This window comes from Pangasianodon hypophthalmus, chromosome 4 (assembly GCF_027358585.1).
Source record: "Pangasianodon hypophthalmus isolate fPanHyp1 chromosome 4, fPanHyp1.pri, whole genome shotgun sequence".
In the NCBI taxonomy this organism is placed as follows: Eukaryota; Metazoa; Chordata; class Actinopteri; order Siluriformes; family Pangasiidae; genus Pangasianodon; species Pangasianodon hypophthalmus.
This window is the reverse complement of record NC_069713.1, coordinates 10,461,362-10,533,450: the sequence shown is the minus strand read 5'-3', so window position 1 is coordinate 10,533,450 and position 72,089 is coordinate 10,461,362. Positions and strand designations below refer to the sequence as shown.

General features: G+C 38.5%; 2 protein-coding genes across 5 annotated transcripts; both read right to left on the bottom strand.

The window, feature by feature from the left end:
• Positions 1-15,329: 15,329 nt before the first annotated feature.
• On the bottom strand, positions 15,330-42,142 carry gal3st3 (galactose-3-O-sulfotransferase 3). Of its 4 annotated transcripts, XR_003403991.3 has the most exons (4): positions 40,084-42,142; positions 19,595-19,680; positions 17,295-19,499; positions 15,330-17,207 (listed from the first exon to the last, which is right to left on the bottom strand). XR_003403991.3 is itself a non-coding variant. In XM_026936137.3 (3 exons), exons 2-3 carry the CDS (start codon positions 19,678-19,680, stop codon positions 18,251-18,253), a joined length of 1,335 nt encoding a protein of 444 aa, XP_026791938.1. In that variant the 5' UTR covers positions 19,681-19,686; positions 40,084-42,142; the 3' UTR covers positions 15,330-18,250. The 4 variants fall into 4 exon arrangements, 3 of the variants coding, with proteins under 3 accessions (XP_026791938.1, XP_026791936.1, XP_026791939.1); XM_026936137.3 differs by having other exon boundaries at positions 15,330-19,499; positions 19,595-19,686; XM_026936135.3 differs by having other exon boundaries at positions 15,330-19,499.
• Positions 42,143-42,285: 143 nt separating this feature from the next.
• On the bottom strand, positions 42,286-71,288 carry actn3b (actinin alpha 3b). Its single transcript, XM_026936879.3, has 21 exons — positions 70,941-71,288; positions 58,222-58,336; positions 56,598-56,717; positions 56,292-56,378; positions 55,081-55,168; positions 54,799-54,877; positions 54,584-54,665; positions 51,630-51,715; positions 51,409-51,501; positions 50,875-51,105; positions 50,601-50,748; positions 50,365-50,515; positions 49,923-50,031; positions 48,859-48,999; positions 47,921-48,103; positions 46,864-46,998; positions 45,877-46,056; positions 45,554-45,700; positions 44,904-44,969; positions 44,627-44,785; positions 42,286-44,329 (listed from the first exon to the last, which is right to left on the bottom strand). The coding sequence occupies exons 1-21, from the start codon at positions 71,073-71,075 to the stop codon at positions 44,171-44,173; spliced, it is 2,694 nt and encodes an 897-aa protein (XP_026792680.1). The 5' UTR covers positions 71,076-71,288; the 3' UTR covers positions 42,286-44,170.
• Between the last annotated feature and the right edge of the window lie 801 nt (positions 71,289-72,089).

Sequence of the window (72,089 nt, the reverse complement as noted above, 5' to 3'; positions counted from 1 at the left end):
CCACTCTTACTAACAATTTAAAATTTCGATTAAAGGCGACGAGATGAATTAAAAAAAACCTATTTGTTCAAAAAACAATATGAACACATGAAGTGTGTAGACAGGAGTGTGTGTAAAGAAAACATTCTTATAGGCAAATGTGTAATATCCTAATGTCAAAAATACAAGAAGGTTTATCAATTTTTCAGATACTGGGACATAATTTTGAAAAAAAAAATCATTTTATTTTGTCTGCTGGCAGAAACCGCCCGTCTTTTGGTCATATTAATTTGCACACACCGCCATCATTGCTGAAGTGACTGTCAGGATTTACGATTTGCATACTATTTGCACTTTTATGTGAAAACATCTAAAGATGAACATTCATTATGGCAAATACCCAAAGCAAATACCACATGCTAGTTTGTTCATTAGATCCTCCATAGATTCTGTTGGCAAATCAGCCTTCACTGTGTTAAGAGGTGCACAAACAAGTTAGCGAGTTAGAGTGTAAATACTTTAATAAATGAGTATGAATGCTGAGCAATAATAATATTTTCTTTTAAAGAATAAAACTGAAAAGAGAGCCAACAATTGAAACAACTGAACTCACGTTGTCATATCACACCCAAATTACACATACATCCTAATGAACATACACGCACCCACAATGGGTAAAGAATATCACAGATTTGCAAAGGAAGACTTAGTGACTGTTATATTAATCCATGGTAATCCACATTTCATTTTAAAATAGTGAAAAGTCTTAGGCATTAAATTCCCCTGACAAATAAAATTCCTTTCATTTATTTATTTTAAATAAATCCCATTTCACCTTTCACCTCTCACTGGCTGACTGTAGAAGGTCTAACAGAAATTAGTTGCTGTTGGGATTTTATTCCATGACCTTTGGATAAAGAAAAGGGAATAAAAACAACATTACTAAAAGCTGAAAGAGAGAAGAATAAAAAGAAAGCTGCGTGTTTACACGATGAGACAAAATAGTGTAAAAACAAGGAGGAAATATACGTTTTTAGTTTTGCTGTTGTAAAATGTAGAGTGGAGGAGCAAGCATGGAGATGGAGAGGAAGAGTGTTTCATAGTGTTTGAGATAGCTGCGAGAGACATATCTGTTAATGTGCAGAGCCATAGTATTTTGTGGCAGGATTTTGTAGTGTGTATGGAAATGAACAGGGAGCCAGTGCAAATTTTGAGGTTTGTGGCTGATGTGGTGTGGCATGTGTAAGAACCCTAGCACCTGCAACATGTTCAGAAGAACAACATTGCAATAATCAAGCCTGGATGTGCCCAACTCATGGACAAGCCTCTCTGCAGCAGAGGTGGAAGGGCAGCTGAAAGACAGCTATTTTAATAGGAAAGTGAAAGATGTTTTAATGTGATATTCAAAGGACAGTGTGGAGTCTAAGGTGACACTGAGGTGGATGGAATAAAGCCAGGGATAGTTAGTTAGTGGTGCTTTACTTTCTTTAGGGTGGCTGACAATGCAATTACTATGACCTCAGATTTATTATTGTCGTGCCTCAGAAAGTTTGCATTTATCGAGGTCTTTAGGTTCCTCACACAGTCACGTAGTGCAGAAAGAGGAAGTGTGTGTATGAGGAGTCAGTGTGTATGTAAATCGGAACTGCAGATCATGCAGTCTGATATTCATCAATATACAAAATAAACAACAGCAGGTCAAGAACCTAGTCATGGGGAAAACCAAACAACAAATTGCTGTCTGTCATAGAGAAAAGACTGGAACCAGGAGAGGACAGTATCAATAAGATCAACAATGTTTTCGAGTTGGTGCAAGTGTAATTTGTCAAAAGCAGCAGTCAGGTCAAAAAAAACCTGACAAGCAACCCACACTTAACAAGTCATTTGTAACCCTGACAATGGCAATTTCAGTATATATATATATATATATATATATATATATATAGAGAGAGAGAGAGAGAGAGTATATAAACCGATCGCTATCAGTTTGTAGATTTAAACGGTGACCACTCAGCACGTTATCGAGTAGAATATGGCGTTCCGCAGGGTTCAGTCTTAGGCCCACTGCTTTTCACGTTATACATGCTCCCTTTAGGTAACATAATCCGCAAACATAATATTAGCTTCCATTGTTATGCTGATGACACACAGTTATACGTCTCAGCTAGGCCAGATGAGAATAGCCAGTTAAAGAAAGTTGAGGCATGTGCGATAGACATAAGAGACTGGATGCTAAGCAACTTTCTCCTGCTAAACCCAGAAGAAACAGAGGTTCTGGTACTGGGACCACAAGCCGCTAGAAGTAAGTTTAGAGATCACACTGTTACTTTAGATGGTCTCTCTGTTTCAAGTAGTCTAACAGTAAAAGATCTCGGTGTGATTATAGACTCTAATCTCTCATTTGAGGCGCATGTAGATAATGTAAGCAGGTTAGCATTTTTCCACCTCAGAAATATTGCTAAGATTAGAAATATACTTTCGCTAAGTGATGCTGAAAAACTAGTCCATGCATTTATCACGTCCAGATTAGATTACTGTAATGCTTTACTATCTGGATGTTCATCTAGATGCATAAATAAGCTTCAGATAGTTCAGAACGCAGCAGCGAGGGTCCTTACTATTACTAGGAAGTATGAGCATATCACGCCAGTCTTATCTACATTACACTGGCTCCCAGTAAGATTCCGCATCGATTTTAAAATATTACTCCTAACCTATAAAGCATTAAACGGTCTCGCTCCGCAGTATTTAAGCGATATGTTAGTACCTTACGTTCCGCCGCACCTACTTCGCTCTAAGGATGCAGGCTGTCTATCAGTACCACGCATTGCCAAAACCACAGCGGGCAGAGCTTTCTCTTACCAAGCCCCAAAATTATGGAATAGTCTCCCAGTTAATGTACGTGAAGCAGACACGGTCTCAGTGTTTAAGTCGAGGTTGAAGACTTATTTATTTAACCTAGCATTTAGCGACTAGTGTTTTTATCAAAGGAGTAGATCTGGGGGACTCGTGGATGTTGAGTTTTATCTCCACACGGTGACTGTGAGTGTACCTAACCACTTTCCTTTTCCTTCTCCTTCTGCCGAGCTACACTCCTGAGCTGCCGGTGATCCAGACCTCCCCCCCCCTTCACTCTGGACCTGTCCACCGGCAATGCTTCATACTGCCACGAAAACGCTTCAGCTGTTTTCCATGGACTACACCAACACACATTGTGCTCACACACACGCACACTACAGTGTAAACCCATATGAGGATGGGTTCTCTGTTGAGCCTGGTTCCTCTCAAGGTTTCTTCCTATCACCATCTCAGGGAGTTTTTCCTTGCCACCGTCGCCCTGCTTGCTCATCAGAGACGGCACACACACACTTCACTTTACTTTTGTTTGTGTAAAGCTGCTTTGAGACAATGACCTTTGTAAAAAGCGCTATACAAATAAAAATGAATTGAATTGAATATATACAATATATATATATATATATATACAAGAAACCACTAAAACCACATAGGAACATTTAAAAAAATTTACCCTCATAATAATGCACAAATCTATTAAAATGCATGAACAATGTAAGCTGGAAATATGATATATGGAAATACGAGGGGGAGATACGTGTTTCCTCTCACCATCCCAGAGAGTAAGTAAATCAACTTGCATTTATCACAGACTGACTGATGTCTCGATTTACATTGTCATATTAAATGTTTATTTAAAAACCCTGTCAATATATTACAACACGACCATCATTTAATAACTTTAGCTACGTTTCAGTAACCACAGCATCCTCTAAAAATATGCATATCAGACATGACTGATTCACTGAGCTTATTTTATTACATCAAAAACACCTGAACTCATATATAACGCTTTCTGAATCAATTTTAATAGTACTGAGAAAGTGTCTTGGATGGCTGATTCTAATTATAATCATTTGTTTTTGCACCAAATTCAATGATTATGATTAGAATCAGATTAAAAAAAAGGACTAAAGTTTAGACTAAATACCATTATTTGTTCATTGTCTATCTACATGATTTTTATAATCAAAACAAAGATACATGTATGTATTTGTCCATTAATAGTGATAGGGGGATGGGTGTCCATGGTTGGCTGGTGGGGGACAGACTGGAGAAGCCATCCAAGGGGAACAAGCCCCATTCAGATGCCGTAATCTGATTCAGAAAGCTGTCTATCACCAGGGAACCCTCACAGCAGCCTGGCTTGATCTCAGGGGCTGAGTGCCTCTTTAAATCCACCGAGAGCTGAAGGAGGATCATGTTACGCATTTGCACATCCACAAAAACAAAGCGACGCAATCGGTGCCCTCCGCCTGGCCGAGACAGACACTACAAAACCACTGTGATTACCCACTAAGAGTGTGCTTTTATCGGAGAGTTGGGTTACACTGCACGGAGAGATGGTGTACACTCTGAAAAGCAAGGCAAGGAGGAGAGAGAGAGAGAGAGAGAGGGAGAGAGAGAGAGAGAGAGAGAGAGGGGGGATGCAAGCAGTTGGAGTACTGTGGGATGGATAGACAGACTTTCTCCCATAGGGTTCATAGAGTTAATGCAGTATTGATGCCCACTGACTGTCTGTGCTCTTTCTCTCTCACTCTCTGTAACAGGAGACACTCCCAGCACATCCATGTGTATTAAGCCAAGACTCTTCAGTAAAGAGCTAAATCTTGTCTGTCTTTGAGAGACAGCTTCTCACTACTCTGTCATTGTTCTCTCTCTCTCTCTTTCTCTCTCTTCTCTTTGTTATAGATGATGTCCTACCTGTATCTCATGGCACGGCTGAGTGAATTTAGACTTCAGTAAATCGACAAATAGGCTTAAAGAGAACACTGTGTGCTCACTGTGGAAATATTTTTGTTAACTTTTACCACTTTGCTAGTGTATTAAATAAATCTAGAATTTTTTTGGTCTTTCATTAGGGTGGAGAGATATGCTGATGTAGCAGCAGTAAGAGCCTTATAGTATATTTAAAAAAGCTTTCTTTCCATGCAATTTGTAAATATTCTGCACTTTACTAGAATTTCCAGATAGCAAGGCATTACAATAGTCTAAGCTAGAGGTAAAAAAAAAAAAAAAGCATGAGCATGAACCTACTTTACTGGATTATTTAATGACTTTATATGTCTTAGCAATATTTCTGAGATCAAAAAAGTCTATCCTAGTAGAAAAAAGTCTATCTTAGCTAGCTAGCTAGCTAGATTGATAGATAGACTTTGATAGATAGATGAATGTATTAATCCCACAGGCAAAGTCACAGATTACAGCAGCAATATGTATGGTAATAGAGTGTGCAAGCAAGACTATTCAGAATAATAAACATAAACATAACTTATTCAGAAAAACTGATAAACTATAGTATAGGATATAATAGGAGTATAGGCATATATACACAAGTCCTTTGAGTGATGTGAAAGTGTCAGTGCAATACTGGAGTATTAACCCCAGGGAAGTTGGGGGTAACCTCAGAATATCCCAGATAAACTAGTCATAAGACCTTGTAAACTATAGTACAAGAAATGAGACCAGCACCTTCCCGAGTAGGATGGATACTGTCCCGCCCTAAAGAGCTAGATTTCCCCTTAAAGGTTGTCCAGTTGTATCTGCACTGTTTTCAGAGCACCACTTAGGCATCCAGCAGGTGAGCGAGCATAACATGCTGTTAGCTATTGTACACACTATTCTACATGCCGCATTGGAATAGTGCCAGAGCATACTACGCCACTGGATACCACCTTTGCTAATTTACACACCGCTACAATTTTATCCTTAGTTACCTCTCTGGCTGAAAAAGGTGTACATTGTTAGCACTAACATGAATAACTATCCTTGAAAACCTGCTCTAGGATAGGACCCTAAGGTAATTTGGATTTTCTGGTACCCTGACACCCAGCTAACTACAGCTGCTAGTACCCTTAAAATCTTCCCAGATGAAACAATTTCAAGTTAGTAATAGGCTTAATATTCTTATATTTGTTTTACAATAATCTCATAATGAAACATACAAGATACTAGAGATTTTATATCATGCCACTAAGTGGATTGCTGACTCTAAATGGCCCGTAGGTGTGAATGATTGTGTAAATAGTGTGTATGGTGCACTGTCCCATTCCCCCATCTTGCTCTCAGTGTTCCGGATCCACCGTGATGAAGTGGGTACTGATTATGAATGAATGAAAAAAAATGTTATTGGCAGGCCGGTTCCATATTCACCTAAAATTGACTTGTATATGAATCCTTGGATTGTGAGACACTGAAAGTATATAGAAAATAAAGTTTAGCATTTAAGCATTTAATTTTTTTTTTGTGTGTGTGTGTATGTGTGTGTACAGGGCACGTAACCAGGGTGGAAAAGTACAGAGGAAGTATGCTTAAGTGAGGTATAGATAATGTGTTGAAGTTAAAAGTTACACTAAGTGTCCAGCCAAAAATGCTCTCAGAGTATCAAGTACTAAAAAGTCAGAAGTAAATGTTTTTAACTGAAAGTTGTTAAAATGGCATGTTACACAATATACATTGTGTCATCTTACACAGAATACATGACTAATAATACATAGTATGCTAATGAACTCATCATAAGTATCATATAGAATATCATGTAAATATTTACCATTAGCTAGAATTGGACATGCTGCCTAGCCAATTATCTAAGCTACTGGAACTGAAGCTAGTCAAACCTGCCAGTAGCAAATAAAAAAACAAGCTAACTTACTTGAATATAGCCAGTTACCACTACCAAAGATTAGCAAAACGTATGTCAATATGATTTTTCATATTAGATGGAGTTCATACCTTCTTGGGGGCCAATGAGACAACTTCTTTTATACGAGTCTTTGCTTACTCAGCTTATTGAAACATTTTTCATTCTCAAGTTCCACACTGCAGGCTGGTGGATTTTCCATCTTCATATGGATAGCTATAATGCTAACTACATTGTGTTACATGAGAAGATCACTGCAGATGATGAATGGGCATGATTCTTTATAGCTTTTTTTCTACATTGATGAACTTGATTGGATGCTAAACTGAAATGTAAATACAATGTGTCGTGTGGTTTTGCATTTGAATAAGTGTGCTCAGAAGCAGGGAATATAATAAGAAAAAATGCAGAACCCCAGACCAGAGCCTTACTGAACACTAAACCGTCACTATTAAAACTTACAAACTGATAGCAGTCAGAGTGTCAGCAGCATACCAGTAAAAGCTAATGCCATGTTCACAAAGAATTGTACCCAGAGGTAGCATGCGCAAGGAAAAACGATGGGTCTAACACAGAGCCTTGTTATTCACTTGTTGTTATCAGTCACCATTAACAGTTAGTCAGATAGACCTCCTAAATAAGACAATTTCAAGCTACAAATAGGTTTAATATTCTTATATTTGTTTTATAATAATCTCATAATGAAACATGTTTGATTCTAGAGCTCAGGTTACTGTCTGCGTGGATTTTTGACCATGCCCAAAAGGGTTTCCTCTGGGTTCTTTGGTTTCATTTCACAAAAACATCCAGGTAAGTGAACTGCTGACTTTAAATGGCCCCTAGGTGTAAATGAGCGTGTAAATAGTGTGTATGGTGCACTGTCCCATTCATAGCGTATTCCTGCCTCATGCCCAGTGTTCAGGATCCAGAGTGAACTAGGATAAAGTGGTTAATGATGATGATGAATGAAGCAGATAGATGAACAGTCCAGTCACTCCTACAAACATTGTATTGCTCTCTATGGATGGTTCTTAAATTGGAGTCAGTGTTACAATTAAATTCTAAATTTTATAAATTGAAATTTATTATTTGCTTAAACGTCTGCCTTAAAGATACAGATACGTGTTCCCCCAAAGTTGGCCTATATGAAAATTAGATTAAGTCTTACATGGTGGGAAAGTGAAAGCAAATAGACAATAAAATGAAAGCAAATATGAAAATAAGGTTTAGCATTCAAGCAAAAGTTTTCATTTATTACTTATCTAAAACCTTTCACTTTGAAGCAACTATACCATTTTGCCTGAAAACATCATACAATCTTTAAGCTTGCTGGTGACTAACACAATTTGTTGTCCCTCATATGAGACAGTCATGTACAATATACATGATTAATAATATACATAGTTTGCTAATGAATTAATCAAAAGTACAATATCATGCAAATAACTAATATTTACCATATATACCTGTCATTAGCAAAGAAAACAGACTAACAGTTACATATAAAAAACCTGCAGTGCAGAGCAGTTAGACTCTTTATGGCAGGGATGACACCATGTAGATGCACATATTTAAACAAAACATAAAGCCCATGGCTGGTTTGCTATAATTTTGTTCTGTCTATGAATTGGGGAACATTATTAGAAACAGATATAGTGTCCCTGGAGGACTAGTGGTTAGGCCACAGTGCTTTCACTGCTGTAGCCCGCGTTCGATTCCCGGCCAGGGAACCAGGGTTGCGTGCAACAGTGTGCTCTCAGTGCAGGTCCCAAGCCTGAATAAAATTGGGGACAGTTGTGTCTGGAAGGGCATGTGGTGCAAATACGTGGACCAATGGCCTGCTCTGATGACCCTTAACAGGAGCAGCCGAAAGAGGAAAAACAACATTAAAATCAGGTATAAACACATTATAATGAAGTAATGAAGTCATATGATAAGCTATGATTCATTTCATAGGACCTGTTCATCAAAGTTTCACACAACTGGAGTGAGTTATACTGTTGACTGCCAGTCCCAGAAACCCACAGCACTATACAAAGTAGTTATCGAATGTGTAAATTCTCCCACTTTGTACCCAGTGTTTGCAGGATTGGTTCCGGATCCACCATGACACTGATCTGAGGATAAAGTGATTTCTGAAGATGAATTATTATTACCATTATTATTATTATAATTAAGGAACAGGAACAAACAAACAAACAACGAATAAGGATGAAGCAGCAAAGGAGAACTGAATATGTGTGAAAAACTGTGTGCAGGCACACACTCATAGTAACACACTGGGGAATGAGCTAAATAGTCTCCAGAGAAATGCAGTTAGATGCAATAAATGCAAAAAGTCTATTGTGGGAAATTTTATGTTTTGTTCTTGTTTTTGTCTTAAAACACACTGTTTGGTCAAAAGTATGCAGACACCTGACCATCACAACCATATGTGTTTCTTCCCCAAACTGCTGCCATGAAGTTGGAAACACACAACTGTCAAGAATGTCTTTGTATACTGTAAAATTAAGATTTTCCTTCACTGGAACTGAGAGGCCCAAACCTGTTCCAGCATGACAGTGTACCTGTGCAAAGTGAGCTCCACGAAGACATGATTTACCAAGACACAGGATGTTCAGGAAGTACATATGGCTATGATGGGCAAGTGTCCACATACTTTGGGCCATATAGTGTATGTTTAATACAACACTCCAAAAAGCAAGTGCATTTATAAAAACCTAAAGGAATCAGGAAATCAGGAAAAGAATCACCAAAAAACACAGGTAAATTAATCACCTAAATCTATAATAACAATATGACAAAATAAATAAAATTCAGCTGCGCAACATTCTCTAAACCGCACAAAGCTGTGTCTGTTGTGTAAATATAGCCTACCAAACTACTGAAGAATTAATAAAGTACGCTCCATCCATCCATCCTTCCATCTGTCTGTCTATCCTCTTTAATTTCATTTTTTACATTGTTTAACAGTGAAACTGTGGTCAAAGTTTGTTGCAGAGCTGCTCTCTCTCTCTCTCTCTCTCTCTCTCTCTGTCTCTCTCTCTCTCTCTGTACTCCTTTGCTTCACTCCGACATTTTTCAGGCTTGCTCATTTTCCTAGCGGAGCTCATTTCCCTGTCATCATTTGCTTAATCTTCTCTGTTCATGACTTTCTTCCATCAGCAGTTTTTTCACAGATCCGCACCCAGATCTGTACTTTTTTTTTGCTCGCTTTTACTTTTGTATATATCTTTCAATACAGTTACATCATTCATGATTTTGACCTTAAGAATTGATGATCTGGCCAAAGAGCTCAGTACATGTAAGTGCAACATTAAGGAAAGTTTTAATTATAATTAATAAATTGCCAGTAGCAAAAGCATTTAGCTTCCATAACCTCTAGCTCTCTCCTTCTATCTCATTTGCTTAGCCAGGCAATTCTTTCAATAACAGAAAACTTTACACTTCACCTAAACAACCACTCGCATGCAAATATCTCTTTAAGCTGCTTCAGCCTCTAGTGTTCTCGCCTACAGATCAGTAGCAACAAAAAGTCCTCCCTCCATCCCCAGAATCCGCACACATTCTCTCTTCATCCCACACTCCCACACACTGACCTGCACTCACTCTGATGTGCAGCGACGCTGGAGGAAATGCTGCTTTTATCACACGTCTGTGTGTTTCTGTGTGTGCGTGGAAAGATCTCTAAAGAGTGTTCAAAGCTATGAATATCAAAGGTGGGTAGAGGAGCCAAAAATGTACATTATGTAGTGGATAAAAAAACCTACACGTTAAACAGGATCAGATTTATATTCTAGAGCCACCAATCAGGCATGATAATAAGATAATAAGATAATAAAGGAGACAATAATTATTTCAGCATTAAATCAATCAACCCATTAAATGACCTTCTTATTATTCAGTTATTCATATTAAATCATATTGTTAATAAGTAGTTATTGAATAATATGATTTAATTTTGTTCAATAAACATTCTTTGCTTGCTAGCATAAGATTCTCTGCTTGCTAGTATTGTCAGTTATTGTTGTTATCAATACAAATCGACATTGACTGCAAGATGTTTTCTCTTGTGCTTGTTTTTCAGTGTCTATTAGAACTCGTAACTTTTGTAACATGCAGCCAGCAATGCTGGGGTCACTGGTTCCTCCTTAAATTCATCCAGTGAATCATTAACCCTTTAACAGGCACACAATTTTATTTTAATTCACCCTTTAGATTAGGAGTTATGGACGTCTTCCTGCTGGTTGATTTGCCCGTTTAAAGTAACAGCAGAAGCACCTATTGAGCACAATGGACCAGTAGTATAGTTTTAATTTTACAGCTACAAATTTACTGAATTTGATTGTAAACGTTTCCAAGCGCTTAGATATGAAATTACAATCAAATGCCTTTAGGTATTTAGTCTCCCAAATGCACTAGACAGGATGAGACCCTATTAGAAGTTTAACCCATAGCCACTCAGTTTGTGAGCTTGCCTAGTTTGTCGCTTTTCCTGTTTGTTAAATATAGGAAATAGGTATCATCATTTTGGTAATCATTGTAAAACAATAAGTTATCTTGATAAAATGCTCTTGAAATTGCTGATAAATCCAGCTCAACGCTAACTCACAGCAGGCAGTGAACTTCTGCTAAGTCACTTCAGTTTAGCGACTTAGTGACTGTGCGGTAACACACATTTTAACACAGCTCACACATAAATCCAGGGGCATAACTCTAATATTATACCTTCATCATGTCAAGACTGGAAAGTCAAAAACAAGGTATGTGTTTTATCTTTTTACTAACTTCTTACATTTTAGCTTGGTAATGATGAATGAAGAGTAGCGCTGGTGATATCAGCATCTGATTTTCATGCCGATTTCAAAGCTATATTTCAAAAACTGAAAAACTGAAAGCATCCCTTGGTGAATGTATTATGTAAAAAACACTCATTGTAATCCCTTACAGGGAAAAGTTGGAGATGAATTTATGAACAATATGTATATATATATATATATATATATATATATATATATATATATATATATATATATATATATATGACCAAACTAAATAAACTAAATACTGAGCAAAGCAATCAGAACATCTATTAACTAGTTAAGAAATAATGTCTGACAGGTAGCATTTTGGAATATGACCTTACAGAAAGTCTAATGAAAAAAGGCAGCCGAGTTTATAACCTTAAACTGAACATCTTACTGAACTCCAAGACAGCTTAACCCTTATCATAAACTTACAGTATAATGATCCAAATGTTAATTCTAACATTATTCCCGATCCCAAACCTGACCATGATTTGCAACATCCAACTTCAGATCTCATTTCCTTGCATTGTGCAACACAACCATATAGAAACTGTCATGAATCAAATTTTTCAATGTCTCTGCTGGAATAAAAATCTAAGCTTTCAGTTTATGGTTTTCATACTGTCAAATATAACATCCCACCAAAATACAAAATCCAAAAAGGCCTAACTCTTATCCTAAACCTAGCGTCTATAGTCTAAATAATCCTACTTTTAACTCTGATCCTGAAACTGTACATATAACTTCACATCTCATTCTCTCTGCTTCATCGTGTCTCATCACGACATCTGAAACAGAAAAAGTTTGCAGGTCAGTGAACTCTAAGTCTAAATTAGAAATGAGGTTACTTTCCAGAAATGGGTGCTTTAATTCTCCGTGTGCTTGTTAGCGACCTGCTGTGTCGGCTCTGTCAAGGCTGTATGTTCTGTCTGAATGCAGAAGGATGTGTCTCAGGAGACAGGGAAGTTTCTCTTGCTTTTCCTCCTGCTCCTTTCAATTAGGTGCTAATCAGCACCACTGACTCTCTGTCGTCTGTTTGAAGTTTGTTGCATTAAAAGAAATGAGGCACATTTTCTCCTCCTCTTCTTTTAGCTCTACTCCCTTTCTGTTACAGATCGCGCGCACACACACACACAAACACACACACACACACACATACACACAGGCCTCATTACTGGATGTGTAAGGAATAAAACACAACTAGATGTGCTGGTATAGGAAAACATTTTATTCCTCTTACACCAAAGCAATTTTTTTAACTGATCACACCTATTTTTTTTAACTTATTAAACAATAACAAATCATATGTTTTTATCAGTTTATGGTTACATTTAATGTTGTGGAATATCCTCAAAACTAGTTCGTTCCTGTCATCACCTATTTTACAGCAGCTATAAACAGTTCCCTCACCATCCTCTATTTTTTCTGAAGTTAATAATACAAAAACATTGTTGTTACCACAAAGCACAGAAGATCCTCTCTCTAAGTTACAGCTTTACCTCTGACTGTTACAAAGCACTGACACTGGAGACTCCTTTGCAAAATGATAAATAAACATCTCCTTACCATATCAATAGTCACATGCGTTTTTTTTGTCTGTTTGTGTTGAGTGTCTGTCAAACAAGTCCCTGTGTACATTGTTACTATAGAAACAATAACGTATTAGAACAAGTGCAATGATATAAACCTGTGATTTGCCTTTCAGCCAGACAAGATTGTCAGAGATGCTGTTACTGAACACTAATCAACACCTTCTGACCAATCAGAATTTACAATTAAGTGTTGGACTTGAATAATTCATCATTAAAAGAGTTGAGTCATGTTCTGTGTTTTTGGGTGTACTCACCGAAACACAATGATGATGATCACAGATGCTTGAACCAGCAGTAAGCCTTTCCCACACTGTAAAACCTCTAAACAAAAAAGTTTGAAGGAAAAATCCCGTATTGAATGAACACTTGCAGGATTCAGTTTGACACAAACAAATCCTGTAAGAGTGAATATAACACCAGGGAGTTTTCCAAAACTTCCCATCTGACATTAGAGAACTTAATGCTGTGAATGCTGGTTAAGATGGAAAAGATCTTTGTGGGATTAAAAAAGGTTAACGAAACCAAAAAAAAAAAATCTTATATGCAAGGTAGTAAGAGTAACACTAGTCCTATTTCGTAATGTCAAATTTTGTGCCAAAGTCATGCTTCAGTCATGCTTTTTATAGCTAATTAAAAGTGGATTATGATGTTTGGGCTAATCTCTGCTGGCCTTGTGTTGTTCATGTGGCAAACATGAATATTTGGTGTGGATCTCATATTGATGTAATGAATACAACACTTACATTACAGTACCTTTACCATATCTGCGTCAGCACTTCCACTCAGCTCTTCCTCTTAAATATATTTAGGTTTTTGGGTCTGTTTAACTACACTGAAAAATATTTCATGGATTCATGGATTTAATTTAAGGGCAGAATTTCCACTTAAGTAAAATATATAGCTTTTATATATTGATATAATGTCCATGTTACTACAATAAATTAAGTTTGTAAATATATGTATTTCTATTTCATGAGTTTAAGGTAAACCTGCCATTAATCACCTTCGGTTGAACTTATACATTTTACATAAGTGGAAACTTTGCCCTTAATTTCCATTAATTATTTTTTTCAGTGTATGTGGGGAATAAATCATGACATAGTGTGCTATGGATTATAGGAAAATAATCCACAACGGGGAGGCGTGATACAGCCTGACGTGAATCTTTTTCTATAACACCACATCCCAAAGTGAACAGCCGCAATAATAGCTGTTATAGTAGCTAAAGGCAGCTATAAAATGTTGTTCCTTCACCAGCCTCTTTTTCTCTCTCTTGGAATTAGACAAAAAATAGGATTAAAAAAAAACGCAACTTGTCATGTTACCAAGTAACAGGAAAGCACTGACTTCTCTGTCATGAAGACTTTCCTGTGATGGAAAACTTACTGACCATTAATGATTGTTTCCATAAATGCTATATAAACGTCTCCCTAAAGAAAACTTCCATATCAGTAGTCCCTGTGAATGAGTTATTATGATAGAAAATGTAATTTATTATAGTGAGTACATGGAGTTTTCAGTGTAACCGAGATTGAAGGTCAGCTAGCAGAGGTGTAAGACGTGTTTGTGTGGCTGCACAGAAACGTATAGTATGTTCTAATGTGTTTTAATTCAGTTTGGGTAAACTTCAGATTTAAAAACTGAAATATCATGTATTTTAGATCTTAGAAAATATAGATAAAACTAAAGCTTACTGAAAAGCATGTACAGTATAATCCTAATGTGGCCTTAACAGGCTCAACATGTCTCTGCTGAGCTTATTACCATTTTTTTAGTTATTTAATGAGATTAAGACATTAATAAGGAGCGGTTAGATAGAACCTTACAAAAACCATAAACAGTAATTGATCTCACAGAATAATAATGTTCTATCCGTATTTGGCCACTGTTCAAAAATCCACTTTCTAAATGCCTTAGAATTCCTATGATGTAAATTTAACTTTATAGTCTAGATCTTGCTAAGCTGTAAATATAACATTCAGGAGGTTTGTTCACTGAAATGTCAAAACGTTGACATCTCATATCTGAAAACAGCTCTTCACCCAGAAAGAACCTTGTAACACTTTTTTTCGTTAAGCTCATAATAACTGTTTTCGAGAAGTGCTGTCTTTATGGCATGAGGGATCATCCACAGCTATTCCATAATAACTGTACTTAACCCAGATATTAGTTCTTTACGTTCATTAGGACTAATCAACTTATAATGCAGATGGAAATGAGTACAAGAGCCATGTGTTTTAATTTTTATTGGTTTTATTCTCTTTACATAACTTAACACATCTTAAATCTGATTGTCAGAAACATCTTATTTAAAGCTCCTGTTCAAAATAAACATGCCGTTTGAAAATGAACTTAGAACAAATCCAGTGTCTCACACACGACACAGTCGTGTTTTATTTTTATGTCCATCTGATGGGAACAGTAGCACAGTATACATTAGAGTACCCTTTTAAGATCTGAGAACCTTTTTTTTAATCTCAAGCAAAATGACAAAATCCCAACAACTAATATTCACATACAGTACAATTTCATTGTTTTCAGTCAGTTTTTTAGTCATTGAAAAATAAAGGAATTTATTTTTTATTTAGGAATTCAGGAATAAAGGAAGCAGGTCACATCCTACAGCTTGGCCAGCTGATGACGGGTGTCTGTTTAAAACGCTCTATTACTCAAAAAACTATATATATATATGTATGTAATAATTCATAATACAAGAGCACTTATTAATATGACAAGGAATCTCAGATCTTGAAGATCCCGCTATTATGATTCAAGTAGTATCCGAGCCCTGGTTTATCTTATCGCTCTCTCCTGCTCACAACAGTGTGAGACGGATAAGATACACAGTTCTGAGTGTGAAAACGAGGTGTGAACTGGCTGATGTGTGTGAGCATCAGGTGCTTGTCAGCGTCGCCTAGTACAGCGTCGCCTCACTCAGCGAGACAGTATTCTCACCTAATCTTCGATACTTTGTTATTAACCTAAATGAAAGAGAAGATGAAAAGTGTGTGTGTGTGTGTATTGTTCACATGTATTAGTATGACCTACATTAATAAACAGTTCTAAACTAGAATCCAATATGAAAAAAATCCTTTTTTTTTGCAAGAGCAGGCAATTTTTAAAAGCGCATAGCTCACATGGTTTGGTTTATGACCCTGTCCACAGCTCACATTGCAGATCGGCTCTCGATTTACTGGATCAAAGGCATCTACACACACCTGTGACTACACAACCACTGGCTTCACAGATAAATTTTAAATTGACTTGTCATACTAGTTAAACTCATTTATCATGGGAGGAATATCATTTGCACTTATTATGTGTTGTACATTGCAATCCATTTTAAAGCAAGGTGTACGTGTGGTGTCTATTACCTAGTACAGGCAGGGTTAAATCACATGAAAGTACAAAATCATATTCTGATAAAGCTCTAATGCTCCAAATGCTTGTTAGTTGTGCATAATAAAAAGGAAGCAAATCAAATGATTGACACAGCACAACTTGCCTCTCAGATACTGCTAGGTATATGATGATAATAATAATAATAATAATAATAATAATAATAATAATAATAATAATAATAGGTGACCTTCTGTTACACATACAATAAAAGAAAATCGAGGACTTTTGAATTTTTGGAATGCAGTATTACAATTCTTGGGTTTACACACACACAATTTTTCCAGTGGTGCACAGATGAGACACTCAAGACTAAAAAACCTGTTGTCAAAAAATAAACCTGAATACACTCTAATCATGTACCAGCATTAAGAGAAAATTTTAAAGCAAATCAAATAGCTTCAATATTAAATATAAACTATAAATTACATCCTGTACATTTGCTGTGAGGACGGCTTTCACGGTGAGACTGTCGGCAGATGAGAAGTTAAGCCTTATATGTAATTGTACAACAGTGTGAAAACACTGTACTACCTGTCATGAGGAAGGTTTCAAGGTCACTGTGTTACTGCAAATTGCTTCCCGAAACTAGTGAGTCTTGCACAGTAGCATGACAGTCCATTTTCTCATCTGTCTTAGCTTTTTTTTTTCTGTCCCTCATTAATTCTTTCTGCCATCCTCTGCTCTGAGCTGATCAGCATGCTCCTGCAACAACTGGAAGAAAATGCAGGGCAGTGTAACCCAAGCAGCATCCAAGGAAAAACTGAAGATTAAATTATTAAATATTTAAATGCTTTTCACCCTATAAGAGGGTTGCGTCTTCAATGTCTGGCAAGAACTTCTTGTGATTCAAACGAAGGAGTTTACAGATGTCTTCTGTCATTTGACTGAAGCACAGCCCTGATAAATTTCAAGTCAGAATGCTTTTCTCCTTCCATTCTGCCTGCTTAGATAAAGTGAGAATATAATGTAGTCAGGAGAAAAACACAGTCTCTGTGCTGCCCCAGATTCTTTACACTGGGGAAAAAAAACAAAGGATGTGGACCACAACATCCAACCAATCAAGACAAGGAAGTCAATCATATTGCCTGTCAATTCAGTACGCAGCACTTCTTGCACTAGTGTTTAGGCATTGTAGCCGGGGCAGCACACATCTCTATGTCTTGGGGTGTAGCTTGGCTGGAAACATGGATGAGCACGGCTGTTTGATTTTAAAGTTAGAAAACTTAAAAACTCTAACTCAGGCTGTTACCTGCTAAATTTGCTGACTGTCCCTTTAATGGTGCAGTTTTTTTTTATATGCAAATACCTCTAGTGCCTACTCCAGATGTTGTCATGAAGCCACATTATTGCCAAATGTAAAAGGTAAACCTATGGATAAACCCCTCTTTCCTCAAGACCCAGGCAATGAAGCGTATGTCCTCAGGATATGTGCTTGCAGAGGCAGAATGTATGTTTGTACCATGTATGTATGTGTGTGCATGTTCACGTGAGAGAGTGCTGTATTTATACAGTCACATCCTACAGCTAACAAAAAGCATCACACATACACATACTCTGGTCTTTATGAGATTCACAGATCCAGCTAGCAAAGTCCTCATTAGAGGAATTCTTTAAGCCATACACTGAAATGGCACAGGTAAACAGGTCCTGAGGAGGGAGTTTTAGATGGCTGGTATAATCTTGGACTTTCACTGTGCTTCAAAGCTCTTTCCCTGCAGTCTGTGTCACAAGATGAAAAGAAGAAAACGATGGGACTAATTGTGTGACCCAACTTGACGTGTCTGGTGGAAGGACCGTGCTCTGGGGCTCCTCCCCGGTGTGACTGAATGACGTAAAATGGAACCAGTGGGTTGTTGGTGCTGGCCAGAGGGTTTCAGCACATTATTTAAAAAATACCTGCTCCTGTAACGCAGCATCTGCACGTGCAGCAGTTGCTTTGAATATTGCACTTCGGGCATGATCATTTTCAGGCACATGTCCTTTGACATGCCAGACTCCTTTGATGCATTGACAGGTAAGTCGTACCCAACAATAGCCACCTTGGAGCTGGGCTGCCAGGGCCGCAGTTCTTTGTTGGTGATCTCTGCAGCTGAGCGTAGCTGAGGCAAATTTCCACCAAAGCAGCTACGTATCATCTGTTCTTGGGCACGACGCAGCAGCTTTACTTCCCTAGCAACACAAGCTAGCCCCAGTTCATTCAGCTGCCTCCAAAGTGAAGCATTAAAGTGGTCATACAGCATGGCATCGATAGCATTCCATTCCCGGATTTTGCCCAGTTGTGCTTCAGAAAGGTTGCCTTTAGATGAAGGCATTCGCATGTTTTGCTTGATGTAGAGCACGTCCTCTAAGTCCCATGACAGCAGATGCCGCAGCAGGACTAGCGATTCATCAAAATATTCTGCAATCATGACCAGTGAGAAGACATACTCCACTTCTGCAGCAAATCGCTTCGCATACCTCACCACGTCTGCAGACGGTCGATCCTTATCGCCGCCCAGGTCAAAGGTCAGCGTATTCCTGGCATACATTGAATCTTTCTCCTGTGGACGATAGTAAGCCCAGGGATTGTCCAGAAATGCTTCCAGAGAACCATTGGGGACTCGCTTAAAAGTATCACAGTACTGATTGTAGTAGCTGAACAGGGATTCAAACATGGCACCAGGCTCACGCAAGATGGTGATGTAAATGGTGTTATTGGGCATAATGCGTTGCAACTCAGAGCGGCTGAAGCGCAGGTGGCTGGTCACAATGTTCGGCGGCATGGTGTGGGGGTGGACAAAATGGCTGCTGAAGATGCGCGGATAGCAGAACTGGTGGTCACAATGGGTGACTGGCAGCGCCACCGTGAGGTTGTTGCGTTCGGCAAAGCGGAAGAATATGTTCTGCACAGTACTGCTGGCTGTCTTGTGCGTCTTGAGGAAGACCACATTGGTGTGTTTGAAAGTGGTGCTAGTTTGAGGAGGGTTCAGGGATGGGCAGTTCATTCGGAATACTTCCATGGTCCTGTAGAAACAGAAAATTAATATTATCTGTGGTTTTACATAGAATGAGAGAAAGACCATTGAAATCTGTGTAACTTTTGGTTAGTATGTTCTTACCAGCTGAGGTGACCCCCCTGATGCAACAGCAAACTGACAGTACTAACTGCCACCAGAATCAGGAAAATCTTCTTCTGGGACATCATCTGTTACTGAGACAGAGAGAGAGAGAGAGAGAGAGAGAGAGAGACAGACAGACAGGTTAATCACCTGAATAAAGTGAGAGTTGTTTCTGGTGAATGATGATGTGAGGGAGAACGTGAGAGCCCACAGACAAATGCAAACTAGCATCTGGAGTTGGATACGCTGATAAGGCCATTTCAGCACAAATGAATTCTGGGAGAGTATCCAAGGAGGTCTGTGCCCTCCTTACTCTCACTAGCATCACATGGCCGCACCAAGCGCCATATTACGCTATCTTATTTCCCTTCCCCATTCACTTCAGCCATCTTAAATAACGCTTTAACACAACATCCTGTTTCCCAGCGATCAAACCCAGATATCAAGGTAAATTAGTTTAATTACCATTATTGAAACTAGTTATCATGAAAGGCTATATAAAAGGCACAGGTAAGTCAGTACTGCTAATGAAGGTAGCTGCACTGGCATCAGTCAGGGCGGATTGCTAAGCTTTGCTTTTCACTGCAATTTGAAATAAAGTTAGATTATAGAACCGGCAACTTAACCAGTGTGTGCAAAAAAGACAGGTTTACTTTTTCCAGGTTTTACTTTTTCCAGGTTTTAATTTTTCCAGGTTTACTATATTACGAGTGTATTGTAGGAAAAATACTACACTTTTATCTGTGTTGCTGGGAAATATTTGAACCAAAAAGTAGCCTTTTCAAGTACCACATTTGATAATACCTCCAGTATCATCATACATTATCACGTCTACCTTTAATAAGAAAGTAAAGCCAAGTAATTAACAGATCTAACTAGCTAGTAAACTCCAGTTACAACAGTGCTTCCTGGATCATGCTATATTAGCTAGCTAAATTTACCCATGTGAATGACTTCTGACAATATGTGAACAAATAGAACTTCTTGAATTTTTAAAGAAGCTTCAAATGCAGCTCGGACTGATCATATTAACTAATTAACTAATTACAGGGCTGGACGGAAAGAAAAAAAAACAACATTTTAAGCAATTTGTCATTTGTCTCAATATTTCTATATTACGATCTTGTGTTAAAGAAATGCCATGATTTGATTTAATATTGTAGCTACGTGTATGTGGGTCATTTAGAAAATCATTTTAAAAACTTTTTTCCTCACTGATTAGTTATTTGCATGAATGAGAAAATGTACATGAGTTCCTAATAAATTGGTCAGTGAGTTCAATTACAGTCGGAGGTAAGTGGTCTCAAAATGTCTTGTGGGTGTATGGGGTGGCCAGGGTGGGCATGAGACTCCCAGCATGACTTTTTATTCCAGCATGGCCCTGTGTTTGAGAATGTGACAATAAAAAACTGACACATTTCTGAAGCATTCTTTTTTCAAACACGGTATTAACATTTTATCAAGCATTTCAATTTACTCCAGCTATGTTCGAGGCACATAAAATGTGTGCCCCTGCATCATGCTGTATTTCCTGTTTTTTTTTTCTACTCATACGTAAGTGAAGTAAAATCGATTGAGCTTACATACTGTGAATTTAACTTCCACTTAGTTTCAGGTGTGAAGCCAAAAAATAATGAGTAAACTGGAGTGTCAGGAGTTTTTGATAAATGGCATTACGTGAAAAAACTTGCAGTACTCAAAAGAGCAAAATACTGAAGTGCCGACTCACTTCAAGCAGCATGTTATTTCTGTAGGAAAGAAGTAGCTAGCTATTTTTTAACCGTGAGTGACAAACTAAATGAAGATAATATCAAAGCATTTACCACTCCAGCCTCCATTCATTTTCTATTAGCTCAACTTCCCAAGGTCGTGAATTTGCCTAGATTAACTCACCACAAAATTTATCAAACGCAAGGGTTTTTTTTTTTTTTTTTTTTTGTGATTCTGAACTTTTCCCATTTAAAAACATTTGCTTTTTGCCATGCATAGTTTATTCATGTTTTGTCTGCCATCTCTGTGTGCAAACATGTCTGTCAGTGAGTGGTTGTGGTCGTAGTCTGCTGCGAAAAGGCAGCATGAGAACAGCCCTCTTCCAAGAATATACCCCTTCAAATGTTACGCCATGCAGGGATTTGTTAGACGTAATTGATGTATGTATTCCTGACATATGTGTTATGAGTAGGGATGCCAGATTTACATAACAAAAACAGCCCATTAGAGAAGCAGTATTAAAATACACAGTTTTCCTAAAGAGTTCTTTCATCAAGGTCCCACACTGCTCTGAGCAACCCGCAGGCCACTAATTTACACCTGCTGAAAAATAGCCGATAGCCTTTTTTTTTTTTAGATCAAACAGAATTAGTAATCAGCTCCAAATATCTCCATTTTTTTGTGCGCCAGCTTCCCACTTTTTGCTTTTTGCACAATTTCCCCCTCAAATGCATATGCATGAGGGGAGAAACACATGTTTTACACCTAAAAACAGGCATAAAAGAGCTTACTGCATCTGCCACTCAGTCTTTTTATGGACATTATTATTTTTTTCAGTTACACACATATCTGGACGTGTAACAGCTTAATGTTTTGCAATATAGCATGCATTGCAGAATTGCCTGTATCATGATGTTGTTGTGGCTCGAGTTACACTGTTCTTTCTGTTCTTTCTATGTTCTTGCTATTCTCTGATGCCAGAGCCAAAGACTTTGTTGCATATCCACTTTTTGGTGTGGAAACTTTGCTCTGCTCACTGAAATGTTGAGAATCAGCATTATAACACAAGTGGTGGTAAATCTCATATAATGACATTCACTAAGATTAACTGGGAACTTGCGGTTAAGTAAAGTCTCTGAATTTCTCAATTGAATCTGTTTCTATATCTTTGTGACATCTGTGCTGTCTCAAAATCTTCTTCTGTCCATGTTACAAACTTTCATTTAAAAAAAGAGACAAATTAATTTTTTCATTTAAAAAAAAAAGACATCTTAACCCAACAGCTAAACCAGAGGAGTGGGGCTGAATGTTTGGGACAGACAGCAGCACAAAGACACATCCATTTTTTTTCTTGTCGTAACGCGAGCTTTCCCTGGTGTACTGAGCGCTGGGCCCTCCAGTCCACTGGGACGCTGCTGGATCAAGTATCGAGCTAAAGCTCATAAGAAAGGGATTAAAGAGGCAGCCCATTGGAGACTGCCTCAACGCTGGAAAACACAAGAAACACCCCCCCCCAATCCCCCTTTTAATTAAACAGGCTGATTGGGTTTCTAACGATCCACAGAGATATGACAGCAGAGAGGAGGGAAATTTGAGAATCACACTGAGGCACATGATGTATTCCTGAGAGAGAACCAGAAAGTGGTCTGGGTTTTACAGACAACAGGATGAACGCAAGACAGCAAGACAGCAAGACAGCAAGACAAAATGCTATGGGCCTCAATTAATGATGCAAACATTAAAAATTTTTTAATTAACAAAGTTAAACACACTAAATACTGCCTGGTCTTTTTGTAGAGTTTATTATACAGAGTAGGTGAACTTTTTTTTTTTTTTTTAACTATAGTCACAGCCTTCACATTTGACTTGTAAATTATATGAGGATAACAATGGGTGCTGACGCACCGGCCCCTTTGCTCCTTGATGCCCTTTTTATAGCTTTTTTTTAAAATATCATTTGGAGAGGCTTGCCTGAAATCCTTTATAGAGAAGTTTTAACTGATAAAATGAGTAAAAGGCCCTGGCTGCTGCCTCACATGACTTACTGCTGCGCTCCAGCTATAATCTGTAAGCCTACACTAATGCTCCGTCTGGAGATAGTGAGTTTATTGTGTTTAAAATCATTTGATTGTACTTACTTTGTCAAGTTGTATTTGTATTATTACACTTCATTGAGAAATTGTGCAGCAGAACAGCTATGCTAAGCTGTGCAGCCTTAGCGCTAGCTGAAAAGCTCTGTCTTTGTGTTTTGATGCGTATCACATACAGTATGTGTATAGCACTTAAATGAGTTTTATGCCTTTGCTCTTGCATTCAGCATTTTTTAGCTGGTATTTTGATCCAGACTTGGTTGTGTTTAGTTCACTTCTTAACTTTATATCAGAATTGCATTTTGTTATGCGTATCACACTGTCTTTCATTATTCAAGATATTAAATATTTATTATAATATTTAATTTCATAAATGTCAAAAACTGATGATGAATTTGGGTGAAAGCTTCTTAATGCGCTGTTGAAAATGAAATAAAATCCACATATGGTTATAAACAATATAGCACATGATGTCATGCATTTAAAAAAAAATAAAAAATTATCACCCAAAAGCATCTAACATTCACGCATCATTTATCATATCTGTTTGCACATTGTTTCAAAAAACAAAAGTCAGACGTAAGGCATCTCTGATATAAAGGGCATGATCACTTCCTCTCTTTCTATCTCTTGAGTTATTTTCCATTCGCTCTCTTGTCTTTCTGTCCTTTGTAGATTCTAGTTTTTCTTCATTATTCTGTTCATGCCTTCCTGTCTCTCGCTCTCATTTATGTTTTTACTTCAACACCAGCTCTACTAAATGCACCATGTTGACATATCATATAAAATCAACCTTGCTCAAACTAATTACTAGGAATTTTGATCTGATCAAGTTGAATAGATTTTCTGAGTGCAGACTTTCATCTAGTATTAGAAGTTATTGTGGAATGATGAAGGATAGATACTCTGAGAACTTCTGGGTGGTTTCTGATTTATACTACACAGCCAGACCCCCCACTGAAGAAACACTAGTGGAGGAATGACAAAGGAACAGGGTCAATTTTCATCACGAGGAACAGGAGAGCTGGAGATTCGGGCATGGTCTTCATGCAAACTTCACATATACCATAACGATTACCCTGTTTCCAACTTAGACTGTTCTTTTTTTGAACCAGCTGTTGCCAAATGTTTGGCATGGATAAGGGTGCATGAGTTTAATAGCCCTGAATTGAAGCTAAAAAAAAAACAAATAATAATCAGATGCCTGGTTTAACCTGCTAACAAACCCCAGTGTGAGAATGTGGAAGGCATATCATATTCAATAATGTACGCGTTTCTGGGGAAAAAAAACAAAACATGTGGAAGGTAGAATCTACTAACAACGCTGTTCAACTTGTTCCTAGAGCTCTGCAGTTTAATAAAGCAGGAAATCCCCCTTTCCTTCTTTGAGCTGTGTGCATTTGATAGTGGCATTATCTTCTAAATCTCTTATATCTATCTGTGAGACGCAATGCCTGGGACTGAGAGAGAGAGAGAGAGAGAGAGTTCATGGTGTGTCTACAGCATCCAACCTTAGTGTTGTAATCCTGAGAGATTTGTCAACTGCGAACATAAAAATCTTCTGAATAAAAGTGTCAGAACATAAACTTCTAAGTTTAACTCAAGCTCTACTGCACATGTCCACATGTAAAACATGAAAAACTAGATATAAAATGTCATGTATGTTGCCTTCTCAAATTTCACCCATTTTCCAGTTTTATTCCAAAGTGCACTAGTGTTCCATGTCGTCATGCTACAACTAAAATGGTCACAGTCAGAACCAAAAAATATAAACTGGCAAGCAGTTTGCCAGTGGTGACAGAGATCTATTAGAATTGATGAATCTTGGTCCATACTGTGACATTTGACAGACCTGTATCTAGCTTTGCTTTGCTAGATTTCTTGTCTACATTTTTATCCTTTACTAATCTACTGGAGCTCATATGTTTGTACTCTGTGTGTTTCTTCTGATTAAGTCAAGGTCAGGTGGAAATACATACACAGTACAGCCAAACACTTGACGTGATTCATGATGGAAACATTTCCGTTTGCTGAAGTAGATTTTACACACCAAAACAGAACATATCACTAACTGACCATAGTTACATTGCCTTGCAAAAAGTATCCCCCCAAACACAGAACGTTTCTTTGTTATGTAGTGTTACATCCTGGAACTGAAATTTAGACTTAATTGAGATTATATATCATGAATCTACACAAAATAGCACATAATATTGAAGTGGGGGGTGGACGGTAGGGTAGTATCAATCAGGGTTTGGTTAAAAAAGTCCTAAACATCTCACGAAGAGCCCTTAAATCCATTATTAAAATATGGAAAGAATATGGCACAACCACTGATCTGCCTAAACGTCAGAGACTGAGTAAGGAGGGGATTCGTCAGAGAAGAAAACAGGAGGTCAAGGGTAACTCTGAAGGACCTGGAGAAATCTACAGCTCAGACGGGAGAAGCTCTTCACAAGACAAGCATAGCTCAGACACGCCACAATGCTAATATTTAGAAGAGTTTTTGGAAAAAACAAAATGTATGAGCTCCCGTTTGGAGACTCCCCAAAGATTCTCTGATCTGTTGAGACCAAAACAGACCAAACTTTTTAGCCTCGACACAAAATGCTACATTTGTCGGAAACTCAACACTACTGATCACCCTGATTGAAGCATGGTAGTGGTAGCATCATGCGGTGGGGATGCTTTTCATTAGGAGCGACATAGATGGGCAATCTTAGAAGAAAACCTGTTCCAGTCTGCAAGAGGCTTGAGACTGGAGAAGAGCTTCAGCTTCCAACAGGACAACAACTCTAAGCATACTGCCAAAGCTACAATGGAGTCGTTCAAATCTAACAAACTGAATGTGGTAGAATGGGCAGGCAAGACCAGACCTCAATCCCATTGCAAATCTGTGGCAAAACTCAAAAATTGCTGTTCAGCAGCAGTCTCCATCCAATCTGACAGAGCTTGAACAATTTGCCTAGAAGAGTGGTCAAAACTATCAGCATCCATACAGGCATATCCCAAAAGATTTGCAGATGTAAATGTGGCCAAAAGTGGTGCTATCAAGCAATATTTTTCACTTTCAAATGAACTCATTCATTCAGAATCAAAGTGAGATCCAATGGAAAGATTGCTTTTTCTGTGAGAAAGTTTAAAGTTTACCTTCATCCCTCAACCTCTGATCTCGTCTCAAGCAGTTGCAGACTATTAATAGCTGTGTTGTTGATCAAATAGATGGAGTTCAGACCACTAAAGATTGAAAAGTTACAGGAATTTACACAGCACCCTGGCTAAAGTGCCCCTGATAGGGCTTTAGAGACATGATTTCATTCTGTATGTTGACAGGTTTTCTTTTTAAACAGGAAGTCAGGAAAGGAGCATGGCGAAGGGCTACTTTGATTTCCACAACAGTGAATAGTGCTCGAGATACGCAGTGCCTTGCACCGAATCTAAACAGAATCAGTAGTGGTTTAGCAAACCTGATAAAGAACATGCCACATTCTTAAAGAGAGTTTGCTTTCAGCTGTGTAGGATTTCTCCCTGTTAATTTTCCCATTCGATATCATAGAGCAAAGGTTTCTAACCACACCTCCTTGGATTGGTAACAGGCCATGGATCATTTGTTATGGGCCCACAGCAGGTTTTGCTGAGGGCATTAGGCTTCCCATAATGCAGAGGGAAAAGACTGTCATTTAACAGAAAGTGGTGCGGAAAAAAACTGTATTGAAAAGAAACAAGCCTCACATGTTATCTGTGTGTATACTTAGTATACAGATCTTCACAGTCAGTAAGCCTGTAATGCTTTTGCATGAAAGTTGTGTATGTGATTGTTTGATCGATGTTTGATTGATGTTAATCAGCTGATGTTGAGGAGAGATGCAGTCTGCAGTCCTATAAGCGATACTGGAATGTGGATCACTTACAGAGTTACTTCAATAAAATGGTATAAGGACCATGTTGAAAGATAGAGGAATGAAGGTTGATCAAAACCAGGTTTCAGGGACTTGAAGTTTCATTTATCCATCTATTCGTTACAAGTTTCATTGTTAATGCAACTTTGAAGCACAAACAGAAGAGTTGGCGTATAGAATCAGCAGCCAGTTGAACAGTTTGATGCTGAAACTACTGTTGAATGATGGCCAAGTGACAGTGACTCAGAGTGTAAGTAAACTCACCAACTTTCCATCCCTTCTGTTCTGTTGATGTCACTTCTGAACTGGATATCGCTTTTTTAAGAAAAAAAAAAAAAAAACCTGATTTGGGGTTTGGTGAGAAGGGGGGACTAAAAGAGCAAAATATTTGTGGATACTGAGGTTAAGAGTAACTATAGGTGTAAACATGTAACTAATTTTTCTTCAAGTAATAGGATATATTTAAGAAATTGAATATTAATGTGATATTAAGATATTAATATGTGTGTGTGTGTGTGTGTGTGTGTGTTTGTGGCTCATTGCATAATCCTGACTTTAGCATTTAGCACAATTCCACTACCACGAGCAGGAATGAGTCGCTCTGCTCATCATGTTAATGGGGACTTGTTCTTTCTGCTGACGTGGATTAATAAGCAGACAGAGGAGTAATAATAAGAGAACAACATCTCAACTTGGACATTTGCAGACATTAAGTTGTGTGGCTTTGCCAGATCTTTTTTTTAAACAGCCTAACATTTAAAGAGCATCTTGATGGGTTAAACTGTATCAGGGTGCTTCAGAGGGCTTTTTAAGAGCAAACATATGGCATACATTCAGTTTGCTTCTGTTTACTCTGATCAATTTTACCATGTACTCAAGATTTTGAGAAACCATGCTAGCTGTGTATGAGTAGATAAATAAATCCCAGTAGTTATGTTTCATTTTTACATTTAAATCCCTCTGTTTTTCCCTTAGTTAATCCCCTGGAGGATGGTACATGCCCTGACGGCACACTCCAAATCACCTGCAGCTTGACTGAATTATCAAGTGTGATGGAACCATCAGCAGTATGTTGTTCTGCTCTTCTGCATTTGCACTGTGTTCTGGGATTTAAGGCAGATGGGAAAGACTCTGGGTCTGCTTCATTTTGGTCAGGAGACCACCAATAACAACAGAGATGACAGGGGGTGGGCAAAATGAAATGTTTCAAGAAACAAAGCAAGAAAGCCACAGGAGACACTGAGAAGATGTATGCAGTTAATGAAATATCTCTCTGTCGTAACTCATATCTGCTCAGGACTGTATATGCCTGTATGTATATTCTGAGAGGACAGGAAGGCATGCATGTGTGAGAGAAAAAGGGAGAGAGAAAAAGAAGTGTTGAGTGGAGTGTCTCTGCCTGTAATGGGACCTCTTCAATAGACCAAAGGCCTTGTTTTCATGATAATAAAGCAGACGCAAAAAACAACACACAAGAATGCACCACTGGTGGACACTGGTTTGGCAGAAGTATTTTTAAGATGGTGTGTATGGGGGGGATTCATTTATTTTCAGCAGTTGATTTAACCTAGTCAGGTTTGTGGTGGATCTGGAGCAGTTGCCAAAAAAATTGTATGCAAATATAAAAATCATGGGACCACAAAGACACTGCATCGTTAAGGAAAAGCACATATTCACAAATTAACTCCCAGCAATGAACAAACTTTGGTCCAAAAGGAACCCCAAGACAACAAGAAAGGAACTGGTGCAGGAGTTGGAGGCATCAAGTACCAAAGTATGCAAAGTTCACTATTAAGAGAATCCTGCATCACCATGGCCTGAATGGCTGTTGCACAAAGACGAAGCCCCTACTCCCAGACCAGCATGTGTTTACGGGTGATCGCCAGCTTTTTAGAGGGGTATTCTCTGGTCAACAAAAATGGAACTGTTGGGCCATAACTATCAGCGCAATGTATAGAGGAAAAGATTGAGGCTTTTAATCGGAAGAACACAACTGCAACTCAAAATAAACAACTAAAAATAAACGTGGCGGCATTTTGTTGTGGGTGTGTTTTGCTGAAAAAGGTACTGGTGGAGCTAGTTTACGAATCCTCAGAGCCACATTCCATATGTGGAAAGCCTTCCCAGAAGCGTGGAGGCTGTTATAGCAGCAAACGGGGGAACAACTCACTATTAATGCCCATGGTTTTGGGCATTGATTTTCAACATTCAGGTGTCCACATAGTTTTGGCCATATAGTGAAGATGGCATCATGAGGAAGGAGGATTATCTAGAAACACTGAAGCAAAACCTCAAGACATCAGCCAGAAACTTGGTCATTACTGGGTCTTCCAGCAGGACAGCAATCCTAGGCATACGAGCAACCAAAGTTGTAACAAAATGGCTTAAAGACAACAAATTGAACATATTGGAGTGGCCATCACAAAGCCCTGATCTGAATCCCATAGAAAAGTTGTGGTCTGAACTGAAAAATTATGTCTCTGCAAGGAGGCCCACAAACCTGACAGAGTTACACCAGTTCTGTCAGAAGGAATGAGCAAAAATTCCGGCAAAGTATGTATGAGAACGCATCCTACTGCCTCAGTACTCAAATGAAGCCCTTAATTAACAAAAAATGACATTCCCTTTAAAAAACAAGGGAAGGCAGGATGCATGAAATGGAACAGGATTTCACTTGAGGTCAACTAAATGTTTTTTTTGCCCTTTGGATGTAGGAGAGCAGTAATGTAATATAGTGTAATGTAATGTTTAATGTTGATCTTACACTCTCTGCTTAACCCATATCAGTGCAGGTGGATTCATTTCTGCCTACTGTATATTAATAGCAACTGGGCACATGCCCAACCAGATCAGCAACACTGTGGTGTTACAACATGTAAAATAGATCACTTGTAGTCAGGACCTGGGTGAAAGATTATGTAAAATAATGCCCCAGCTTTCCATAGTCAGCATAAACCAGGGGAAAAAAAGAGCTGCTCTGTCTGTAACAGATGTCTGCTTGAGGCTGCAGTGGGGCCTGGAAAATGCTCAGAAACAAGTCAGAGAAGTGTGTCACTGGCATGTGATTTAGATCGTTTTGATCTTTGCACTTGATGACAAAGATGGACTGGAACAGCAAGAGTGAGAGGGAAATGCAGAGATACAAAGAAAAAGCAATGAAGTGCATGTCTATTTTTCCTGCACTTCGCCGAGAAGATAAAAATGGCTTTGATGCTTTGAAATTAAATCTTATTGATGCTACAACAGAGGCTAATTTGGGTTCGTTCTAATGCCGAGGTCGGAGTTGAAATGTTGGGGACGGCGGAGGATCAAAACTCGACAGAGGGAAACGTAACACGGTTTGGTCTGACAGGGAGCGTCTTTGTTGGAAGAGTTTTTTTCTGTGCGTCGAACGGTTTTGTGTTCATTGCCCCTCAGAGAGGCTTGTTTTTCTTCATGGAAACCACAGCAGTGCAAAGGTTCATGGGAACGCCACCTGTAAGGGGTGAAGTCAATCATATCTGCACAGGTGACAACCACAGCTTTACCCTTATCTGTCATTTGAAATGAAATATTGAGAAAAGATTTCAATTCGCTTTTATTCAAATACGCTTCTAACTTGATTGAACACTTGAATAATAACTTGACTTAGTGAACTGATTAGTGAACAACACACAAAAATGGTTTGTTTTAGTATCACTTATATCACAGCTCTGTTGATTGGTCAGAAGGTGTTGATTAATTTTCTATAACAGAAAGTAGTGTATCAGACAGTAGTTCCGGCTGGTACAGAAACAAGGTTTATATTACTGTGCTCTTTCTAATGTTCTAATTTTTTTTTCTATAGTAACAGCTCATACACAGAGACTGACCAGAAAAAAAAAATTAACAAAGTTAAATGTTTAACAAAGAAAAACATAATCATTGTTGTGGTGAAGTGTTTTGTTAGGGGACTTTTAACATTTATTGAAAGAGTCTTGGTTGTAAGCGCTTTGTAACAGTCTTTTGCAAAGTCTTCAGGACACAGAAATTTACATTTTTTGGTTTCTTAGTAAAATGACAAGTTGTGTTTTTGGAGACGGGGGGGGGGGGGGATGGGGGAGATGGGGGAGATGTGAGAGATCTATCTATTGATGTGGTTATAACAGGAACTAACTTGTCAAATTTTCAAATTTTGTCAGGAGTAAATTTTGTTAGGAGGATTTGAATGAATCATCATACCTGAATGAAACACAAGTAAAAATTACTATTAAACTTTTAAGCAAAGAAAATCTCCTCTGGGTCAGAGGCAGAAAAAAAAAATTGTGTAATATGATTTCATCCAAAGTACTAACCCAACCCCTGATTCCAACCTTAACATTCATAACTTTTTATATGAATCGAGTCATGCCAATTTATAAACTATACATATGACTACTTTCTGAGCAAGCTGTGTGTGTGGACGTCTTGCCCAGGCACTGGAACACTGATGGGCATCAGAAATATGTGTGGTTTTCAACCACAACATCAATAAATAAATTCAATCTCTCTTTGACCTCAGTCAGTCTGTGTGCTTGTCTCATTTTCAAATGACGAGTTTAATACGGAATTAAAGCCACACTGGGCAAACCGTGCTCTTCTGCTCTGTCATAGCTGGATCTTTGAACTATGGTCCTGCACCAAAAAACCTACTGTTTTATCAAAGCTCAACTCTTGATCCTCAACTCTTGATCCAACAATGATCCTGTGCCTGGCATGGATCCTGACCAAAAGTCACCAGATCTTCTTATTCATATGGATTATTTCTATGGTTCATTAGAAATTGGATAATGAAAAGACTCTTGCATAACTAGGGGGTGTGGATGTGGATGTCTGAGAGTCTATCATTTCACTTGCTTAATACCACGGACTACACAAAGCCTAATACCAACTAATACCAACCCCTAAAAAAAACCAGGACATTTGGACAGTCATAAGCTGAAAACTCAGGCTGAGAAGCTGTGGCTCAGTGTGACTGCACACACACACACAAGCATCTATTTTCCAGTGTGTATAAAGTGCTGACCTGAAAACTGGCAGATGAGCTTACAGTGCATGAGGCAGCAGAACATGCAGAATATCAATGAAGGTGTGCAGAAGAAAAGATGGACAGGATGGGAAAAAAAAAGATAAAAGATAAAAGTGGATGAAAGTCCAGTTATTAAAATAATGAACATATACAAAACACACACACGTACAGTATATACACACAGGATATACAGTGGCGTGTCCAGGTTTTTAGACACTGATGGCAAAAGAGAGCTAAAGCACACTAATGGGACACCGCTTAATTATGTAAAGGGCATGGTTGCATTTGCAGAATATCTGATTTGTTCCTTTGTGCAAAATGAACAGTCATATAATGACATGACTGCACCGGCTTCATATTTGCTCTGTAGTTCCAGTGGTGGCTTTAATACGTTTTTTTTTTTTTAGCAAAGCCCTGAAACTTATTTTTTCTTTCATGTTTCTTTCATTTTTCCTTACTACTTAAATCCTTTAATGTGGTTTTTCGCTTCAGATGTTAGAATTAGACACATCTGTTGCTACCATGTTAATGTCTCTGCCGCTACACTTTTAGAAAAAAGTTAAATCCATCAATTTAGATAACTATGGTAAATTAAACGCTCATTAAATTAATTTTACTATAACCAGGTCTCAACATTATGAAAAGTAAAGCGACAATACCGAAATGATTATTACTTTGCTTTTGCAAAGTTGATTTACTCCTTCAAAATTTAAAATTAACCTCTGAGTGTGCGTTAAATAAGGAATAAAACACTTGGGCGCATTCTGTTGTAGGAAAAAAATCAACAGCGGGGTGGTGTGATGCAGTCAGATGTGAAGCAGAGTCACTCTTACCAACCCAAAGTTGATAATCTTCCTATAAAAGTGTGTCCCAAACTGTTTAATCTCTCTTTAACCACAATAATTTGCCAACGATTAAAATTTTTTATATATATTAAACAGCACATTATACTTATTCTGTGTTTATACTGTAGCTACATTTAATCTTCTATGAATGTTTAATAAATAACTCCTGTCTGAAATCTTCACCATACTAATGACTACACATTTTTCGTGGTTAAGTAACAAGTTTTACTCTGTTTATTTCTAGGTTATTAGAATCATCCGCCATACAAGATCCTGTGTACTATAGAAATGATAACTATTAAATCGCCATTATCATAAACTGTCCATGTTTGTGTTTGTGGTCTCTGGATTATTAAAACGAGTTTATATTTGAACTATAAAAGCAAACTGCAGTCACAGACTCATTTCATAACAAATTTTAAAGATTCGATTATTAATGACTTTGTAAAGATAATGTCAGCTAATATATAACACTAAAGAAGGGTTAAATGTAGCGTAGACTGTATTCTGCTGCATAAACTGAGGCATGGAGTTAGTGATTCAGTTCTGAAAGTGCATATATAATCGTTTAAGAGAGGAAGAGAAAGATTTTTGCGTGTCTGTCAAAACAACACGTTGATCAAATCTACTGTTCGAGAATTAATTTTTTTTTTTCCAGAACAGACAACACAAACGACACCAGAGGGAGCAGACAGAGGCATAAACATACGAGGTCAAAACATTGAGTTGGGGATAGACAGAAACGTGACATTGATACAGTAACAGGATATGAAAGTGGAAAAGACGAGAGTGATAAACGTTTCACAGAGACGGCTACGTAATAAGTGAAAGCCGAGCTGCACCCACTAAACTGTGTCCGTGTTTCTACTTCTTCTGTCTTTTAGTCAGACTTTATTGTCTAAAATAAAAGAAACAAGTGCTGTGTTTATTAACTGTTAATGTACTTTATGTTACAGAGCTGTTGAATTCTCAACTCTGATTGGTCTATAATAAATGTTTACAACAGCAGCTCTGACCAGCAGTAGTGCCATGTGTACTTCAGATCACAGGTTTACATTAATGCGCTCATCCTAAAACCGTTATCGTTTCTACAGTAACAGCTCATTCCCAGTGACAATCACAGGTTTTGCAGACTCTCCACATCATCAAAGCATTAATAAAAAAAAAAAAACTGTTGTTATTCCACTTATAGTCATGAAAAGGGGGAAGTTAACATTTATGGAAGGAGTCTCCAGTGTCAGCACTTTGAAACGGTCTGTAAGTTTTCCACCATGGGAAAGTCTTCAGCACAGAGGAGTTTGGGTTTCTGGTTTCTTGGTAACAGGACAAGCTGCACACCAGAAACTAACTTGTCTCACGGATGTTCCACAGCATTAAGTACATCATTAATAAACTGATAGTTGTAATCATTGACAAACTGCTGTGGTATGATAATAAAACACTTCAGGGCATGCTGTTATTGGAAAAGAATCAGAAAAGAAGAATCGAACCACTACGTCGCTGGTTATTTCCCTATACCTGCATGCCTCCCAATTTTTTATTCCGTATGTATATAAGTTACTAGCTATACAGTAACACAAAGTGTGTTCTGTGTGTGGCAAGAAATACTTCTGTGCTCATTTAATGAACAGGAAGCAGCATTACTAAAGCACATTATTGATCCTAATCTCATGAAAAATGTGCACGATTGTGATTTAATATGAATTTTAAATGAATTAATTTGTAAGAAAACAATCATTTAGCCCCAACCCTGACGTTAACCTCTTAAAATGATATGACAGGGCCGATGGATGTGTGGAAGTGTTATATTCAGCTATCCCAAGCAAAAAAAAAAATTGAAACAAAGGAACAAGATGCACAGAATATATGTGATTGGTTAAAATCACAGTTTTAAATCATACCTTTAGAAATACATTCTATTCTAACATGTATGTTCACATTCTGTTCAAGAGGCAGGTTCCTTATTAAAAAAAAACAAAAAAACAATAAATTACATACTGCAAAGTTAAAAGTTGCACATTTTATGTACGAAACTGTTCGACTTTTACACTGCAGCAGACTGTACCATTGCTCCATCAGTGTTAGGCGTCTCGGGAATCGTTCTCCGGTATGTGAGTGAGGCAGTGGATACACACAGGCCCACACACTTTCACTCTTTCTCATTCACCATCTGACACCCACAACACACACACATACACACACACACACACACTTCTCTGTGGCTATGGAGAAACCACCAGTAAATATTTAATCATAGGCCAGCCTAATCAAGTTCCCATTTTAAATGCCAACACACACATGCATACGCACAACCATTTCTTATCTTGCTCATGAGAAAATTTATGAACAAGCACTGTTTCCATAAATTTAATCCGCAGCTGTTGCAGGTCACTATACGGTGGCTGATCCTCGCTCTGACCCCGGTTTCTGTGCAATATTGGTAAATGTGAAACAGTTTTCCTGTCAGGATTATTACAGGATATAAGACTCAGACTAATCAAAAAAGAATTAACCAGAATTAATCTACACATGCTCATCGAGCCTATTGCTCGCCTGTCTCTCTCGTGTCATACACCAGAACACACTTCTATAATATAATCGACTGTTCGACACACACACACACACACATAATCATGCTGACCTTAATAAGGATAAAAGCTAAAGATTCCATACTGGCAGTTCAGAGATAAAAGCTAACTGACCTTTCCTGTCAGTTATTGCAGGAATGATTCGCTCAGAAATCAGATCAGCTCTGATCCTCTGCCAGCCTTCACAGGTCCATATCACTGCATACTCAGTCCGTCTCTGTCAGCACTCGCGTTAAAGCCGTGTCACGTCAGTTTAGCCATGCTAGTGCTTGTTAATGAGAAAGTGTGTGTGATTGCAGGCATATGTTCATAGGTTGCCTATGCTGATCACAGCAACAATCTTCACACAATGCTGATTTGTGTCATATGGACAAAATGCAAACAAAACCTTTCAAGTGACTTTTCCAGTAGAAAGAATTATAGAAATTCAATTCAGTGGCGAGGTAAAGCTCCCTGAGACGACATGAGGAAAACAAAGATGAATCAGAGTCAAAAGCAAACCCATCCTTTTCTGGCTGACAGCAGATAGTGCGATTATAAATCATTACTCTTCTACAGCTGGATAGTATAAAGTCAAACAGTACTATGTGTATTGAAATGATTTTCAGTACGAGCACCACACTCTTTATGATTACGGCAGCAGTTCTTAGGTACAAACCAATATCACAGGTAAGATTACTCACGGAAGCAAAGGGGAGATTTAAGCATAAACTTTGGGAAATCTTGAAATAATCAACAGCAGCAGAATGGGAGTATTAATTTATGTTGCAGGAAATAAAGAGAAACAGAAATTCTGCTTATAATTTCCACCACTTCTCTCTGTTTCTTTTTAGTGTTCATTACAGTTACTTAGTTATATATTTATACATATACATCTAAAGTGACATCATCATCATCATCATCGTCATCCTGTCTCAGTTGTAAATCACAAAGTCTGTGCCAAATAGGCTATAATGTAATGTAATGTAATGTAATGTAATGTAATGTATGTACATTCTAAATCAGTTGTTCTCAAACTTTTTAAAGCTAGAGTAAAATAAATTCTGTTGACCCCCTCATTACAGATTTATTACAAGAACATTATTTCAATGTCTACAATATACGCTCACTGTCCACTTTATTAGGAACACCGGTACACCTGCACATTCATGCAGCTATATAATCAGCCATTCGGTATAAACTGTAGCGACTGTTGTGTGTGAAATTCCCAGAAATGTGAAATACTCAAACCAGCCCATCTGGTACCAACCACCATGCCATGCCATGGTTCCTGTCACAGAGATCACACTTTTTCCTCATTCTGATGTTTGATGTGAGTATTAACAGAAGCTCTTGGCCTGCATCTGCATGACTATGCATTGCGTTGCTGCGACATGATTAGATAACTGGATGTATGTGCAGGTGTAAAGGTGTTCCTAATAAAATGGATGGTGAGTGCATGTTTTCTCTAATTATTAGAGCCATAAAGCGTTCTAAAGCGTTCTACGAGTTACTGCAGTTTGAATTTAAGAGACCAGTCGAACAATCATTCACAACTGTAAACAAGTTCATCAATAATAAATACATTAACTTTGATAATTGTGTGCTGTGATTTCCATCACTGTAGCAAAACTGTTTATGCATCACGGACCACTGGGGGTAGCCAGGACCCCTGCTCTTTGAGAACCACTGCTCTTAAATATGATGATAATAAATCAAGCAAATATGATTTATTCAAACAAACAAAATTAAATCAGTTCAAATATTGAGTTCAGCCATGTTGAAAATCCTTTTTTTTAAATCCAGATGTATTTTGTACCCTATTCAAATGCACAGTTTTGCATCCGTTGAACTACAGGCAAATGTTGGACTGGGTCGACTAAAATAATAACCAAGACAATTGGAAAAAACACACACAAATCTCAGGTATGCCTACACATCAAGGAGACACGTAACTGAATAATTAGCACGTTATTAGCACTGAAAATTAGGTGATTATCGTTGAAGCACAGTTTCCTGACATGCCAAGTTATTATGCTGAGTCTTAAATTTAATGCAGTTAGACAGCCAATATACACAACCTAAAGTTAAAAAAAAAAAAAAATACTAATTGCAAAAGAGTAGATGATAGTTTACATTAAGATAACAATGAATTTGGTTGTTTTTTTAGTGAAACCAAAGGGTACGGTAACGTGTTTTGTATGTAATCAAGATATCAGGGTGTGTATCATAATATCGTTTCATGTTTCGTATTGTAATGTATCGTATTGCAAAGTAATGTATCATAATGAAATGTATACTATATATATATATATATATATATATATATATATATATATATATATATATATATATATATAGTACTATGTAAAAGTCTTAGTCACATGCAAAGAAATGCAAAGATGCCTCAAAAATAATGAAATTAAATCTATGTTTCTATGTTTAAAAAAATACTATAAGGAGGAGTAAACAGTAATAAATGTTTAACAATAAATAAACAAAGTTAATATTTGGTGTGACAACTCTTTTCTCCTTTTTTTTCCAATTATCAGTCTCAGGTCCAATGTGTGCAGTTTTATAAGGAAATGAGCTGGAAGTTTTACTGAGCATCTTGCAGAAGCAGCCACAGCCACACTTTGTTTTATTTTAGCAGCAAAACTCATTATGTTTTTTTGTCTGAAAAGTGTCTCTTATGTAATATCCTGCTTTCTTTATGGACATACAAACATTTTTCTGTAACATTTAATTTTGTCCTGGAAAACTAATGTTTGGACTTCATTATGTAAAAAAAAATATGACTGTAAAAAAAATAGGATAGCCTAGACATGTATGATTGAATTATGATTGTCCTGAATCAATAATGTAGAAGTCATAAAAAAATACACACACACACACACACATATATATATATATATATATATATATATATATATATATATATATATATATATATATATATATATATATATGTGTGTGTGTGTGTGTGTGTGTGTGTGTTATACACACACACACACACACACACACACACACACACACACACACACACACACACACACATTTATATACATGTATAGTTAGAAGAATGTACCCACCTGTCTATGTTTCCCCTGTGTGGTGTGTTAAGTTACCCGGAGAGAAGTGAGGCATTAATGAATGAAGGCAGGCAGGCAGCAGTGAGTGAGTGAGTGAGTGAGTGTCGGAGTGACCGCAGTGGACGCGGCTGATATGTGAGCAGCCGCAGCAGCAGGGTGGGTTGCCAGATTGTGCCAGATTGTGCCTGATTGGCTCGTTTACCTCTCTACGCTGCACGGGTGTGCTGCCGTTTACTCACACTAGGGATGGCACAATGCCTCCAGATGCCTGATATAAACGATATAATCGGCTTACGCTTACAGCTAAGCTTATAACTCTAGATTATTAACTTATAACTCTAGATTATTAACTTATAACTCTAGATTTATTAATGGATGATAAAATAAAGAAATAAGACTAAGCTGGCAACATCGTCACGAGATAGAGGCAGAGCGGTAACGCATCACTTCACGATGGAAAACTGATTCAAAACAGCTTTCAGTCTGAGCTCGAAAAGGTCGTCATAATGGTCGTTGTTTATTTTTTAAAAAAATGACGGTTAAATTGCTGACGTAGGCTGCTGTTTGTTTCGTTCGGTTCTGTTTTGTTTTGTTTTTTTTAAATGCGTTCTGACCTACAGTAGGATATACTGTGTGTGTATATATATATCACACGCACACACACACACACACACAGACCATAGCCTAGACATATACACTCCTCTATCTGGTGAATGAACTGTATGTTGTCTACACACTAGTACCCTGAATAAACAATACACACAGTACAGCTTATAAATATCACACTATCACACACACACACACACACACACAGGGGTTCTATAGACTATACACTAGCTTATAAATATGAGACACACACACACACACACACACAGCGGTTCTATAGACTATACACTAGCTTATAAATATGAGAAACACACACACACACACACACACAGGGGTTCTATAGACTATACACTAGCTTATAAATATGAGAAACACACACACACACACACACACACAGGGGTTCTATAGACTATACACTAGCTTATAAATATGAGACACACACACACACACACAGGGGTTCTATAGACTATACACTAGCTTATAAATATGAGACACACACACACACACACACACACACACACAGAGACCCAGGCGCATCTGTTCTGTAAGCTATACACTAGCCTATAAATATCACACACACACACACACACACACACACACACACACTGCTAGGGTATAGCTCTGAGGCTATGTTGCTAATACTCGCGCACTCACCTCTGTCATTAAACTGCTCCTGATAAAGAGGCTTCATGTATTCTGCTCGCTCCACTTCTCCATCACACACACACACACGCACACGCACGCACACACACACACGCACGCACGCACGCACACACACACCGCGTGCTTTTAAGCCTCCGACGTGTTATTCCCGGCGCCGTGACGTAACGAGAGGACTCGTTTTCACGCTGATGGCCGCTTGTTTTACCGACGAGTCCGTGGTGTGCGCGCGCCACCGCCGCGACCCCCCTCTTTTAATCCCCCCTCTTCAGTGACCAATGCGCGTGCAGCCACACACACACGCGCGCGCGCGCGCACACACGGATTTTCTTCCTACCTAATTGTTATACCTTCTTCTCTTACTATGTCTGTACTTCGATCACTTATTATGTGATGTGATTTTTTTTTAATTTCATTTCATCCTCTTGTCGTATGGGTCACGTGACAACGCCTTTATTAATCCCCCAAATCAATCAATAATCCTATTTCAGTCAGTAATCTTATTCTCAGCAGCAGGCAGGGATGAAGAACTGAGGGGGAAAAGAAGTAGATGTGCATTAAAAAAACCACAACAGCTTGGTTTATTGTGAGAGAGGAATCTATGCCTGCAGTGCTGAATTAGAAGCAGCCTTTATTCCTCACATATACATTACAGTAGAGTCAAACAGTTTTCTTTGCATATCCCAGCTTGTTAGGAAGCTGGGGTTAGAGCACAGAGGCAGCCATGTTGTGGCACTCCTGGAGCAGAGAGGGTTAAGGGTCTTTAACCACTGAGCCACCACTGTGCTTTAATAACTAACACCTACAGTAACACTAGAGCCTACTGCATCAAATACATGCGCTGAGTCTTGATTTGGTTCCTCCAGTATGATGGATTCCTATATGAATGAATGCCACTGTTCATAGCACACTGTATGAACAGTGCTAGTCTGGGCACAGTTAACTCTGTAAGGGTGAATTTAACTTCTGTAGAGCTCAGTTTGCACCTATAGTGACGAATTAACACCAACAGTGTTGGATTTGCACATACAGTGTTGAGTTTGTGTCCAGATGGTCTCATATGAGTCCATCACGTTGGATTTTCAGTGTATGTTGTTGATCTCCCTTCAGATTTTCAGGATTACACTCTACACACACACACACACACACACACACACACACACACATTGCATTTCAGACTCTTGTGATCAATATCAATAGCTCATTGTGATATGGAGGCAAAATGGACACTGGACTGTCCTGGGCATTTAAGATAACCTCTGCGAAACCTATGGCTTAATAAATGAGACTAACTCATACATACTAGTTTTCATCTTACTTCTGTTTATGAGTAAATTTCCTCATCAATTTACTGGCATTATAATAACCATCAGTTATTAGACTGTTAATAAATATACAGTATTCTATTAAATATTATTAGAACAAAACTCTAATATAAACTATTAATTAAAAGTGTTCTCAGTGGGTCATTCCCAAAACTTATTCAGCAGTAACTAACACTAGCAGCAACATTAAATAAATTAAACACAGGTAATCGCTGATTTATTAAAAGCACTATAAATGATCAGTTTGTAATGTAAAGTGTTACCCAAACTCTGTAGTAATACTGCAGAGCAATGAATCACTGTTAAACTGAAAATAAAACTGACCTCAAATTTGTTTCACAAAAGCGTAATAACAATCATACATTAGTGCAAGTGTGTTAATACGACACCTGTAATTTGCAGTAGCACTGGCTACTCATGGCATTTTGTTGTCTTATTAACGTCAAGAGAGAGAAAAGAGAGACAGATGCTGCTATAATGTAAGTTATGAAAGGAACTAATTTGTTTCACAGACATTAAATGTAATTATAAATGGATAACAAGTAACATGACATTCTTTAATAGATAAAAGCAACGTCTGTGTGGTAACAGAAATTCAACTCAGCAGTGATTATTTTCCTATAATGGCACACCCTGTTGCGTTTTATTTCTTACATATTAATACTGATGATTGTCTTCATGGGTGAATGCTTCTGAGAAACTGGCTGAGGTGGTGTTTGGACTCGAACAGAAGCTGATCGTTGTTCCACACATACCCTCTACTGGGCAAAAGTAGAAAAATTACTGTATATCAGCACGCACACACACACGCGCATACACACACGCATACACACACACGCGCACACACACAGCCACAGGAACAGACTTCATCCAAACTTAATGAAAAGTTTTATTTGGGAGATTTTGGTTTTCATTTAGCAGTGGCAGGGTGAAAGCGAGTGATCATGGCGGTGAATGAGAGGATGTTGAGGGACGCAGACAGACAAACTAAGATCAGAGGACTGAGTTTTCAGCCACAGAGACATACACACACAGCAGCTCCTGAAATTTACAGTCCAAGACTGCACAAGGCTGATTAGTTGCTGTACTAGATTTTACCCCATCATCATCTCAGATCCTGAATGATTATTAGCATTTTAAGGCCTAGTACAGTTCCACTTGCACTTGGGGCCAGATATATCAGACCCTACTTCCTTTTTTTTTTTTTATTGAGGACCTTCCAAAATCTCTCACTTGATCAAACACATTTCTTCTCTCTCTGTTTTGCTGCCTCCTCAATTCTGTCCCTTTAATTCCTCAGAAAATGTAGTGAATTAACACAGACAATGTTTACAGGGTTCGACCACTGAGCTCTCATAATTGTAAATCCCTAAGAATTCACTGAGTTATATAAAAAGTTGAGAATGTTTAAGATTAATGTATAAAGAATCCAACATCACTCTTGCTCAGTGGCATTCCTGATCATTGTAGGTGTTAATTCAACAGGGGATTCTGTCGATGAACCAGGCAGACCAGGCAAGTAGAGCACTTAGCTATGAGTTGATAGAGCTATGACAATAATTTAATGACTGCTTTGATTTCTCTGTCCATCTGTAACCATGGCATTTTCTTCAGCTCTCTAACCTGGCCTAGAGTACACCTTTGTTGTGAATTCAGAAATATTTTTCACCCCAGTATCTCCGCATTCAATTACTACTGTTAACACCTTAAAATTCCCAAACCCAGATTTCTCACTCTCATAACTGCGCAATTATTCAGATATAATATCTAAATAATAATCAGTGAGCTTAAGGGGTTAACAGTTGATTTTCTTTTTGCACTTTCACAGGAAATACATTTGAGAACTGACCAAATCAAGACATACAAAAAAAGAAGAGTCTAAATAGAAATATAAGTGATAATGATTTCTACAGACATGACAAAAGCATGAGACTGTGAGAGCCCACAAACATTTTTACTGCTTCAATACATCTTAAGTAAGGTGAAGCTTAGAGACTATAACCTTGGGAGGAGGTTCGCTCTGAAAATCTGCTGAGTGTGACTTAGAGAAGATTACATTATTGATGTGAGTTCAGCAGCGCGAGGCACAGCGACAGCACCAATGGAGTTTAGATACTAGAGGCACAGGAGCAGAATTAGAGATTTGTGGAAGTCACATGACTTTATTGCGTCATTTGGATTGTATTTATGGTGATACTGAATTTTTAATTCAAAATCTGAACCTGATCAGACTTTAAGTGTACGATTCCAGAGAAGCAAAGCATCTTCCTTCGTTCTTCCTTTAGCTCGGGGCTCTGCGGCTTGGGGGTGGCGTGGGAGGAGGATCACAGCTCACACACATAAATGAGTTTAGGAGGAAGAGAGAGAGAAAAATAGAAAGGAAGAACAGGTCCAGGGAGGAGGATGACAAGGAGGTTTCACAGATTAAAATCTCCAGTCATGAATGAACACGTACAGTGGATTGGGGAGAAAATATTAAGACTGTAGGTGTTACATTAGAGCTGGTGATTCTGCTGTGCGCTTTCTCCTTATGAAACACTACAGCAAAAGATTAAAGGGGGAAAAAGGAGGGAAATAAAGCTATATGCACACAGGACACATGAAAAGGAAAGGGAGGGATTAAGAAGGTGGGGCCATTTGACATCACTTTCTTAGATCATGAATTCAGGGCAAGAAACAAGGAGAGTGACAAGAGGGTAAAGAAAGGAGGAAAGCAAGAGAAAAAGGAGATAAATGACAGTAGAGAAGAGGGACATTTATAAGTCGCTCTCGCCATAGAGGGCACTGGAGAAGGAGATGTAGTCGAGAGCGCCTGCAGGGATGTCCGGCCCGGTGTACTTGGTCATGCGGCTGATGCAGTACTCGGCCTGCTCTGGGGGAAGCTCCCTGCGCAACTCCTCCACCGTGATGTAGGGCTGAGGAGAAGAAAGAGAGAGAGAGAGAGAGAGAGAGAGAGAGGGAGAGAGGAACAGGAGGGGGGGATGATTTAGAGAGTAAATAGGAGTGAGAGAAGAACTAAAATGGGTGCAATGTTCTTTATATGACACGTGCACTCGCAAAACTCATTTCCTAACTATCTAACGACGTCAAAAAGTATAATGAACTCTAAAAGATTATGTTATGACGCCTCCACAGACCCGCCTGTTTCCTGTAATGTAAGGTGTGTCAGTCGTTGTGTGTCAGTCGCCGTGTGTATCGCTGGGCTCACTCACCTTGTCGGAAGCCAGGATCTTGAAGGAGGCCATCACTTGCTCGGCTGTGTCCGTCTCGGCTGTCTCGCGGGTCATGAAGTCGATGAAAGCCTGGAAGGTGACTACATTCGTGTTGTTGGGATCCACCAGAGTCATGATGCGGGCAAACTCCACCTCACCCTGTCTCACAGAAGCAAGGCTCGGTTAAAACTTTGTATGTGTCTTTGAATGTGTATAAATGTAACTGTTGACACACCACATATTAACAAAGGAACAGTGTATGTGTGTCCAGTCTCACCAGATCGTAGCCCATGGAGATGAGACAGGCACGGAAATCGTCGGGATCCATCATGCCGTTTCTCTTCTGATGAAGGACAGAGATGTAATAATTATAGACATGGTATATAATGGACACACACACACAACACACACACACAGGAGCTGTCAGGACTAATTTCAGCATTTATACACTAGTCCACTTCATTATACTTGTGTATTCAAAGACAAACAATACACTTTAAATGCATAAGATCCCATGTCTACTAACACACATTTTATAATATTATCGGCTATTATTAAGTGCTCTGAATAATAAAATGCTCTGAATAAGGGCATATCATTTATGGCTTAATTTCTTTTTACAAATATGCTGTAAATAATGCATAATTTAAAATGAATATTTTTTCTGTAATTAAATCTCAGATGGCGTTCTATTTAGTGAGCATACATAGTAGTTGGGATTTGACCCAAATGTGTTAATCAATGTAAAAATGTAGCTAAACATCAGTGAGAGCAATACATCATGTATTGCTACTGCTAATGACTACCGTCTGTATATATTATATATAGTGAAGGTAAAATTACCAAGTGCATTTGTTATCTTTTACAATCACATGCCTAAACTCTTCTTGTCACCCTTCTCTCTCTCTCTCTCTCTCTCTCTCTCACCCTGTCGAAGTGGTTGAAGGAGGCTCTGAACTCGTTGAGCTGCTCCTGGCTGATGCCCTTGGCGTCGCGGGTCAGGATCTGGTTCTCCACCTCGTTGATCGTGCGGGCGATGGTGGTGAGCAGCTGCTCCCAGCCCACGCGAATATGCTGCAGACGCAGACAGAGAAAATTAGAGAGAGTAATACAGGGTTAGGCCAGAAAAGAAATGTGTAGTGATTATGTACACTATGGCATGACAAAATATAAAATTCTTGCAAGATACCCGCTATATAAAATGGCATGTTAAATGTCACATTTCAGCATCTGTGTGTGCGTGTATGTACCTCCATGGTGTAGTTTGTGTGCTTGTTGTCGAAGATGAGTGCCTCCTGGATGAGCTGGTGGTCTCCCTCCAGTTTGTCGATGTTGGATTTGTAGTTGATAATGTTCTGCTCGTAATTCTTCAGGTTGTTCATCTGTTCCTCCAGAGAGCCGGCAATGTCCACAGACACGTGGCCGATCTCCTAAACACACACACACACATGCAAAATGGTGAATCTCATTTAGCCCATTTTTCCTGCGCTAACCCAAATGACTAAACAAATTTGGTTATTCCCCATGCAAACATGCACGGCCCATGAATTAGTCTGGAAAAGGCACAAAAACATGGTGGCCACAGGGTCTTTACGAATACGATTGATAGCCACTACTACAAAACACCTCTGTTGTGTCTGTTTGCCTGTCAGTAGGTGAAGAAATATACTTGCATTTCCTTAGTGAAAGCAATGCTAACCACAGCTAGTGCTTGTCCAATGCTATTTACTACATTATTTATAGTATTGATAGCTCAGATACACATGAAACCAAAAAGATCTCTCAGTCAAATCCTAGATGACTTAATTCCATTGTGAAAATGATAATCAAGTAGCCTATGTTAGCATTCTATCTAGCTAGCTGGAACAGTAGGTAGGGCTTAGTATTAAATTAGCTAGCTGGCCAAAATTAGCTAAAAAACAAAATCTAAACAACTGACTAAACTGTAAATAAAGCGTCCTGCCACATTGAGTCAGTTGCAGTGGCTCTTTAGTCAATATGTCTATATTTCTTTCAAAAGATATTATACAGCTCAAAAACTCAGCTATAGCCAGAATAACATACTTCTCCATTTTCTTTCAGCAAAACCTCATATTTTTTATTGCCCTGAAAACTTCAGAGTGGTATGTGCTTATCTAGGAATTGTCATCTCTCATGTGAAAAGCTTATATTATTTTTTTTAAAAAAAGGGACTACTGTGACATGTCCACCACAGAATGAAGTCCTCAGGTTCATACCTCCATCTTGGTTTGAATCCAGGGTCCGATGATATTGGCCTGGGCAGCAAACTGCCGCCTCAGTCTCTCGTTGGCCTGCTGTCTGGCAACTTCCTCCTGAAGCATCTGGTCTCTGAGCGGCACCAGCTGCTTCACCTACAGGAGCGACACACACAGCAGGGCTAAATGTCACATTGCTGGACCATGAATCAACACTTTTCTTTAAAAAAGGTCTTTTCTTTTATCAAGCCTAACTGACGAGAGACATGTTACAGTATAGAGTAAAGGCTCGATCTGCGCCATATGCCTCTCCCATACGGTGCCATCCACTCGGATGAGAGATCAGTAGTCACAGCAGATGATTTGCGGCTTTTTTTTCCCTCAGCACGTTATACCAGCTTGAACACATCCTGTAGATGTGAGTGAATATCTGCATATCTCAAGCCTTGTCAAAGTCTACTTTTTGCTAAGCAGATTATAAACAGTGGTCACAGAAAATGCCTCAGAATAAAACCTTCCTCAAAGATGCTCTTCTACAGAGGAATCATTCTCACAACATCATATTCTTTTTTGTATTTTTCTCCCAATTTGGTAATTTCGCCCACTAGGTAGCGAGGGTGAAGCCTAACACGTGCTTCCTCTGGGACACATGAAACTACTGCTCATGCTATTTCACAGACTAGCTCAACACACTCTGAGGAATGTGCTAGCTGCCCTCTTCTGCATACTTGAGCTCACAGGTGATTGGCTAGCGTTGTTATGATTGACAGGAGAGATAGAGTAACACCATCCCACCCAGACAGCACATCCAATTTTGGTCTTTTGGACCCCCGGCCATTGATGGCTGTTGTATCATCAGGATTCAAACACATCATCTATGTCCTGAAAATAGTGCAAAATGCTTTTCTGTTGCACCACATGGAAGCCTGCCATAACATATTCTCTCATAATTTTTTTGACTAAATACGTCTATTCCTCAATATTATGAATATAATAGCAGTTAACATTGCTACCATCTCCAGTGAAGGCCACAGGAACTTACGGATTCTGGTACAAAATGGTTCAGTGTTTAACTCACTGTCTCCCACTTGTTGGTGATGTCCTGAGGGCTGAGGCTGGTGTATGGATTGATTCCAGACAGTTTGATGCCATAGGTCTGAGCAATCTTCACGATCTCATTCATGATACCCATGATGGCCATACGCTCTTTGTCTGCCTCTGGGAGAGTGGCCTTAAACTGGTCATGAGCTGTGATCAGACTCTGATGAAGAGAAGGGTGGACGAGGACAAACAGAGAGAACACACTGTGAGCATAATGGCATAATAAAGCTCTTGGTGCATTTTACATTTTTCTACTTGAAAGCTCTTCTGAAAGGAAGACTAACTAACAAAAACCTTTCTAGATTCATCCTTGCTTTTCTAAGTGTGTAACTTTTATAGTATATTCTGTAGTACATGATACACATTACAGCCAGTCATTCTGGACAAGTCAAGCATGATATGGATCTCACACTGGCTATATATATATATATATATATATATATATATATATATATATATATATATATATATATATATATATACATATATATATTGTAGTATATTTACTAAACACACACTTTTTCGTACACAGTGCATATTATATTAGATATTAATGTAATATTTAAAAGTTTCTAAGCCTATAATAATCATATTATTTTAAAGACACTTTAGAAAAACTGTAATTTCTAATACAACTCTGCAATGAATCTCTACAAATATTTTTTATTTCAGACTCCTGTTTAAATTTTCCAGCCCAGAAATTATCCCTGTGCCCAGTATGAAGAGAGTTGATCAGGTCTGTGTCCCTGTGGTTTAAAAGCCAAGTCACAAGGTTTATGGTGTTTTGACTAAAGGGTTGGATAAATTGTAATAGCAATACACCTCGCAGGCAGTGAAGGCTGCTGAAAATCACAAACCTCTTCTCTTGTAAACACAAAGAACTCTGATTATGAAGTAATTACAAAGCTTGGCTACCTGGATCTCCTCAATGCTGTGCACGATGAACATGTCCTGCAGATCCTCCATGGCTCCATCCATCCAGTTGTTAAATGGTGCCGCCCTCTTGGCGAACTCCAGGTACAGCTGGTCAATAGTTTCCCACAGTTTCTCCACACGCTGCAGGGGGAGGGACAAAGAGCTTGCTAGCCATTGCATTCTAAAAGGTTGAGCCCAAGTTGATTATTTTCCCATAACTGAACTGTTATTCTTGTACTATTCCTCTTATGCCACAGCAATTGGTCAACTCCTACAATATTTTATTTATTAAAGAGTGAAAACTAGGCGGAAAACCTACTGACTGTTACAAAGTTCTGACACTGGAGATTCCTTTTATAAATGTTAAATAAACATCTCCTTACAGAAAAATTCACCATATCAACGTTTATTCATCACTGTTAAATAACAACACATTTTTAGCTGTTCATTATTATTAATGAGTTGCTACTATAGAAACAATAACATACTGTATTACAATGAATGCATTCATGTAAACCTGTGAGTGGAATTGCTGCTGGATTACTACTAATTATAGAAAATGAATCAACATTCTAACCAATCAGAAACAGTGCTGTGGTATAAAATATAATATAATTAGAGAGCAATTATTGCAACAACTGAGCAACCTTTTAAACAAAAAAAGGTATGTCACATATTTACTGCTTGTTGAGCATGATCTTATTATTATTATTATTATTATTTTCTTCAGTAGTTAAGCTGGTTGAGTAATTTGGCTGAGTAATACCTAAAGAATGGATATTGCATTCTTTAGGTATTACTCAGCCAACTGTGTAAAAAATAGTGATGGAACAGACAGTAAGCTTCATTGAAAGTGCTTGACTATGATATCCCGGATAAAAACTGTGGAAACGCCCCAGTAAAATACATGATATCTGTAGCTGATACAATGAATTTGAAACTGGAGTGAATTTGAAAACAATTATCCATGGTGCTGAATGGTGGTTAATAATTAAAGTTTATTTTAAGCCCTGGTTCTGTGTGTGTGTGTGTGTGTGTGTGTGTGTGTGTGTGTGTGTGTATACCTCCAGAGCATCTCTCCTCTTCTGGGTCAGAGTGCCCAGGTTGTCCCACTGGTCACAGATGGCCTGGCAGCGAGCGTTCACAGTAGCAGCATCATGGTAATCCAGCTCACTGAACACACCCACAAAACACACTCGTGAATGAGCTAAGAATAAAAACTTTTACCCTTCTGCTTGTGCATGGTAAATGAATGTTGATCTGCAATTGATCTGACCCAAAAAGCGTTCTGATATACTCTACATACACTGTATGTACATGTATAATGAAATTTGAGTTGACTTGAACTGAATAAAAGTATGTTGCAAACATGGATTGGATGATACTTTCATTGCATATTGAATAAAATATAAAATGCAAACACTGAGTCATGCTCTTTCTCTTCTCATTGCCTTCCTCCCACCCCTTCAATATCCTTCCATCTCTCTTTCTTTCCCTCTCTCTCACTTGAGCTCCTGGGCGATAGCGGCGATCTGCTCCACTCTGTCCTGGTGGGCGGCGAGGTCACTCTCAAATGCCTCATGCTTCCTCATAAGAGCCCTGATCTCCATCAGAGATGCAGATTCATAATCTTTCTGAGACAGCAGGTCTTCCTTTCCTATAAGCAAGGTGAAATGAGAGATGTGGACATTTTGTGATGTTTATGAATTTAAAAATAAAAATCGAACCGCACGTGTGTTTACCTGCAGTCCAGGACTCATGGAGATTGCACTTCTGCTTGAACTTCTCGGCCAGGTGGTCCAGTCTCTCCAGACGGCGGATCTCAGTCAGCAGCCACTCCTCGTAGCCTTTCTCAACCTGCTCCAAGCCTTTCCATGCATTGGCAATGTCCTGTACACACACATACGCACTCCTAAACACTATATTCAGTGCACAACAATGGTGTCAGATCAGTTGGTTGAAATTATAAATATTATTTTCTGCTCTGAAATTGATCCTCAGTAATCTTAAACATACCGAAACCATCTTTCCTTCAGAGGGCATGAAGGCGGGTCTGTTGCTGAGCCTCAGTTTGGTCTGCAGGGTGTTGAAGTTGATTTCCAGCTGGCATTTTTCCTGCACGCGTGGTGGCTTGTGCACACGGCGGTAATCTCTGAAGTCCTCCAGCTTCTGCTGCATGGCACGCATGGTCTGCTCCGCAACACGGTTCTCCAGCCATGGGATCGTCCGACGGATCCACTCCAACAACTACAGCAGAGAGAGAGGAAGAAATTGGTAATCAAGGGGAAATAAAAAAAGACAAAAAAAGCAACTAATGAGACAAACAAAGTGACCAAACAGAAGGAGGGCCAGGTGGCACCAATAAGAAAGTGGAAAAGTTCAAATAACACACATAATAAAAACTTCCTCTAGTCCCATACGGAGCTTTAATTTGGGGTCTTACATCTTCAGTAAACCGTTTCAGTGAAGCAGCCGAAAGCTGAAACGTCCTCTCCACTGAATATCGTTTATTAAACGAGATGCTTGTGTAAACTATAATCATTAACTCACCTCACTGGCCAGTTTCTCATACTCCTCCATCAGCCTCTCATTCTCCTGGTTCACTGCCAGAACTTTACAAATCCTGTTAGCAGCAGTTTCAGCCTACAGAGAGAGAGAGGAAAAAAGACAGATATTAGATAGAAAGCGTGAGTGATGTAGTAAGGTGCTGAACTGAATGGCTGAGATTAGTGTCTTCTCTGTCTCTAGAGAACAAGCTGTTCATTTCGTACCTGCTCAGCCCCAGCAAAGGCGTGATAGAAGCAGGACACGTAGGTCATGATGGCCTTCTCATCAGGCTTAGGAGTGTTCACAATATCTGAGAGAGACAAAAATATAGACTGAAAATACAGCACATTGTGAAGAGTGTCAACTTATATGAGTCACAACGATTTTGGAGAATCTGAAGTGACAACGGGAATTAAAACAGCTGTAGTCCATGATGCGTCCGATAGCGCAGATGGAAACCTTATGTATGCACGCAAACCTAATATAAAATATCAACTGACACTGATTCTACAGTTTGAGCACTTTCATATGTAAATTACACGATTTTATATTCAGTCATTTTGCAAACACTTGTATACAAAGTGACTTACAGGTAGAAGGCAATGCAAGCATACACGCTGAGCAGTTAAAATATGCTGAGATATCACTGCTCTTTCACTGCTCTTGCCTCCCTATATGTATGAGGAGGCAAACTGCTCCTTATGGTGTAGTACAAAGTTCATGCTTGCTGTTTGTCAACTGATTTTAAATTGTGGAAAAAGTTCATAATTGAATATCCAGTGGAAACAGGAAATTTGCGATCCATCCCATTTCCAAGTCGCTAAATCATAGGCACTCCTTCTGAAAGCATGTTTGAAATTGTTTAACGGTGCATTTTAGTATCAGAAACTACTTTATGCCCAAATTTCATGCTTGCTTTAGAAGAAAATCTCACCTAATACAGTGGATTTGGACAGAACTGCTGGTGTAATCGTAAACATTGTCCTGTGCTCATCCCAGGACTCATATTCACAACCTGCTCATACTGAACACCCTTTCAACACATTTAGGACAGTCGGATTTCATAGAAGTATCATGACTTATAATCCCATTATCTGGCATCACCCAGAAGAAGACGAGTTCCCAGTTCAGTCTGGTTTCTACCAAGATACCGTCCTCATGACTTCTCAGGGAGTTTTTCCTTGCCACTGTCGCCTCATTAGGGACCTAGATTTACATCTGGATTTCTGTAAAGCTGCACTGTGACCATGTCTACTGATAGAAGCGCAATAAGAATAAAACTGAATTGAATGAAATTAGTGTCATGGAATTTTCCGGGTTTGGGACACACTCACTGGTGAGATCTCACTTATATCATAGCTCAGGGGTATCCAAACTAGGGCTCATGACAAGTTTTAAGAGAGACAGGGCTTGTCAGTGTGTTTACCATCGATGTGCATAAAATTACTAAATATTTTATAGTTCGCCTTGGAAACCTGACAGACAGGGATGTCTTGGCTCTGGTGTTCCATCTAGTGAATGACGCTTCTAAATCTTCTCGATGTATATAAGATACACAGCAAGTGTGTGAGCAATGCCATTCAAGTTGCCACTGCCTCAGCACACATGTGCAAAATCATTCATGTGTCAAGTGTAAGTATAATCAAGTATCAATCAGGCCCCTCTGCTTTGTGATGATTTTTATGTTGTACAATTTGTGCAATGTTAGAATGACGTTATTATGGAGTCAGTATGATGTTAGAATGATGTTATTATGGAGTCAGTATGATGTTAGAATGATGTTATTATGACGTTAGTACGATGTTAGAATGATGTTATTATGGAGTCAGTATGATGTTAGAATGATGTTATTATGGAGTCAGTATGATGTTAGAATGATGTTATTATGACGTTAGTACGATGTTAGAATGATGTTATTATGGAGTCAGTATGATGTTAGAATGATGTTATTATGACGTTAGTACGATGTTAGAATGACGTTATTACGAAGTCAGTATGATGTTAGAATGACATTAGTATGATGTTAGAATTATGTTATTATGATGTTAGTATGATGTTAGAATGCTGTTATTATGACGTTAGTGCGATGTTGGAATGATGTTATTATGAAATTAGTATGATGTTGGAATCATGTTATCACGTTAGTACGATGTTAAAATGCTGTTATTACGACGTTAGTATGATGTTATTATGAAGTTAGTACAATGTTAGAATGACGTTATTATGAAGTTAGTACGATGTTGGAATGATGTTATCACGTTAGTACGATGTTAAAATGCTGTTATTATGACGTTAGTATGATGTTGGAATGATGTTATCACGTTAGTAGGATGTTAAAATGCTGTTATTATGACGTTAGTATGATGTTGGAATGATGTTATCACGTTAGTAGGATGTTAAAATGCTGTTATTATGACGTTAGTACGATGTTGGAATGATGTTATCACGTTAGTACGATGTTAAAATGCTGTTATTATGATGTTAGTACGATGTTAGTATGATGTTATTATGACATTATTATGATATTAGTATGATGGTAGAATGATGTTATTATGCTCATCAACACCTTTGCAGCCAGAGGTGCTCAACAAATGCATTCTGGCAGAGTCTGAAAATGTTGGAATGTGATTGTTGCTACGATGCACGTTTAAATAATCACTTTATTGCAGGGCTATCATGAGAGAACTTTAATCACATATGAATATAAATGATATTGTACGGTCTGCTGCAGAATTTGACCAAGATTTTACTGGAATCTCACACAGAGCTGTTATCGCAGTGTATAAAAAAAGGTTTACCTAATTTTCCGTTGCCCTGGAAAACGGTAGCACAATATAATAGTTATTACGGTAATGTGTCGCAGGATATTATTGCCCTGTTCTTGTCACTTTTGCTGAAAACATTTCAACGCACTGTAACCTGTGAAACATTTCTTTCAGCCTAGGCCCATGTCATTTGTTTCAGTTGTTGTTTATGATATAACTGATGTAATTATATATGATTTAATGATATAATTATAATGTGAGTATTATTCACTTGTTGATATAAGAATAATATTTATCACCTGCCAGTCAATCAGAAACACATGTAAAATGGTTTCACAGTGTTTCATATAATCAGTCTAGTGTTCTCCTGTCATGCATTAAGTGCTGGCTGTGTCTCAATCCTGCATCCTCACCTTCAGCGTCCAACATTCTGGGGATGTCCAGGTATTTCTCAGCCACCTCGAATGCTGTGTTCAGGTTTCCAATGGGGTCGTCCTTTACAAGTAGAACACCAAAAAAGATCAGTTTAAATACAGTCATTGCACAAAACCACACAGGAAGACGTGTACAAACGAAGAAGAAGAAGAAATGAAAAAGAGAGATTTAGAGGAAGGAAGAGAGAAAGCACCTTTCTCAGTTTGGAGTAGTCAATGAGGTCAGGTCTGTGCCTGTGGATGAGGGCGCACAGAGCAAGGCCATCCTTCCAGCTGAACAGCCACGACAAGGAGAGAAAGAGGGACGGAGAGAGAAACACCGGAGGATAGAGAGAGAGAAAGATGAGGAGAATAAGTCACACAGTAAGAAAGCTGGAACAGTGCATCAGGAAAGCTGCCGCAGGGAAAGAATAGAGGCAGTTCAAAATTAACCCCCACGTGACATCATTCCGAGAGTCTGACTCACTGATGCTCACCTGATGTGGAAGTTCTGTACATTAACATTCCTGTAGGGGGCAGTCTTCCTCTGGCACCACAGCAACAGGCCCTCTTTAGCAGAGGTCTCTACACAGGTCACACACACACACACACACAGACTTGTCATGCTTTTCTTATTGAATCTCAGCATGGTTGTGACATAAATCTTTAACATGATGATGTCACTTTGATTTCATTATACAAAATCTATATTTAAACCAAAATGTGTGTACTAGGTATGACAGGATGATTCTCAATGTTGGAAGTAATTACAGAAAGAAATATTTCTCTATAGGTGAACTGATCCCATTTTTCTTTTTTTTTTCTATTTTCAATATGAGTAGAGATTTTTGCTCACAAGGAATCCCGAACAATCGGTTCCCACAGATATTTTTGCATGTACCGCAATAAATTTATTAATAATATAAACTAACACAACCACAGAGCCATGTCTAGTACACTCTTATGTTAATGAACTTGGCTTTTCTTTATCCTGCAAATTTCAAATTTAACAGGCTGCTCCCATGATATGCCAGTCCTGACGAACACCTCTATAGTCCTGTGTACTGAATTACACCTGATACTGATCTCATACTAACATCCTCACAGTCCCTGAGTGACCCTTTGCAAGCTTTTGCTGTGGTTACATATTATTTAAGATAATTTGTGTCATGTGTTTGCATGCTAGTCACCACTGTACACAGTCACACTATAAAATACCTCAAGGAATCAGATTAGATATCATATTAAATCAAATTAAATACCAACTGAGCATTTCAGGCAGTATGAGTGCACTCCAAAATGTATCTGATATGAATAGTGTCATGCGAATGTACACAGAACCCTTCCAGCATAATGATAACGTTCACATTTCCTACACATTTCCTTTGGTACGGTGTTCGTAATTCACGTGGGCAGAATTACACTTTCCTCTCAAATTAATTTCTCAGTGGATTCAAGTCTATTCAGTGTCCAAAACTTTCTGTAATACAACTCTATTATTATCATATGAATGAATGCTGGTATACTGTTCTGTGTTGAAGAGACAAAAGCGGAATAATCACTGGGTAATTATGTGCACACTGCTTGAACTCTGTCTTTCATTCAATTACTTTTAAACAATCGCGCATACGAACGTATTCAACGCACACACTGATGATGATGACAATTTTACAGATTACGAGTTACGACTGACAGCCTGAATGTGTACCTTCTACTGAGATGTCCTGGATAGCGAAACGGAGGATGATGGTCCAGATCATTCCAAGAGTCATTTTCACGTTACCATCAACAATCTCTGCACAGAGAGAGAAAGAGAGAGAGAGAGAGAAAGAGAGAGAGAGAGATCCACAAAAAGCTGGAGTTAGAAAAACGGAACAGTAGCAAATGATGTCACACACCTTGCTGAATGAATACACAAGAGTTCATTCACACACACACACACACACACACACACACACACACACACACACACATACATATACACACATATACACACATACACACAGATCCTTACCTTCAGCTCCAATAGACACCAGTTTGACTCCCTTGCTGCAGATGAAATCCAGAGCCTTGTTCACGTTGGCGATTTTGTGGAATCGCATCTTGCCCTTGTCGGGTTTGGGCAATCTTTCACCTGTCGATCAGATTAGCACTTATCACCAATCATCAACCAAAACACAAACTCACACAGCTATCTGATTCAGACATCAATGAGATGCTAATAAACAGAAATGAAGAACAGGAAGTGATGTTGGTTAGCGTTCCTCCATAGTAGAAGTACAGTAATAGAAAGGTTTTTTTTCTGTAATACAGCACAGAGGATTAGTGTAAGTCATTTTCAAAACACATCTCAACACTGGGGCATCTAGTTAATGGTCATGTAAAATTCTGTCAATATTGCATCAGTACTGCTGCTCTGGTTGATGAGCTTACAGCTGCAGCGACATGAAATCACTGATTACAGACATTAAATGCTGACGTAATGGCCTAATGAAAGCAACGGTTACTTTTTTATTAAGGCTAATGTTGATACACTGGCAGTTTCTCACTAAAGAATAATCAGAATGTTGCCATATGGTTGAAATTCAGTCAGCTGCATTCAATTAAATGTAAATTTTTTGCAGAACCGGCCCTGCTTTCTGGGGCTCCTCTCTTGTCCATTGTTCAAAAGTCGACTGTGGTTATTTACATTTTCAACTAGTAAATGCAGTGGAGGAATCAGACACATCCCGAGTGAGAAACTCTGCAAAAAGAGTTTTTTGCCCATATTCCCTGACGCATTACTCCTTTTGCATCAATTTTACCATTATAAAAACAGTTTTATGAAAATAACAGAACTTTTAGCACAATTTTGTTAGGAGATACCTTTCTAGCCCTCTTGTTAACATTACTAGTAAACTGTAAGAACACAGAAGCGCTGCATTAGTGGCTACTGATGTTCTATAGCAGGTGCTCTCAAATGTTTTGCAGCTTTGAATGTGTACAATAATGTTCTGGATATTTCTGGCACCTCAGACAGAACCCATTTGGTCCAAATTGACTTGTTTGTGTGTTATTAAGGTTTGAATCAAACCCATTCAATTCCAGTCAAACAGGCTATATGTACTATGACTATGTAACTAAATTAAAAAAAAAAACATTTTTAGACCTCCTGGCTGTACTTCACAGACCCGTGGAGGTCTCTGGACCCCATTTTGAGAATCCCTGCACTAGGAGTTTGATGAATATGTAAAAATATGGCTATAATTGCTCTTGGCACTGTAAGAATGAATGTTGGTCTTCATAAAATGCCTCATTAGCATAAAGAAAAGCTGCATCTCTGAGTATTTGAATATTAGTTAACTAGATTTCATGAATAATACAGTTTGCTTTTGGGACAGATATTTGCACTGATTGGTTAAAGCAGGCCTACATTTTTAGTTTGGACATATTGAATGTAGCCGAATAAAAATATCTTAATCAGCACTCTGAGACTTGAGCTTTTCCGTCACATGGTCACTTATTTTTTAATTATCATTGGCGGCTATTCTGAGTTTCTACAGTGCCTTTAAGTGATTTATTAGTGATTTATTATTAACTGCTTTTTTTTGGAGGATCTCGATGCTATTTTGGACTTGCAGTCGTGTCAGCACGGATACCTGAGATGACCTCGAGCAGCAGCATGAGCTTGAGGCCATTTCTGAAGTCCTCTTCGATATTCTCGATCTGAGTGCCAGCCTTCCGCAGGTGAGAGTTACACCAGGCTGTGAATGTCTGACACACACAGAAAGACAGACACAAAGTGAAAACGATTTGAGTGGCAGGTATAAAGAAAAATAAACACCTCTTCAAACCTTAGTCTAAAAATTAGTGCTATTTTGAGACTTGCTTCTGAATAATGAATCAGAGATTCTCTTTCACTTAACCAAGCCTAACTGAAATTATTTCAGCTTGCGGTGCGGGCAATGCGTCACGCAGGAACGCAGGCTGTTATTATAGAGCAGAACCCACGTCTGCGACTGCGTGTCTGCTTCCAGCGAGCGAGTTTCCTCTGAACCTCAATCCAACCGTGTGGGTGTTCAGGGCACAGCGGCAGCGGTGTGCTAAAACTGAGTTCGTGTTTGTCTGTGTGTGCTGAGTGATCGTTATAAAAGAGCATTAAAGGAAGTTTGAAAAAGTCAAGTGTAGGAGTAGATGATGTATCAGCTCTCTGTGTGTGTGAGTGTGTATGTGTGTGTGTGTGTGTGTGTGTGTGTGTGTGTGTGAGAGAGAGAGAGAGAGAGGAACAAATGGGAAATGACAGGAAAGGACTGGAAAGGCTTGGAAAAAGGAAGAGAGAGAGGTGTGAGGTGTGATTTAGAGCTCTGAGACTAAATGTGGGTTTCAGCGATCACTCTGGCTTTTAGCAATGATGAGGCAGTAGAGCAGGGAAGAGAGCTAAAGGAAGAACGAAGTATGGATAAAGGAAGAGGTGAAGAGAAACTAGGTGCAGAGGAAGGAAAGCGGAATGAAATGTGGTAAAAGAAAGATTATTGAATAAGAAAAAGAAGGAGGAGAAAAAGACCTGTGGAGAGATGGAGCTGTGAAAAAGGGAAACAGTAGGAATGGAAAGGATGGAGGGGAGGAGGGGTGAAGGAGTCTAAATCGGGGAGATACAGGACACCAGAGAGACAGCTGAGAGAGCAAGATCCCAGAATGGCAGAAAGAGAGAGAGAGAGAGAGAGAGAGCGAGCGAGAGAGAGAGAGAGAGAGAGAGAGAGAGAGAGACATTTCTATAAACTAAGGCAAACTGAGCCAGCGCGTCTTAAACTCAAAATGAGTTAAATGCTTCTAAATAAAACTGATCTTCCCATGCATGAGAGCTGTGTGTGTGTGTGTGTGTGTGTGTGTGTGTGTGTGTGTGTATATGCGTGCAGCTGTTAAATGCAGTCATCCACCCCCACCTGCTGTTCAGCTTCGCCTCTCCCAACCGATCTTTAAAAATGAGGTCATCTACAATCAGCCGGGAGAGAATGCCTGTCCAGATATTTATGCCCCCCTTACCCCCTGCAGCCCCTACAGCCCCCGCCTCCACCCCAACTGCCCACATACTTGCTTCACCCCCCCTCTGAACAGCAGGTACAGCCTGCTCTTATCATGACTTTACTTGGATGGTAATGCCACTTGTGACCACTAGGGGCAGCGTGGCTCCATGGAGAGAGCTGCAAAACCCTGAACATCATTTCATCATTTAACAATGACATCATTTGCTAAAACATATTAGAGGAATAGATTTCTTTATATATATATTACAGCATTTGTGTGTGAGCTGGACGAGAGTGAGGAAGTTGAACTGACACCACTGCCCTGCTCATTTGCCTACAAGTTTTTCCACACTGCTAAATTACAAGGCTGTTCTCTTTCCTCCTCCTTCTCCACCCTCATCTTATACGCATAAAGCGTAGTGTTAAAACTACCTCCTGTGAGACTGGGGGGTCACTGAGATCTGCGTTTACTCAGCTGGAGGCAGCATGGTGTGTGTGTGTGTGTGTGTGTGTGTGTGAGTGACAGATTCTGAGATTATAGCTTCTATTTACATCTACATTTATTTGGCAGAAGTTTATCCAAAAGCAACTTAGAAGATTAGTTATGGATGAATTAAACCTCATGCATTTTCACCAGACTGGGTTTATTAAACAGCACATTTTAATTTCTGTGCTATAAAATTTTTTGTTTGGAAATTTGCTCTATTGCAATTAAAATAAAAATTGGCATTTCTACATATTTAAAACTTTACATTTCCAGTAACATTCTGAATTTAAATTGACATCCGAAGTGCCTGGGGATGTGTACACTGTGATATGAAATGGTACTGTCCATTTTTTTTAATGCAGTGGTAATTTATGAAATTAGTCACTGCTGACCATGTTTAAACCATGATAAAAAATTATCTCAAGCCTAAGACCCTGTTTACACCTGATCACTTGTATCTATATTGCATCCTGATAAGATTTTAACCGCATGCATGTACGTTTCTCCACAGTTATCATTTATCTGTCTGTACAAATGTGTCTCCTGGCATACAGACTGAAATATCTTAGCTGTCCTGCACATTAATATGCAAATCAGCTCATTATTTATAACGACTTACAGTGATGTTCTTCATTTATTTAGTCGCTTTATTCATTTGCATTAGTCTTCATTTAATTTCTTTATGAATAAGATGGCTGCCATACTAAACATCACGATTATGTTTAAATGTGGTTTGAAGAGACAGGTACATTCACACTTGCAGTTAAAATGTGTCTCAGGCGTCCTGAAGTGGTTCGAGTTAATAATGTGTCTTGGGTGTATTTATATATTCCTTTTCATATGGAAAATCTCTAACTGAATAGAATCCTGATACTCAGCAGGGTCTAGACGTCCACTGGAATGTTATTTAATCATTATTTTAAATATAACCCATAACACTTACTAGTGAAGACTAAATTAGCAAATTAGCAATGAGGTCATTGTCAAGAAAAGACACACAGTCACACACACCACTAATAATGATATCTATCACTTTCGCCCACACACACCCACACACACAGTCAGGTATCTCTCAGTGTGTGTTACGTTCCTCTGTGGGGGGTATTCTCACCTTTCTAAACCTCTACAGCCTCGCTGTTTTACCAACACACACTCACATACACACACACATTACATTAATAGCTTTCATCTGGCTGGAACGCTGTCATTTGTTTCCCCGTGTGTTCACTCTGACTGTTCTGAACCCTGGATTTGGGATTGTCACGATGATAATGTAAAAGTTCCTGCTGTCTCTAAGCCGCCAATCCCCCCATTTACATTCAAGTGAAACAGATCAAAATATTTACACACGCAAAAGAGAAGAAATACATATATATTTTTAAATATATTTCAAAAATCTGTAACCCATTTGTGTTTTTCAGTTTTTCAAAACACAGGTCTCTTAATTATCTTGGGAAACTGGGATTATTTTATTTGTACTAAATATAATACTCAAATAAAATTGTCCTAAAATAGATATTATGTAAAAGTTGTACTACAAAAACATTATATTATTCTATGCCCTACGTAGTGAGCATACTGTATGCAGTAAAAAAGTTGGTGAATTTTATACGGATCCTTATTACAGTAATATATGGAATATCTAGCTAAATGTCAGTGATGAGCTAATATTACTGTAAATAGCTAAACATAAAGCTGAGACATTACATTTAATTTAGCTTGAGAGATACAAATGTGGTTTATTAGATATGAAGGGAACATACCTACCATTCAATTTCTTTATAAACCTACATGACAATTTATCTGAGAGAGAGCCAATGCAGTTTAAAATTAAGGGCTGGTCACTTCAAATATTGATATAATTCCATTTTTTAACTTTTATTGCTATATACACTGATGTCTTTAGTTTTTTTGTTTTGTGTATTTACATTTACATTTATGGCATTTGGCAGACGCCCTTATCCAGAGCGACTTACAATAGTCTTACAATGTGTATATATTCATATATTTCACTTCATTACTTCATTAGTCACTTCAAAAGCACATGTAACTGCATTACACATTTTCTTTACATATGCAGTGTTTAGTGTGTTTTTGTCCTTGGTGCAGTTCATTTGTGAGAACGCAGCAGTCTCACTCGGATGACAGCGTCTGAGCGAGGTGGTCTCGGTCCAGTTCCAATCGAAAATCTAGTGAAGTTCGATTGCAGTAAGAAAGCGATTCCATCCTCAGTCAACCCGACTGCACGAAGTGAACCAGTCTTGTGTAGTTCGGCTTGCTGGCGACATTTTTCTGAGCAGCTAAACTGTGGTGCAAAGGACAGAGCTGTAGTGCTGCAGAAATGCGATATGATTTGTTGAAATTAGGACTGATAAACAAAGAGAGAAAACAAACAACTGTTCGAATGATTTTTGTCTGTCTCCATGTAAATATGTTAATCTCCACATAAATACTTTACCTAAGCCATGACACTGGTGTGATGTATTAATATCCCTGCTGAAATTTCCAGTTTAATCAGCTGCCAAAACACACTGGTCAAAGTGGTAGACCATCTTTATCAGCTGGTAGAAAGGCAACAGTTTCTGAAATAATGCAGCATCACAGACAAGTGCTTTTGATTCCTCCTTTCATCCCTACTGCTTCACACCATATCTAGCACAACACTTCTTCTCTTTTTAGGTTCTTTTTTAGGCTTGAATTTGTGCATTTTTAGCTGATGACTAATTCAATAGCACTTATACAAGCCAACAGTAGTGTGTTATCTTTCACACAATGATTCGTGCAGTATTTTATATCATTTCACCATTTGTATTTTTGTAAGTCTCACTGAATACAAATGTTCCAAATGACTAAATAATGCATGAACATTTAGAGAGTCTTGAGTAAGAGCAGCTTGTGAAACACTGAAGGTTTCTTAAAATAGTGTGTGCGCACACACTCACACACACACACACACACACACACACACACACACACACACACACACACAGACCACTCTACTGCAATACCACCACCATTTTAACAAATCAGGAAGGAGAAATGTCATTGGTGTCTCTGTCTTATATATGTTACTAAATAGCAATATAATCTGATATACATTTTATATAGTACAAATATTTTTGGTATATATTTTGGTAAATTTCCTTAGGATGCCTACAGGAGTTTGAGTTCAAGAACAGACAATCAGGAAGTTACTTTTCTTCACTGACTAGTTTAGCTCAGTAGCTTCCTCGAGTCATTACACCTCTCCACACTCTAGATGCTCAGGTATATGTGAGAGATTCAGTTTAAAGCTGGGATTCACTGATGCCTTATTTACGGCTCCCACCCCAGTCATGTGACCACAAATAAGCCAATCAGATTCTCAGAAAACCACCATCTCTCATGGAGGGAAAGGTTACCATGGAAACCTGAAAGGTCTCTCTATCAGGAGTAACACACTTCACAATGAGTACAGCGATGGACAGTGAAGTGTGATGGAGCCTATTGTGGATCAGAATTCACCTTCAACAAAATACTTGTCATATATTGGATAAGAATCATGAAAATTTGTCCAGAACTATAGCGCTCTGCTGGTGACATCCCTACTTAATAAAAATAATGTGGGAATATTTTTAAAGCATGGGAACCATATCCTAATGCATGGCCACTACGGGTGGGAGATATGACTATAAAATATTATATCACCATTCTCAAAGACATTTCTCTGATACACAATAGGTACCACAATATATCGTTTTGTTAAAAAGCTACAGCAAACCTTTAGCATTGCATTAAAAAAACTGTTAAGAACTGTGATAGATGATACTTTTATTTAATGTCCAGAAAAAATAAATGAACACTTTAAAGGGGGAAAGTAAATTCAAAATCAAAATTTTACAATTTTTAAGATTTAGTACAACATTTAATAAATCAGCTGCTTCCAATCTGTCTGTACTTATTAAAAAAGAAAACTAATTTAAAATATTATAATAATAATATATCACGATATCTGCGATATCTCAGTGTACTGTGGCATAAGTTATCACAATATCAATATTATATGTCATATTGTCCAGTCCTAGTGGCCATAGCATAGTAAGGCGTGAGAACGAGATAATTAAGCTGTGAGAATGAGATAAGTGTTTCCATGTTATAATAAGGTGTGAGAATTGTTTTGTGCCCCCAAACTGGAATGCGAGAACTTTACAGTAACCAGTAACAGTAGCATCCCAGTTCTATAATTTGCAATAACTAGATACACTAGATGATGTATTATTGCTTAGAGAGCTACTCTATTTTTATGACATCAGTTCATTGTGACACCTCTGAAAATTATGCAAGGAAACAAAGATCTCAATAAAGATGTGTGTTCAGTTTTGAGTCTGACTGTGAACAATTAAAGAAAACACAACAGGAAATGTGTTAATGCTGTAAATGTTATTTACATGCCATTGAATATATGTGAGATTTTTTACACTGAAATATTAAATGAAAGTATAAATGCCTTTTCATGAAGCTGCGATGACTGTGGATTAAACTTATATATAGCTCAATATATTGAAATCACAAAATTGTCAGATAAAGATTTATATTTCCAAGATATTAATATGCAGTCACATATATGCCCAGGAACAGAAGACCTCAAGCTGGCCAAAGTCTGATACAACAATCAGTGACTATGACATAAGAATAATATCATCACATGTCTAGAAGGTGATGTGATGGGATTTATACAAGCTTAAAGCTTAAAAATCAGCATTGAAGGTATGTATCTCAGACACACACAAAACCAAAAATGTACACACAAAATGAGGGCGGAAATTCACGACCGCACTCACACACAACATTAAAAAAGTGACACACACGTAAGCCCTTCCTGAGGCCTCAGTGCACTCCGCTGTAGTTTATAGCAGCTGCCCTACAAGGCCACGACTTCTGGAATAGTAACTGATATTTGAGCTGACGTCTCTCTTTCTGTCTCTGTTTTTTCCAATCTCTCTCTCTCTCTCCCTCTCTCTCTCTCTCTCTCTCAATCAAGTAAGTATTAGGGATGCCTGATGACATCAGTACCACATTGGTAACACATCAATACTGAATCGCTTCAAGCAAATCAGCATCAGCTGACATGGATATGGACCTAGACATACACACACCTTTTTTCTGTACAACGTCCCCCTGAGATCTAGGCTGGGTTTCACACTTAGCGCACACCACACCCAACATGAAGGTCCACACATTCAGTCGTATCACGTCCTCTGTGCTTTCGGTATTACTGTAGACAGAAAGCCACAGTAGTGATTGATGGAACTTAACCTTTGACCTTCTGGAGTCGCAGTGTTCAAGACTTAAGATCTGCTGTCATTAATGGACAAAAATGAAAGTGTCCTTATCTGAATAACTCGAAAATAAGCTTTATCAGAGGTGGACCACCAAACAATCCAAACAGCCCAATCTTCCCCAAACTTCACTAGTTGCAGAAACATAACCATGGACATGTGATTTTTTGCAGTAAGATCACTGGAGCGAATTATTATAAATATAGCCAGTGTGTTTGACCTTGCACGAATGAAATATCGAGTCTAAAACGGCCACTTAAGTATCAAAGGAAGACACGGCAAGTCATTGAACTGATCCTGGCATTAGGTAAGGCTCCAGAGACCACCGAGGTATCAAGCCCCCTTGGGGAGAGAGAGGAACAGAGCAGAGGCGCAATATCGTATATCGCTGTGAGAGAGGTGGAAAATAGCAGCAGTGATATGCTGTATATTGCTATGACAGAAGTGAAACTGATACACAGTGTATATTCTATATGAGTGTGTTCCTGCCTGACATTACAGCTCACTGGTCAATCACACGAAGGTGAATGTGTCAGAAGGTCGTCCCTTTAATAAACTAAAAAATGAAGTAGAATTGGAAGCTCTATCCATGGTACTAATCTGCAACAAGAAATAATGTCTCACGCAAATAAATATATATAGCAAATAAATCAATAAATAATGTTAATATTGTTTTAAAAACATATGCCTCATGTTTAATTTTGGGATGTTTTGCATAGAATTATATTAAAATATATTTAAACAACTTATGGAACAAACAATGAATTAATTAATAAAGGTAATATAATGAAAAAATATATGCATCAAGTTTCGAGATTTTTTAAAAATATAAATATATTAAAAGTATATTAAAACAACTTAGATGATGTCACATATAATTAACTAATTAACTAACTAAAATCTAGAAAGAAAGAAAGAAAGAAACAGTTAATATAATTTTAAAAATTATATGCGTCAGGGATGTTATTAAAATATGAGTATATAAAGTATAGTAATACAACTATAGGGTGTCAAAAATAAATAAATAAATAAATAAATAAAACAGATATGCATCTGGGACTTTTTTTTATAAGTATAATAAAGTATATTTTTTAAAAAAAACTTAGATGATGTCACATATTAGACATATGTATTGACTGTATACTGTGTCACACTGTGTGTTGTACATATTCCTCTGTACCTACATGTATGTAAATATATTTACTTTCAGTTTGGGACATTATCAAAATATTAACTAAAAATATTTAATATTAACCAAAAATATTTAATCACTCAATTAGGAGGTAAAAATCCTCATTTGTTTTTGTTTTCTTAAAACTTAATATTGCATAACTTGTACTATGCATCATGCCTGCTGTATATCAGACAACAAAATGAACTAGTATGCAACATGAAATGATCATCTCAGTGCACACACTCACACACACACACTCAATGTTACAGCCAAGCTCAGAAGTGTCACACAATATTTTGAACGAGCATGCCTGTCGAGTCTTTATGTGAAATCAGTCTTTTCACCTCTCTTAAACTGCACGCTGTACACATACCAGTGATCACTGGAAATATTGTAACTCTACTCAGCCATGAACCTGGATGTGAACCTTTCCTGCGTCACTGACTGGCACTGAAGGACTGATCTACACTTCAGCTAAATGAATTTGCTCCCTTGTGTGTACACATTTATACACACTAATAAGGAGCTCAGTCTGGCTTATTCGACAGATATTTATAGTTGACAAAATCTGAGTGACTTCCTGTTCATGTTTTTAATTAGGAATAGGAATGAAAATGAGATACGTGTGTACTATATAATTCTGTACTGTATATTTGTGTGCTGCAACCTTTAACCTTTAACACATTAGCTCCTCATTAATGCTACTATAAAATCAGATGCAAGTCATTAAATCAAATTTACCAGAGCGCACCTCTCCAAAAGTCTCTGATTTCCAAACTTATCATCTTTATGGCCGTTACTGGTTTAAATTACAGCACTCATTAGTGGGCCTGTGCATGGCCTATACAGTAACAGCCATTACAGATCCACCACAAGGGTCTTTATTTAAGGATTAATCCCATTCACAGTGCACTTCTATGCTGGTAGAGATACTGGAGACCTGCAGCTATTTAAAGGCCTGGACACAAGAATTGGAGCTCAAAATTTACAAGTCAACAGCAGCCCTGTGCTGAGAAAAGTCACGTCTATTTTCTGCTGCCTGTGGAGTCGTCGCAGATGAAGAAGTGATGAAGCATCAGGGATTGTAGAATAATGGCCAAAATCATCATCACGGATTTCACAATTATTCAGCCAGTTTAGCATTCTTAATTAAATAAACAGAAAACAGATTTTTTTCCTTTCACACTGTACTATGTAAACCTGTATTTCTGAAAATGTATAAATCTGTGTGAATCAGAATAAGACTGAGCGAGTACCACTATCATGTGTAATCATGGCTATTATAAGTCTAACCTTCCTTATCTAGTGATCATTTATTTCTGACTTTAGTCCTAGCCTGTTTGGGAAGCAGAGGGCAAAAGATTTGACTGAGCGCACTGTGATTGGTCAGACAATCACAACATACGAATGAGGAATAGTAATTTAATGCACTCGAGTCCAGAAGAAAAACTCTACCAAAGCTCACCAATATCTCAGTCAACTGAGGAAGCCAAAATGTGGGATCACAATTCAAATCGAATTAATCGCACAGCTCTTAGAAAAAAAACCTTAGCTTATTACTGTGACTACACTGTGTGTGCGTGTGTGTGTGTGTGTGTGCGTGTGTGAGAGAGTGAGTGTGTTGCGTTGAAATGTGTTGGTAGGGGCAAGAACAGGTGCAAAAGCCCCCCTTTCATATTCATTTCACCACAAAATGATGCCCTTTCTATATTCATATCATGATATCAGCTCCTGAAGCTGCTCTCCACATAGCTAAGAGTGTGTGGGGAATCTGTGCTCCGAAACGCCGACACCGAGACGCTAAAAGGGAGGGAGCGACTTTACAGGCCATCAGGACATGCTAATGCAGCTAATTCCTTATCAGAGAAACTTAACCAACTGTTACATTAAGTTTTAGCCCCTCTGTATGGATGTCTCTGTATATTTATGTTCTTAAAAATATGCCTCATAATTCATATAATAGGCCAACTGAAATAATGACACCTGTCATGTCACCATTTCTTGCTCTGCCCTGCTGAGAAAGGGTGACAGAGAGTGAACGACAGCCTTGAGGATGGAGAGAACGGAGGAGGGATATTGGAGGAGGAGCAGCCGTAAGGTTTGAGATTATTTTTAGGACATGTTTATTCGTAGAGTGTAATGAAGCCTTGGACTTCTCCAAGCCTCTCTCTCTGAGAACAGCCATCTGTCGAGATCTTTCACCTCTGTCAACCCTATATAGAGTTGTGTGTGTGTGTGTGTGTGTGTGTGTGTGTGTTTGTGTGTGGGACAGACGGTTTATCAGAAAATATTCATAAACTTCGTTATTTTCTTTGAGACGATGATAACTTTGAAAAAGTGGCCACTGTAGCAAACAAAAAAAAGATTCATTTAGAGTCATTTGCTGTTATGTGACATTAAATTGTTAAATACATATATTATGAATAAATGAATAAATAAACAGATGAAGGATGGATAACCTAAAACCAAATGTTTTAGCAAGGTCTTTCCCCCTGACTGTCTGATTAATGGCAGCAAATTCCAAACTTTTGCTCGATAAAAACAGAAAGCACTCTGCTTCTTCAGCATTCAGCATTTACAGATTAAACACTTCTAGACGTTAACATTCAAACACCACCTAGAAATCAGACAAACTGCAGGTATAAATGTGTAAAAAACTGCATACTTTTGTTGCAAAACTATTGTTCTTTAAAACCGCAGTGTTGGACTAGTCGCTTGTATGTGTATGTGTTATAAGTTTCACTGCATTTTATACAACATACAAAGGATTTACTGTTTTTTTTTAAATTTAATTTAATTTTATTTTTTTGGGAGGAAAAGCAGACAAAAAAAAGTTACACAAATGCGATCTGCTAGTAATACTACATTTTTTCTGCCTCCTTTCTGAACAGACACAGTGTAACTTTGGACATTTTTCTTAGCTAGAAATAGACTATACATACATACATACACACACATACATACATACACACATACATACACACATACACACACACATACATATATACACACATATAAACATGCATGTATATTGGCCAGGTAATAAATGCCACCCATTTCTATTTCTGGGAGAAACAGTCTTCTGCACCTGATGCCATAAAGCTGCAGTCTGCACAGTTCACCAAACTGTTCGTGGTATGAACATGCTGATGTCACTCAGGGGCATCTGTGACACTCAGTTAAACAGCTCCTGTCGGGCTCGACCCTGCGTCCCACCTGCTGATTACCAGGCTACACAGCCAGATTGCAACCCCTTTTGTTCAACGTTCGGTTAAATGAACTCTAACGTTACCGTGTGAGACTTAAAATATAAAAATATAAAAATAACTCATTGGTCTGTGAATCTCAAAAATCCCTAATCAGATGGTGTGTTTCTTAGGATTTCAGCACACATTTCATCTCATCACATCGTGATGAGAACAGTATAAACATACAACCCTGTGTGTTATTGATCTGTGAAAGCCTTTTAATGCGTGTGTTAATATAGGTTCTGGACGGTTGGATATATTTAGTCACTGAGTTCATGAGGTGCAGGGTGAGGGTGGGGCGCACACGGCAAGACAACACTGAGAATGCTGCAATTCTAATAACAGTGACAGGAGATTCACAAAAGAATCGGTTCTTATTGAACGACTCCTCTTTGAATCGATTCCTAAGAATTAATGACAAACCTAGAATTTTGGTGCAGTTTTTTTCTTTTATTTTAAGTGTGTGTTATATGAATCGCAGTGTGTTTATATGATGTGTAGGCTATTACTGAAATAGAGGTTGAATTGCAAACATTGGGTTACTATTATGAAATAAGTGACTTTTTTTCTAAGCATGAAAAAGTAATTTAGAAAATCAATATTATTTATATTATTATGATTCTAAATGTAAGGGGCGGTCAATATTTACATGTACGTTTACAGCATTTTGCAAATGCACATCCAAACAGATTAACAGGTACAATATATATATATATATATATATACACACATGGGAAATACATAAGCCTATATTCTCATGTTATAGCATAACAGCCAGAGTTCTAAGACATGTGCATGACTAAATACACAGGAAAATATGTCATACCTTTTTATGTGCATGAGTAGTGTTCGTTCATTTCTAATTGGTGAATCAAACGAATCAAATCCCGCACACTTCCATTCAGAATCGAATCAGTGGGTGAGTCATTTTGGGCATCACACCTCGAAGTGAACAGCTGTGAGGCAAATGGGGCAAATATCCCACCCTGAGCTGCTTTTCCACCCCTGTACGTGTAGCAGATGCTGAATGAAGCTTTATTAGTGTGCGTGCTTTGTGTGCATGTGGTTTCAGACTGACTGGGCTGTTGTTGTTGTTGTTGTTGTTGTGGTTTTGTTTTCAGACCTACCTTCCTCTGCTGTTTCTCCCAGGCAGGGTCGAGCAGCAGGTCCCTGTCCCAGTCCTCCTCCTGAGTCATGTAATCATCCGTCGTCACCACCGTGTAGGTGGTGCTGTATTGCACTTGCGTCTCGACAGCCGTCATGTTTAAAGGGCTTCCGATATCCCTCTATAAACCACTTTCTTTAAAGAAAAAAAATCTCAAGCTTTGCGTAGGTTCAGAGTGAGCGCGTGTGAGTCGGGTGTCGGGACTGAGACCGAGGAGGCGAGGGCCAGACTCCACTTTGTCCGGAGTTGCGTGTGTGGAGGTGCGGGACACCGTCTGTCCAGTGCTCCTGTCCTGGTCAAGAGCACCACACGTGACCGCTCCCCAATAAGTAACAGCGCCCGGCGGCTTCAGCACCCCAAATGGGCACGTGGGAGGAGCTAAAACTAATCCACCAATCAGCGCGTGGTTAATTTAACGATGGGGGAAGAGACGCCCGGACACGCCCAAAAGGAGCGGCCCCGCCCACCGGAGGACACCTGTTGCCCTTGGAATGGCCAGAAGCCCAGAGCCGGTTAAGGCACTGCTTCTAGGTCAGTTCACACACTTTACTTTCAAGAGGAATGATCAGAAAAGTGTGTGGAGCCACTGATTCCAGAGCTGCTCTTAGAGGAGGTGTAACCAGAACCGCCTGGCTTCCCACTGCTGCAGAGTCCTCAGGCTGTTTCACCATTCCTAAACTCTACTGTGTGTGAAACTTCAGCTTATTCACTCTAAAGTGCACTGTTTTGTAGCCATATCTGAAAGCAAGGAGAATGCATGGAGAGAGTTTTTTAATAATAGTAATAATAATAATAATAATAATAATAATAATTCATTTTAATTCATCTTCAGTAACCTCTTTATCAGGGTTGTGGTGGAACACTGGGCGCATGGCAGGAATACACAGATCACAGCGCACCATGGACGATACGGGCAGTTTAGAGAAGCCAATCCACTCACCAGCGTGTTTTTGGGAGGTGGAAAGAAACTGGAGAACCTGGAGGAAACCCATGGACACACGGAGATGTTTGCACAGGATTGAAATAGGGGTCCTGGAGTTGTGAAGAAGGAACGCCTATTGTTATTGTTGTTGTTGTTGTTGTTGTTGTAATAATAATTGGCCTAATTACT

What these genes read in the sequence shown, in the direction of transcription:
- gal3st3 (XM_026936135.3), bottom strand. An exon ending in CAGGGGGGTCACCTCAGCTG is followed by an intron (nt 19,500 to 19,594) that starts GTAAGAACATAC and finishes CTGTTTCTACAG; the next exon opens with GACCATGGAAGTATTCCGAA.
- actn3b (XM_026936879.3), bottom strand. Translation starts at nt 71,075, where the DNA reads ATGACGGCTGTCGAGACGCAAGTGCAATACAGCACCACCTACACGGTG. An exon ending in GGGAGAAACAGCAGAGGAAG is followed by an intron (nt 58,337 to 70,940) that starts GTAGGTCTGAAA and finishes TGTGTGTGTCAG; the next exon opens with ACATTCACAGCCTGGTGTAA. An exon ending in AGATCCTGGCTTCCGACAAG is followed by an intron (nt 44,330 to 44,626) that starts GTGAGTGAGCCC and finishes TCTTCTCCTCAG; the next exon opens with CCCTACATCACGGTGGAGGA.